Here is a 72089-nt window from a genome sequence, read left to right on the forward strand (position 1 = left end):
TGTTCAGTGGTGGTCGTCTTTCAGCCTTTCTTACCTTGGCCATGTCTCTGAGTATTGCACACCTTGTGCTTTTGGGCACTCCAGTGATGTTGCAGCTCTGAAATATGGCCAAACTGGTGGCAAGTGGCATCTTGGCAGCTGCACGCTTGACTTTTCTCAGTTCATGGGCAATTATTTTGCGCCTTGGTTTTTCCACACGCTTCTTGCGACCCTGTTGACTATTTTGAATGAAACGCTTGATTGTTCGATGATCACGCTTCAGAAGCTTTGCAATTTTAAGAGTGCTGCATCCCTCTGCAAGATATCTCACTATTTTTGACTTTTCTGAGCCTGTCAAGTCCTTCTTTTGACCCATTTTGCCAAAGGAAAGGAAGTTGCCTAATAATTATGCACACCTAATATAGGGTGTTGATGTCATTAGACCACACCCCTTCTCATTACAGAGATGCACATCACCTAATATGCTTAATTGGTAGTAGGCTTTCGAGCCTATACAGCTTGGAGTAAGACAACATGCTTAAAGAGGATGATGTGGTCAAAATACTCATTTGCCTAATAATTCTGCACGCAGTGTATATTTTGATAACATTAAATAAATTATTAAGATCTGACGTCAATAAAAAACACTTAACATAGTAGTGAATAGTAATGAGAAGTTAAAAATGATTAGAATTGTGTATATCTAATAATAAATACATGGATAATTAAAAAAAAATAGATAAAAAAAATGCCATTGAGGATATTACAATACATATCGTACATATCATACATAATACACTTAATACTAGAATAGAGTAGTTTAGTTAATAAAAAATAATTACATTAATAATTGCTATACTCAAGTGCCGCATTCAACCCAAAAGGGGTTAAAGTATTAAAACTAAAAATCCAGAACATCTCCTTCCTACATAGCTGTGGATACAAATGAGGTGTCCAATCAATAGATGACAATTTCAGGTAACTTGGGTCACCCGCATGAGTATTAGAAAAGTGTTTCGGGGCGCTATGTTTTAAATATTTACGGTTTATGTTAGAACTATGTTTTTTCAGTCTTTCTCTAAGGGTCAGAGTCGTACAGCCAATATATTGTAGATCACATGGACATTGTAGCATATAGACAATGTTACTAGAGCTACAGTTTAACCACCTCCGGACCGCCTAACGCAGGATCGCGTTCCGGAGGTGGCAGCCCTGCGCACAGTCACGCATATACGCGTCATCTCGCGAGACGCGAGACTTCCTGTGAACGCGCGCACACAGGCGCGCGCGCTCACAGGAACGGAAGGTAAGAGAGTTGATCTCCAGCCTGCCAGCGGCGATCGTTCGCTGGCAGGCTGGAGATGTGTTTTTTTTAACCCCTAACAGGTATATTAGACGCTGTTTTGATAACAGCGTCTAATATACCTGCTACCTGGTCCTCTGGTGGTCCCCTTTGTTTGGATCGACCACCAGAGGACACAGGTAGCTCAGTAAAGTAGCACCAAGCACCACTACACTACACTACACCCCCCCCCCCGTCACTTATTAACCCCTTATTAGCCCCTGATCACCCCTAATCACCCCTGATCACCCCATATAGACTCCCTGATCACCCCCCTGTCATTGATTACCCCCCTGTCATTGATCAACCCCCTGTAAAGCTCCATTCAGACGTCCGCATGATTTTTACGGATCCACTGATAGATGGATCGGATCCGCAAAACGCATCCGGACGTCTGAATGAAGCCTTACAGGGGCGTGATCAATGACTGTGGTGATCACCCCATATAGACTCCCTGATCACCCCCCTGTCATTGATTACCCCCCTGTCATTGATTACCCCCCTGTAAAGCTCCATTCAGACGTCCGCATGATTTTTACGGATCCACTGATAGATGGATCGGATCCGCAAAACGCATCCGGACGTCTGAATGAAGCCTTACAGGGGCATGATCAATGACTGTGGTGATCACCCAATATAGACTCCCTGATCACCCCCCTGTAAAGCTCCATTCAGATGTCTGCATGATTTTTACGGATGCACTGATACATGGATCGGATCCGCAAAACGCATCCGGTCGTCTGAATGAAGCCTTACAGGGGCATGATCAATGACTGTGGTGATCACCCCCCTGTCATTGATTACCCCCCTGTAAAGCTCCATTCAGATGTCCGCATGATTTTTACGGATGCACTGATAGATGGATCGGATCCGCAAAACGCATCCGGACGTCTGAATGAAGCCTTACAGGGGCATGATCAATGACTGTGGTGATCACCCCATATAGACTCCCTGATCACCCCCCTGTCATTGATTACCCCCCTGTCATTGATTACCCCCCTGTAAAGCTCCATTCAGACGTCCGCATGATTTTTACGGATGCACTGATAGATGGATCGGATCCGCAAAACGCATCCGGACGTCTGAATGAAGCCTTACAGGGGCGTGATCAATGACTGTGGTGATCACCCCATATAGACTCCCTGATCACCCCCCTGTCATTGATTACCCCCCTGTAAAGCTCCATTCAGACGTCCGCATGATTTTTACGGATGCACTGATAGATGGATCGGATCCGCAAAACGCATCCGGACGTCTGAATGAAGCCTTACAGGGGCGTGATCAATGACTGTGGTGATCACCCCATATAGACTCCCTGATCACCCCCCTGTCATTGATTACACCCCTGTCATTGATTACCCCCCTGTAAAGCTCCATTCAGACGTCCGCATGATTTTTACGGATGCACTGATAGATGGATCGGATCCGCAAAACGCATCCGGACGTCTGAATGAAGCCTTACAGGGGCATGATCAATGACTGTGGTGATCACCCCATATAGACTCCCTGATCACCCCCCTGTCATTGATTACCCCCCTGTCATTGATTACCCCCCTGTAAAGCTCCATTCAGATGTCCGCATGATTTTTACGGATGCACTGATAGATGGATCGGATCCGCAAAACGCATCCGGACGTCTGAATGAAGCCTTACAGGGGCATGATCAATGACTGTGGTTATCACCCCATATAGACTCCCTGATCACCCCCCTGTCATTGATCACCCCCCTGTCGATGATCAACCCCCCTGTCATTGATCAACCCCCCTGTCATTGATCAACCCCCCTGTCATTGATCACCCCCCCTGTCATTGATCACCCCTCTGTAAGGCTCCATTCAGATATTTTTTTGGCCCAAGTTAGCGTAATTTTTTTTTTTTTTTCTTACAAAGTCTCATATTCCACTAACTTGTGTCAAAAAATAAAATCTCACATGAACTCACCATACCCCTCACGGAATCCAAATGCGTAAAATTTTTTAGACATTTATATTCCAGACTTCTTCTCACGCTTTAGGGCCACTAGAATGCCAGGGCAGTATAAATACCCCACATGTGACCCCATTTCGGAAAGAAGACACCCCCAGGTATTCCGTGAGGGGCATATTGAGTCCATGAAAGATTGAAATTTTTGTCCCAAGTTAGCGGAACGGGAGACTTTGTGAGAAAAAAATAAAAAATATCAATTTCCGCTAACTTGTGCCAAAAAAAAAAAATTTCTATGAACTCGCCATGCCCCTCATTGAATACCTTGGGGTGTCTTCTTTCCAAAATGGGGTCACATGTGGGGTATTTATACTGCCCTGGCATTCTAGGGGCCCCAAAGCGTGAGAAGAAGTCTGGTATCCAAATGTCTAAAAATGCCCTCCTAAAAGGAATTTGGGCACCTTTGCGCATCTAGGCTGCAAAAAAGTGTCACACATCTGGTATCGCCGTACTCAGGAGAAGTTGGGGAATGTGTTTTGGGGTGTCATTTTACATATACCCATGCTGGGTGAGAGAAATATCTTGGTCAAATGCCAACTTTGTATAAAAAAATGGGAAAAGTTGTCTTTTGCCAAGATATTTCTCTCACCCAGCATGGGTATATGTAAAATGACACCCCAAAACACATTCCCCAACGTCTCCTGAATACGGCGATACCACATGTGTGACACTTTTTTGCAGCCTAGGTGGGCAAAGGGGCCCATATTCCAAAGAGCACCTTTAGGATTTCACAGGTCATTTACCTACTTACCACACATTAGGGCCCCTGGAAAATGCCAGGGCAGTATAACTACCCCACAAGTGACCCCATTTTGGAAAGAAGACACCCCAAGGTATTCCGTGAGGGGCATGGCGAGTTCCTAGAATTTTTTATTTTTTGTCACAAGTTAGTGGAAAATGATGATTTTTTTTTTGATTTTTTTTTTCATACAAAGTCTCATATTCCACTAACTTGTGACAAAAAATAAAAAGTTCCATGAACTCACTATGCCCATCAGCGAATACCTTGGGGTCTCTTCTTTCCAAAATGGGGTCACTTGTGGGGTAGTTATACTGCCCTGGCATTCTAGGGGCCCAAATGTGTGGTAAGGAGTTTGAAATCAAATTCTGTAAAAAATGACCTGTGAAATCCGAAAGGTGCTCTTTTGTATATGGGCCCCTTTGCCCACCTAGGCTGCAAAAAAGTGTCACACATCTGGTATCTCCGTAATCGGGAGAAGTTGGGGAATGTGTTTTGGGGTGTCATTTTACATATACCCATGCTGGGTGAGAGAAATATCTTGGCAAAAGACAACTTTTCCCATTTTTTTATACAAAGTTGGCATTTGACCAAGATATTTATCTCACCCAGCATGGGTATATGTAAAAACACACCCCAAAACACATTCCCCACCTTCTCCTGAGTACGGAGATACCAGATGTGTGACACTTTTTTGCAGCCTAGGTGGGCAAAGGGGCCCACATTCCAAAGAGCACCTTTCGGATTTCACAGGTCATTTACCTACTTACCACACATTTGGGCCCCTAGAATGCCAGGGCAGTATAACTACCCCACAAGTGACCCCATTTTGGAAAGAAGAGACCCCAAGGTATTCGCTGATGGGCATAGTGAGTTCATGGAAGTTTTTATTTTTTGTCAGAAGTTTGTGGAATATGAGACTTTGTATGAAAAAAAAAAAAAAAAAAAAAATCATCATTTTCCACTAACTTGTGACAAAAAATAAAAAATTCTAGGAACTCGCCATGCCCCTCACGGAATACCTTGGGGTGTCTTCTTTCCAAAATGGGGTCACTTGTGGGGTAGTTATACTGCCCTGGCATTCTAGGGGCCCAAATGTGTGGTAAGGAGTTTGAAATCAAATTCAGGAAAAAATGAGGAGTGAAATCCGAAAGGTGCTCTTTGGAATATGGGCCCCTTTGCCCACCTAGGCTGCAAAAAAGTGTCACACATCTGGTATCCCCGTACTCAGGAGAAGTTGAGGAATGTGTTTTGGGGTGTCTTTTTACATATACCCATGCTGGGTGAGATAAATATCTTGGTCAAATGACAACTTTGTATAAAAAAATGGGAAAAGTTGTCTTTTGCCAAGATATTTCTCTCACCCAGCATGGGTATATATAAAATGACACCCCAAAACACATTCCCCACCTTCTCCTGAGTACGGAGATACCAGATGTGTGACACTTTTTTGCAGCCTAGGTGGGCAAAGGGGCCCATATTCCAAAGAGCACCTTTCGGATTTCACAGGTCATTTTTTACTGAATTTGATTTCAAACTCCTTACCACACATTTGGGCCCCTAGAATGCCAGGGCAGTATAACTACCCCACAAGTGACCCCATTTTGGAAAGAAGAGACCCCAAGGTATTCGCTGATGGGCATAGTGAGTTCATAGAACTTTTTATTTTTTGTCACAAGTTAGTGGAATATGAGACTTTGTAAGAAAAAAAAAAATTAAAAAAAAAATCATCATTTTCCGCTAACTTGTGACAAAAAATAAAAAGTTCTATGAACTCACTATGCCCATCAGCGAATACCTTAGGGTGTGTACTTTCAGAAATGGGGTCATTTGTGGGGTGTTTGTACTGTCTGGGCATTGTAGAACCTCAGGAAACATGACAGGTGCTCAGAAAGTCAGAGCGGCTTCAAAAAGCGGAAATTCACATTTTTGTACCATAGTTTGTAAACGCTATAACTTTTACCCAAACCATTTTTTTTTTACCCAAACATTTTTTTTTTATCAAAGACATGTAGAACAATAAATTTAGAGCAAAATTTCTATATGGATCTCGTTTTTTTTTGCAAAATTTTACAACTGAAAGTGAAAAATGTCATTTTTTTGCAAAAAAATCTTTAAATTTCGATTAATAACAAAAAAAGTAAAAATGTCAGCAGCAATGAAATACCACCAAATGAAAGCTCTATTAGTGAGAAGAAAAGGAGGTAAAATTCATTTGGGTGGTAAGTTGCATGACCGAGCAATAAACGGTGAAAGTAGTGTAGGTCAGAAGTGTAAAAAGTGGCCTGGTCTTTCAGGGTGTTTAAGCACTGGGGGCTGAGGTGGTTAAGCAGTGTTTTAGCTTAATGGTCTTACCAGTATTAGTGATCAGCACCTCGTTGACCTCACATGAAATAGTACCACAACATTTACAGCGTCTAGAGCCACATTTAACCCCTTAAGGACCGGGCTCATTTTCACCTTAAAGACCAGGCCATTTTTTGCTAATCTGACCAGTGTCACTTTATGTGTGAATAACTTTTAAACGCTTTTACTTATCCAGGCTATTCTGAGATTGTTCTTTCGTCACATATTGTACTTCATGGTACTGGTAAAATGGAGTTAAAAAAATTCATTTTTATTTATAAAAAAAAATACCAAATTTACTAAAAATTTGGAAAAATTATCAAATTCCCAAGTTTCAATTTCTCTACTTCTATAATACATAGTAATACCTCCAGTTATTAATTTACATTCCTCATATGTCTACTTCATGTTTGGATCATTTTGGGAATGCCATTTTATTTTTTGGGGACGTTACAAGGCTTAGAAGTTTAGAAGCAAATCTTGAAATTTTTCAGAGATTTTCCAAAACCCACTTTTTAAGGACCAGTTCAGGTCTGAAGTCACTTTGTGAGGCTTACATAATAGAAACCACCCAAGCAAGGGTTAATATCCAAACAAAACTTAATATTTGCCCTGATTCTGTAGCTTATAAAAACACCCCATATGTGGTCGTAAACTACTGTACGGCACACGCCAGGGCGCAGAAAGAAAGAAACACCATATGGTTTCTGGAAGGCAGATTTTGCTGGACTGGTTTATTTACACCATGTCCCATTTGAAGCCCGCCTGATGCACCCCTAGAGTAGAAACTCCCAAAAAGTGACCCCATTTTGGAAACTACGGGATAAAGTGGCAGTTTTGTTGGGACAATTTTTAGGGTACATATGATTTTTGGTTGCTCTATATAAAATTTTTGTGAGGCAAGGTTACAAAAAATTGAAATTCTGAAATGTCATCTCCATTTGCCAATAGCTCTTGTGGAACACCTAAAGGGTTAACAAAGTTTGTAAAATCAGTTTTGAATACCTTGAGGGGTGTAGTTTCTTAGATGGGGTCACTTTTATGGAGTTTCTACTCTAGGGGTGCATTAGGGGGGCTTCAAATGGAACATGGTGTCAAAAAACCAGTCCAGCAAAATCTGCCTTCCAAAAACCACATGGCGCTCCTTTCCTTGTGCGCCTGTAACAGTCCTACAGGCTCACCTGCGTCAGAGGACCGCTTGCTGGAGGTAGGAGTGGAGCCCAGTGGCAAGGACCGTAGGCAGGTAGTAGGTGCAGGAAGTCTGGCAGAGGCGTAGTCTATAGGCAGGCGGTGGGTCAGGGCAGGCGGCAGTAAGCGTGGTCAGACAATCCAGATGGCAACGGTGGTAGCAGTTCAGTAGGTAGGGACAAAGCAGAAGAGTAGTCGGTAGGCAATTCCTGGTCAGCAGTGGACTTCCAGCAGTAGCAAGAGCAGCAGATGAGGAGAAGCTTGATCAAGGCTCAGGAGCTCAATAATCAGCAAACTGGAGTGCAAGGGGCTGGACTTATATAGGGAAGTACCAGGTGTGGGGAATCAAGGGTAATGAGCAAGGCTTGGCAAGACTGAGGTTAACTAATAGGCTTCAGGGAGGAATGTCCAGAGAGGACGGTAACCTAGTAAGCAGGGCTACCGCCTGGGATGTGGCTGGTCACGGGTTCGAATCCCGACAGTACTCCCCCCCTTCCAAGGTTGCCTCCGGGCACCGCAGGGGCAGGCTTACTGGGGTGCCGTTGGTGGAACTCTTTTACCAGTCTGGGGGCGTGGACATTTTCTTCTCGCTCCCAGGAGTTATCCTCGGGAGGGTAACCCTCCCACCCAATTAGGTATTGTAGTCTTCCCCGGTGCATCCTGGAGTCGAGAATCTTTGCGACAACGTATTCTTCTTCACCCTGTACCCTCACCGTTGGTGGAGGGGGCGAGTGGCGGCCTGTGAAGGTGTTCTCCACGTATGGCTTCAGGAGAGAGCAATGGAAGACAGGGTGCACCCTAATGGAGTCCGGAAGGTCGAGCCGGAACGTGACCTCGTTGATTTGTGCGGTGATCCGGAACTGACCCATGTATCTTTGGGCCAATTTTTTGGAGGGGACCTTCAATCTGAGGTTCCTGGTGGACAGCCACACCTTGTCTCCCACATGGAAGCCCGGGGTGGGTTTGCGACGTCTGTCTGCTCCCTGTTTAAAGCGCCTCTGGGCAAGCTGGAGGTTGTCAATAATGTTCTTTTGTGCCTCCTGTAGGGTTGTTAGGCGTTCGGCCACTGCTGGGAGGGTGGAGGCGACGGGTAGGTGGGGAATGAACACCGGGTGCGAGCCTGTGTTAGCAAAGAAGGGGCTGTGCTTGTTTGACTGAGGGTGGAAAGCAGAGGACAGGTTCACTTTAACCCCGAGCGCCAGGCAGAAGTTCTTCCAGAACTTTGAGGAAAATTGTACGCCTCGGTCGGAGACCACGTCGTCCGGAATCCCATGCAGCCTGAAGACCTCTCTGAGAATAAGATCGGCCTTCTGTTTGGCGGTGGGTAGGCCTTTGTAGGGGATGAAATGGGCCATCTTGGTGAGACGGTCGACCACGACCAGGATGGTGTTCATCCCTTTTGAAGGAGGAAGGTCTACCACAAAGTCCATGGAGATCGAGCCCCAGGGGCGGGAGGGAATCAGGAGGGGTTGTAACAGACCCACGGGAGAGGAACAAGGAGTCTTATTGCGGGCACAGACCGTGCACAAGGAGATGTACCTCTTGATGTCCACCTTGTATGTTGGCCACCAGAAGGAGCGGGAGAGAAGCTCCTGGGTCTTTCTTGTGCCAAAATGGCCGGCCACCTTGGAGTCATGGTTGAGTTTGAGCACTTCGAGCCGTGCGATTTCTGGTACACATAGTTGTAGGTCCTGATGAAACCAATGACCGTTCTTAAACGTAAGGCTGACATTCCCTGTGGGGTGGGAGAGGAAGGGGTCATTTTCATATCCTTCTTTGATTGTGCCCAAGATTTCTTTAGAGTAGGTGGCCCCTACGACCCTTCTCTCGGGTAGGATGTTATTTTGGCCCTTGTTACTCTGTGAGGGCTCGGAAAACATTCTGGAGAGGGCGTCAGCCTTGCCGTTTTTTTGATCCGGGGCGATAGGTGATGAGAAAGTTGAAGCGGGAAAAGAATAGGCTCCATCTGGCCTGTCTGGCTGAGAGTCTCTTAGCGCTGCGGATGAACTCGAGGTTCTTGTGGTCAGTTAGTACGATTATGGGGTTGGTGGCTCCCTCCAGCAGGTGTCTCCACTCGGAGAAGGCATCCTTGATCGCCAGTAGTTCTTTGTTCCCGATGTCATAGTTCTTCTCGGAGGGGGACATCTGGCGGGAGAAATATGCGCACAGGTGTAATAGCATCCTCTCCCCTGTCCGTTGTGACAAAACTGCCCCCACCGCGGAGTCTGATGCATCCACTTCGACTGTAAATGGCAGCTCGGGGTTCGGGTGGATTAGGATTGGAGCAGAAGTGAAGAGGAGTTTCAACTTGGTGAAGGCCTCCTGGGCCTTGAGTGTCCAGGAGAAGGGGACTGCCTTCTTGGTGAGTTGGGTGATTGGTGCTATGACCTTGGAGAAGTTCCGGATAAACTTCCGATAGAAGTTGGCGAAGCCAATGAATCTTTGTATCTCCTTCTCGTTTCTCGGAACGGGCCAGTTCATCACAGCTTGGACCTTCCCCGGATCCATACTTAGGCCCTCAGGGGAGATGATGTATCCGAGGAACTGAGTGGTGGTTCGCTCAAACTCGCATTTCTCTAGCTTGATATAGAGAGAGTTCTGTTGGAGTCTCTGCAGTACCCTGCGGACGTGTTCGCGGTGCTGCTCGAGGTCTTCAGAGAAGATCAATATGTCGTCCAGGTAAACGACTACAAACAGATCCAGCATGTCCCTAAGGACGTCGTTAATGAAGTGCTGGAAGGTGGCGGGAGCATTGCAGAGTCCGAAAGGCATGACCAGGTACTCAAAATGACCATAACGTGTCCGGAAGGCGGTCTTCCATTCGTCCCCAGGGCGGATTCGGACAAGGTTGTAGGCCCCTCGAAGGTCGAGTTTAGTGAAGATCTACGCTGCCCGGAGTCTCTCGAGGAGTTCTGAAATTAGTGGGAGCGGGTACCGTTTTTTTACGGTTATGTTGTTAAGCTTTCTGTAGTCTATGCAGGGACGCAGGGAGGAGTCTTTTTTCTCTACGAAGAAAAAGGGGGCTCCCGCTGGGGAGGTAGAGGGCCGGATGAACCCCTTCCTCAGGTCCTCGTCCAGGTACTCTTTCAGAGCCTTGAGTTCAGGCTCTGAGAGGGGGTAGATACTGCCAAAGGGTATTTCGGCCCCGGGCATAGGGCAGTCGTAGGGTCGGTGTGGTGGCAGCTTGTTTGCGTTTTTCTTGTCGCAGACATCCTGGAACTCGCTGTATTGAGGGGGTAGCAGATCCTTGACGGATAGTTTTGAGATGGTGGTGTCTTCGGGTGGAAGGACGGGTTTGTGGGAGCAATTTAGCGAGCAGAACTCGGATGGGAATCGTATGCAGCGGGTTTCCCGGTCCACTGAGGGGTTGTGGGTGGCCAACCATGGGATGCCCAAGATCACCGGGAACTTCGGGGAAGCGATCAGCGAGAGGTGGATCTTTTCGCGGTGATCGGGTTCTATGAGGAGTTGTAGTTCGGTGGTCTCGTGAGTGGCCGGCCCCGAGGAGAGTGGGGATCCGTCGACGGTTTCCAGGTCAACGGGGGCTGCCTTGATTGTCAGTGGAATGTTCTTTTCGCGGGCGAAGGTTAGGTCCATGAAGTTGCCTCCCGCCCCGGAGTTTAACATCGCTGAACAGGGGAGTTGTCGCCCCTCAATGTCGATGAGGATGGGAATGATGAAGTGGGATCCATGAGCCGCCGTGTTGTTATTTTCCGGGGCTGCTGGCGGGGTTGGAGTCTGTGGTTGCTCCTTTAGTTCCGTGACGGCAATAGTCTTTCGGATCTTATGAGGACATTTGATGGCAAAATGACCCGGCTCCCCACAGTAGAGGCAGAGGTTTTCGGCCAGCCGTCTCTCCTTCTCAGCTGTGGATAGAGACCTACGTAGAGCGTCGACCTGCATAGGTTCAGTTGCTGATTGGGGGTCGCGCTGGGCGTTGGAAGAGAAGGAGTAAGTGGGTCTGTGGTCCGAGGACCAGAGTCTTTCTTTCTTCCTCTCGGAGAGTCTTTGATCTATCCGGATGCATAACTGAATGAAGTCATCCAGATCGTCCGGGGCCTCAACTCTGGCGAGTTCGTCCTTTATTAATTCTGACAGGCCTCGCCGGAATTGGCTCCTCTGTGCCGCTGGGTTCCAGGTGGTGTCCGTGACCCAACGGCGAAACTCGGCGGTGTATTCAGCGACAGAGCGTCTCCCTTGCCGCAGACCATGTAGTCGCGCCTCAGCTGTCGCACAGCGGTTGGGGTCGTCGAAGACTTGGCTCATGGCGGTGATGAAGTTGTTTAGGTTGTCCAGGAGCTGACTGTTAGTCTCCACATAAGGCGATGCCCATGCTAATGCTTCTTCCGTCAGGAGATTGACCATGAATAGCACCTTATTTTTCTCGGTGGTGAAGGGGGCCGGGTACATCTGAAAATAGATGCGGCATTGGTTTAGAAACCCCCGATACTGGCGTCTGTCGCCGCCGAATCTTGATGGGAGTGGCATGCGGGTGTCTGCGGCCGCGCCGCGGACGTCCAGGTGTTGCCTCTGTAGTTCAATAATCTCCCTTTGCTGGCTTTGGAATACGCCTTGGAGCTGGGCAAATTTCTCCTGATATGTAGTACCAAATTCTTGAAGTTCGGAGACCTGCTTACGCAGAGTGGCCATTGCGGACTCCATACTGGGGCTGATTATTCTGTAACAGTCCTACAGGCTCACCTGCGTCAGAGGACCGCTTGCTGGAGGTAGGAGTGGAGCCCAGTGGCAAGGACCGCAGGCAGGTAGTAGGTGCAGGAAGTCTGGCAGAGGCGTAGTCGGTAGGCAGGCGGTGGGTCAGGGCAGGTGGCAGTAAGCGTGGTCAGACAATCCAGATGGCAATGGTGGAAGCAGTTCAGTAGGTAGGGACAAAGCAGAAGAGTAGTCAGCAGGCAGGCGGTGGGTCAGGGCAGGCGGCAGTAAGCGTGGTCAGACAATCCAGATGGCAACGGTGGTAGCAGTTCAGTAGGTAGGGACAAAGCAGAAGAGTAGTCGGTAGGCAATTCCTGGTCAGCAGTGGACTTCCAGCAGTAGCAAGAGCAGCAGATGAGGAGAAGCTTGATCAAGGCTCAGGAGCTCAATAATTAGCAAACTGGAGTGCAAGGGGCTGGACTTATACAGGGAAGTACCAGGTGTGGGGAATCAAGGGTAATGAGCAAGGCTTGGCAAGACTGAGGTTAACTAATAGGCTTCAGGGAGGAATGTCCAGAGAGGACGGTAGCCTAGTAAGCAGGGCTACTGCCTGGGATGTGGCTGGTCACGGGTTCGAATCCCGACAGCATTTTACGACCACATATGGGATGTTTCTGAAAAAAACGACAGAATCAGGGCAATAAATTGACTGTTACCCTTGCTTTGTTAATGGAAAAAATTGATTAACATTTTAAATTTGGCAAAAAATAACTGGTTTGGTGTTCATTTGAGGGGTTAGGTCATGTGTTATTTTTATAGAGCAGATTCTTACGGATGTGGCAATACCTAATATGTCTACTTTTTTAAATTTATTTAGGTTTTACGCTATAATATCCTTTTTTAAACAAAAAAAAACAACATTTTAGTATCTCCATAGTCTGAGAGTCCGTTTTTTTTTTTTGCCGATTGTCTTAGGTAGGCGCTCATTTTTTGCGGGATGAGAGGATGGTTTTATTGGCACTATTTTGGGGTGCATATGACTTTTTGATCGCTTGCTATTACACTTTTTGTGATGTAAGGTGACAAAAAAAAGCATCACTTCGGGGGGGACATGCTGCATTATCTGCATGGCCTCAAATCAGGAGTGACCTCAAAATGGGAACGTGTCATGGCCATACAGTAGAGTGGGGTCTTGTAGAGGAAGTCCCCACTCCAGTACTGCCTGACACTGGGTTTTTTGACTAGGCCCATGTGCAGCACGAGGCCCCAAAACGTCCTCATCTCGGCTGCACTGACCGGAGTCCAGCCACCGGACCTAGCCAAAAAGGAGCCCGGGTGTTGAGCAATGAACTGTTGGGCGAACAAGTTTGCTTGCTTCACCATCAGATTCACAAAGTGGTCACTGAAAAAAAAACTAAAAAAGTCATATTCAGTGAAGCCCACTGTGGGAATCTGGAATCCTGATTGACCAACAAAGTCAGGAATCACAGGCTCAAAATCCTCTGGGGTACACCAGACAAGTTCACCGGTGGGGGCTTAGGTGGACTTATATGGTGGGCCGGAAAACTAGTACGAGCCCCAGGGCGGCTCATACTAGTGTGGGCCACAGGGCCCCTGGCATGGGAGTCCCCTTGCTCCGCCTGGCGGCGTCTCCGCCGCCTTGGGGGCACATCATCATCACTAGATGATGAAGAGGACGCAGATGACAAGAGGAAAGTGGGGTCATCCTCGTCCTCACTGGGGCTCTCGGAGTCGGAGGCAAGCAGGGCATATGCCTCCTCGGCCGAGAACGTCTGGCAGGCCATAGGGGAGTGTGTGTGTGCATGTGTGTGTGTGTAAAACTTTATTTAGTGTGCGTGTGTGGGGGGGGACGGGTGTTCACGTTCACTACCCTAAGAAAAAAAAAAAAAAACTAAATGTAAAAAAAAAAAAAAAAAACGATTCAAACTCGCTGATCAGCGGTGGGGTGGGCAATGCGCTAACAGTGGCCGGACACTAAGAGTGTCGGCCACAGTCAGCGCACACACAAAAAAAAGCGCGTGTGCCACAAAAAATGTATGTGTGTATGGGGACGGGGGACGGGGGTAAGCTGCAGCACCCCTGGGAGGTCTAGGGTCGCACAGCTGAGTGTGCTGTGGACCCCAGAAAACTTTTTTTTTCCCTAAAGTCTCCCTGCCTAATCTAATCTTTCCCTAAAACCTGTCCCTGTGAATTTTGGTGCCTCACGTGGGGGTGATAGGGGTGCTCTCAGGATCTAAGGATAGTGATTGGTGGTGTATTATCACACCACCGATCACCATCCTATTCCGGGTTATCGGGTCACCAGAGACCCAAATGACCCGGAAACGCAGCAAACTGCAGGTCTGAATTGACCTGCGGTTTGCTGAGATCGCTTCAAGACTGTTGGAAGACCATTTCAGGGGACTACCTCTTGAAGCTCATCAAGAGAATGCCAAGAGTGTGCAAAGCAGTAATCAAAGCAAAAGGTGGCTACTTTGAAGAGCCTAGAATATGACATATTTTCAGTTGTTTCACACTTGTTTATTGTGTATATAATTCCACATGTGTTAATTCATAGTTTTGATGCCTTCATAGTCATGAAAATAAAGAAAACTCTTTCAATGAGAAGGTGTGTCCAAACTTTTGGTCTGTACTGTATATAACAGTGCCATCCACAGATCCCCCATAACAGTGCCATCCACAGATCCCCCATAACAGTGCCATCCACAGATCCCCCATAACAGTGCCATCCACAGATCCCCCATAACAGTGCCATCCACAGATCCCCCATAACAGTGCCATCCACAGATCCCCCATAACAGTGCCATCCACAGATCCCCCATAACAGTGCCATCCACAGATCCCCCATAACAGTGCCATCCACAGATCCCCCATAACAGTGTCAGCCACAGATCCCCCCTGTAACAGTATCCTTCACAGATCCCCCCATAACAGTGTCTGTCACAGATCCCCTATAACAGTGCATCATCCACAGATCCCCCATACCAGTGCGTCATCCACAGATCCCCCCATAACAGTGTGTCATCCACAGATCCCCCATAACAGTGCCATCCCCAGATCCCCCCATAACAGTGTCCTTCACAGATCCCCCTATAACAGTGTCCTTCACAGATCCCCCATAATAGTGCCATCCAGAGATCCCCAGTAATAGTGCCATCCACAGACCACCATTAGTTCAAAAGCACACCTTTTGGTTAAAAATATTTTTTTTCTTATTTTCCTCCCCAAAAACCTAGGTGCATCTTATGGGCCAGTGCGTCTTACAGGGCGAAAAATACGGTATATGGTTCTTGCAGAGCTACGTGTTATTGTCAAGGTCAATAAATTAACCCCAAATACCCCACATAATTTATCATGTTCCCAGCATAAAGCCATTAATGCACTCATTTCCAATACAGATATTGTGATAAGAAATGCAGATAAAGGGGGGGGGGGGGGGGGCGTGATTTTAGACTCCTCTTTTTACAATAACGAGTCAATAAAGATCCTATCCAATACAAATTATTATGAGAAACTAATGTAAGATCCTATTGAAGCTTTTAAAAACTCTTTGTTCGAATTTTTTTCTCTTCCCTCTTTTTCTTTTCTCTTCTCCTTGCTATCTCCTCCTCTTCCCTTCCATCAGCTTTTTTCCCTCCACTTATACTCTGTTTTTTGTTTGATTTATTTTCTATTAGACAGACGTAGATCACCCAAAGCTTTTCATCACAAGGGTGTGAGAACAGGAAAACCCTGTTTAATGTTCCCACTGTGAAACAATTCTGGAATCATGCAAACATCAGTATAACCATATAGGATCTGATGAGGCACCATTATCTTATCCAGACTTGGAGGTCCACAATGCAGGACATAGGTGAGGGATCTGTGGAGGAAACAGCAGTGACTACTGTGCTCTGCGGTTGGCCTGGAGAAGACGTTAAGTTTCCAGGACTTTTATGGCTTCCAGGACACTTTAGACTAGAGAGGAGATAAGGACTTGGAATTCCCTCCAGACATGGTGGATTGTGCCATAGTGTCTGGAGCACTGAAACAATGGAAGAAATCTGGTGTCACACAGGACTCCTATAAAAGCTTTTCAGTTTATTTTCAAGGCATGAAAAATCTGGACTTGATCCATTGTTCCACTGTTTGAAAGGCTGGACTCCGGGTCTATTTGTGCAACCTGGGATTGTCATGCAATGGAGTGGTGAGCTGACGTTATACATTTTGCTATGGTATATGGAGCTGCATAAGAAGCCAGGTTCTGTCTGGAAGCTCAGCTTTGTGCCTTTTAATTTGTTGAAGGATATAACACTGAGACAAGCGTATAAATATTCTGAGTTATTTTGTGCACAAAAAATGCCATAATCAAAAATAAAAATAGAATTCTGATAATTTTTATAATTCTCCATACTAAATCTGAGGTAAAACATATGCTACATTGTGAACATTAAAATGGCTTTGCTTCTTATGCTGAGCAAGAGTTGACCTATGGTTATAACGTTTCCCACATTCTGAACATGAAAAAGGCTTCTCCCCAGTATGGATTACCTGATGTTTAACAACATCAGACTTAAGTCTAAAACATTTTCCACATTCTGTGCATATATATGGCTTCTCTCCTGTGTGAGTTCTCTGATGTTTGGTAAGATCCGACTTATGCCTAAACCATTTCTCACATTCTGAACACGAAAAAGGCTTCTCCCCCGTGTGGGATCTTCCATGTTTGACAAGATCAGATTTCCTGCTAAACCATTTTTCACACTCAGAACATGAAAATGGCCTCTCCCCTGTATGAATTATCTGATGTTTTACAAGATCAGACTTTAGGCTAAAACATTTTTTACAATCTGAACATGAATATGGCTTCTCTCCAGTGTGAATCCTCTGGTGTTCAGTAAGACTTGATTTCCTTGTGAAGCATTTCCCACACTCAGAACATGAAAATGGCTTCTCTGTTTTGTGAGTTACACGATGTTCAATAAGATATGATTTCCTAGTAAAGCATTTCCCACACTCCAAACATGAAAATGGCTTTTCCCCTGTATGGATTACTTGATGGTTAACAGCAGCAGACCGATGACGAAAGCATTTCCCACATTCTGGACATGAAAATGGCTTCTCTCCTGTGTGAGTTCTCTGATGTTCAACAAGATAGGATTTCCTTGCAAAACATTTCCCACATTCGGAACATGAATATGGTTTCTCCCCTGTGTGTCTCTTTTGATGTACAATGAGATCGGATTTCTGGCGAAAAGTTTTCCCGCATTCTGAACATAAAAATGGCCTCTCATCTCTGTGAATTATTTCATGCTTAGAAAGATTTGATTTCTTTCTAAAGCTTCTCCCACATTCAAAACATGAAAATGGTCTCTCATCTCTATGAATTCGTTCATGCATCGATAAAATAGATTTCCTTTTAAAATGTTTGCCACACTCAAAACACGGATATATTTTAACCACTTTTCCTCCTGCACTTTGTTTAACAATCTGCGATTGACCAGAAGAAGGTTCATTGTGATTAGTGGGATCAATAGACAGATCTCGGCTGTAAAGGGCTAAGGGTACAGTTGTTATATAAAGTGTTGTAGAATGTTCTCCATGATTGTCCTCTGAGATTAAGTCACACTTCACTTCATAATCTGGAGATGAAAGGAAATTTCCCACAACATCTTTGGTGCAGTCATCTGCAAAACACAAGAAAATAGATATTTTAAGATGTTTCCTACATGAAGCTTCCCATTAACATAAGAATTTCTCTATTTCTACCATTATGCTTTCTATAACCGGAGAAGATTGTCAAACAAATCATCCTTATAGACCAACATTAAACCTTTAAGCAGAGACCTGAACCAATGTTAGATAGGTGCGGGTCTCACCCTATCTATAGAACGGAGTTCCCAAAGTAAAGAAGAGTGCACTGCACTTGCGCGGCCACCCTCCATTCATTACTATGCTGAAAATAGCTAAGCAGTGTGCTTGGCTATCCTTGGAAAGCCCCAACCAAACTAATGGAGGGCGTCACAGTTACCATTCACGTCTATGGAACTGACAGAAATAGGTTATTTTAGGTACTTCCATAGAAATTTTTTGTAATACCATTCATTCTGACTCACTTTAGTGACTGAACACTTTAGTTGTTCTATCGATGACTCCACATGAGTTTCCACAGAAAGTCACTGCACCCAACTCTGATGCTTCAGACACTTCCAATCTCCCACTAAATTCCTCTTAGGAAGACAGACAGGGAAATACAATAGTGAAGTATTGCAATGGAGGGGAAAAACTTTTAAAGTGCTTTATTATACTCACCAACATTTAGTTAAAAATGCACATATCCTTAAAAGCCTGCTGTATCAGCATGCCCGATCCAGGTTTCACATTTGCTTCACTCAGTCCTCTAAAGGGGTTGTCTGGGTTCAGAGCTGTACCCAGACATAGCCTGCTATTCACCCAGGCAGCCCCTCTGATATAAGCATCGGAGCATGAAATTGTTCAGGGCAACAGCTTTTTCATTAGATCCATTGATGTACTGGGTCTCTGCTAGGGGGAGGCTTCTGCCTAGCAGTGAGCCTGGTGACGTCACCGGCAGTAATGGGCAGGCTTTAGTGCTGCTCTAGCCTGTAAAACAGGCTAGGGCAGCGCTAAAGCCCACCCATTAGTGCCGTTGATGTCACCGGCAACAATGCTAGGCGGAAGCTTCCGCCTAGCAGTGTAAAAAATATAAACAAACAGCAGGGCAAGGGAGAGCATTGGAGCATGAAATGCTCCAAAGCTCATATCAGAAGGGTTGCCTGGGTGAAAATGGGGTTAGGTCCAGGTTCAGAGCTGAACTTGGACAACCCCTTTAAGTATTGGAAATTTCCTTTAAAAATCTCATACATCACATCCTATCACCAAAATGACATAATAATACAGAACAGAAAAACATTTGCATATTAAGCAGCTAATTGACTCCCCCCAGCGGGTGAGCGGGCAGTGGATCCCAGATCTGTTTGCACCTTGCACCTTGCACCAACTGAGAAGCACGAGCACTTTATCCAGATTGAACTTCCAGCACCTACCTCAAATATAAGAGACTTCCTCCTGCCGGAGCCTATCTCCCAGGAATCCCAAGAACACCACTCTGGGCGGAGCCCCGACAGAGACACTGTGGGTGTGGCCTGGTTAGGTACCCTTATTAACCCGGCCCCACGCAGCGGCTAATTGACTCCCCCCAGCGGGTGAGCGGGCAGTGGATCCCAGATCTGTTTGCACCTTACACCTTGCACCAACTTAGAAGCACGAGCACTTTGTCCAGATTGAACTTCCAGCACCTACCTCAAATATAAGAGACTTCCTCCTGCCAGAGCCTATCTCCCAGGAATCCCAAGAATACCACTCTGGGTGGAGCCCCGACAGAGACACTGTGGGTGTGGCCTGGTTAGGTACCCTTATTAACCCGGCCCCACTGCGCCAGCGCAGTGGCTAATTGACGTAAAAAGGCAATCCCGGCGCGGACGGGCACGGACGGATTATTAGACTAACTGACATTGCCGATGCGCCCTTGGCCGTCACCAAGATTCCTCCATTATTAGGAAACGCCCGCCTGGTTTGATTGGAGAACTTGGGTAACACAATTGACATTTTAATGTCTGTTATAATGTACTATTTACTTTTGTAATTAATTTAGTAGTTTTAATTTTTATTATGACTTTTACGGTAATTTTATTCCAATAACTGATTTTTTAGGATGTTATCGATATGATGATGTACACACGTAATGAGCTAATTGCTCTGAATGGGGCCACATTGTCACTATTGCCCGCACAAACAATGAGGAAATTGACCACACATCATTTGTGGAAATCCGCCATCTTGCCAAAAACCCATAGGCATTTAAGAAGAAGGAAAAGGTTCCCGAAAAAGATTACACCTTTGGGGCCGATTCCAACTCAGAACCAGCATTTGCTGAAAGGGGCACTTCTAAACTGCCGTTCTGCGGTTAAGAATGCAGCTAACATTTACGATTTGATTTTATCTAATAATCTAGACTATTTGTACCTAACTGAAACGTGGTTTTTGGAGGGGGTGGATCCTATGTTGGATGAATTGGTCCCCCCCTTAGATGAATTGGTATCCCCCTTGAAGAAAGAACACTACCAGTGAGGGCGAGAAGCATGACAGATGCAAGAATATGGTTATCCCATATGTAGCTGGGGTGTCTGAGAAACTCAAAAGGATTTTTAATAAACATCACATCCCTGTCTGCTTTAAACCCAGCAACACACTGAGGCAACAACTGGTTCACCCAAAAGACCCAACGCCTAAACACAAGATGGACAACAATGTGTACGCAGTCCAGTGTAATGAGGAATGCTCAGAACTGTATATCGGCAAAACAAAACAACAACTACGTCAGCCAAAACCTCTGGTCAAGATTCAGCCGTGTACTTACATCTAAAAGAAACAGGTCACACCTTTGAAGATAGTCAAGTACGTGTTTTGGATAAGGAGGCCGATTGGTACAAACGAGGTGTGAAGGAGGCCATCTACGTAAAAATGGAGAAGCCAAGCTTGAATAGAGGCGGGGGGGTAAGACATCTATTTGTCTGCCACATACAATGCTGTCTTGACACCTTTTTCTGGGAGGTCATTATCACCTACTGACTTCAATTAGGAAAATGGAATCAACACCTTTGACCCCATGCTGGGTATAATGACCTCTGACGCCATGCTAGGTATAATTACCAGATGTTGATTTGGTTACATATTTATTCCCAGAGAATTCTTGTACAGTCCCTCAGAATTGAGAAAGCACGTTGGAAGAACGAGTGAAACGTTTTCAAGAAATCTACAGTAAGTCCAGTTGCCTTGATTTATTCTTTACAGATATACCATGACCTGGATAAATGAGAACCTTCACAGACTTAATTTGGAGGAATTTGGCAATAGCTTTAAGGAGAATCTGAATATAGATTTATTCCGCTCCATAGAATCCACGGAAGCAAAGCTAACAGCTTTTAATGATTGTATATAGGCTACACTAAACACCTTAGCACCTATGAAACATAAACAGCAACCTCGTCCCCCTAATAAAAACCCGCCTTGGTTCACTGCTGAATTAAGAGAGGATAAAAAGACTACCAGAGCCCTTGAAAAGGCCTGGAGAAAAAATCCCATAGAAGACACCAAAATTAAATACAAAGTGGTAGGCAATTAAGAGTGCCGTATTTGTGTGAGGCAATTAAGAGTGCCGTATTTGTGTGAGGGGAGGCGGGGCGTTCACTATTTAAACCTGGCCCTCCTCCCCCCACTTGTCGGTTCGAACGATTTCGAATCGGCTTGTGGGTTGGTGCCAGAGAAGGGCATGCGTCACTGGAGGATCGGGGGATCGGCTGCGTCGAGCTCGTCGCTACGGTGATTAGGTAGGCAGGGTGGCTTGCACACCCGTCTCGCTATGTATAACATGTGGGGCTGCCGAGCGTGCCGCCGGTCCCCAGCTGCGCTGGAGACTGCCCGCACTCCCGATCGCTTCCGGCACCCCGAGACAGGCACCCCGATCCGCTCCAGGCCCTGCGCTAAGCACCCCCGCTCCAACATGCAGCGTCCCCCAGGCAGGCACCCCTCACCTGTGGCTCAGCAGCGACGGGTCACGACGTCCGCTCGCATACCCTGAGCATCGGTCACGCCGGCCGTCGGCTCCACGACGCAGCGTTATATATCACTCACTCCCGTATCAGAACGTTCCGCCGTAGAGGAAAACGCCGTCCGCTCACACAGGGGTCTATTCATTAGCTGCAATCAGTAAGCGGAGGTCCAGCTGCAGGATCAGGGGACGGAAGCCGAAACCTATAGGCGATTAATACGCCGCGGCTTTCCCTGTACAAATAGTCGATAGCGGTGGGCACGGGATGCAATGTTCCACATGGCGGAGCGCAAATCCCTCGCAGCCGATCCTGATGCACGTTCTCCTGGTAATTACAATTAGCGAGGCTGTGAAGGTGGACATGCTTATTCATGTCTAGGAATCCGCTGCAGAATAAACTCGTCTTCTTTACTGCGCCAAACTCAGGCAAGACGAGATAAGCAGATACTCAGACATGTGCACAGTATAACAAGTTATGATTTCAATGGTTAATTCTAACCTAGAAGGGAATCACTGGCTTGCTGCGCTCCAGCAGGTCCTGGCTTGAGAGAGGGCGGGGGATGGTCGACACCTACAGGCCCATACTGGTACTGCAGTCTTGGTGCAGGGCTCCTCTGCTCAGGCACAGTGGCTAGGTACTAAGGCAGGAGTAAAAAAAAAATAAAAAATATTTTAAAAAATTTGGAATATGTTCAAGGATCAAATATAAAGAGGGCTTCAAGGAGGGGGGCTGGCCACGTCACTTTGCGCACGCAGCCGGGCCGCCCGTAAGCCCATACGGTCAGTCAGGGGGTTGGTTCGGGCGCAGTCACAATAATCCGGTGGTTAGCTAGGGAGCGGTGGCATGAGTGAAGTGTCGCCCAGCTGGCGTGCGCTCACTCACACGTCTGTCCTTGGTTATTCAGGTTCACAGGTGGTGGGCTAACTTACGATACTGTGGGGTTCGTGGCTGTCATGGCCGCCAGGTAAGTCAGGGGTGGTGCATGCGGGGGCCAACCCCCTCTTTTCTCCTGCATAGGCTTGGGGGACGGGGGATGGTGGTCTATTATGTCCAGGCCTCTGGCGCATCTCTTACAGGGTGGCGCCTACAGTCGTGGCCTTTGGTGGGGGGGAAAAGAAAAAAAAAAAAAAAAAAAAAGAAAAAATTATAATAATGGTATAGATAGGAATGTTGCTTTGCCAGGTCTGTCACGACTACAGACTCCTTATAAAGCCCTGCCACGACTGCAGGCATCAGTCTGTCACGACTACAGACCCGCTCTAAAGCCCTGCCACGACTGCAGGCAACAGTCTGTCACGACTACAGACCCGTTGTAAAGCCCTGCCACGACTGCAGGCATCAGTCTGTCACGACTACAGACTCGTTATAAAGTCCTGCCACGACTGCAGGCATCAGTCTGTCACGACTACAGACCCGTTATAAAGCCCTGCCACGACTGCAGGCATCAGTCTGTCACGACTACAGACTCGTTATAAAGTCCTGCCACGACTGCAGGCATCAGTCTGTCACGACTACAGACCCGCTCTAAAGCCCTGCCACGACTGCAGGCACAAATCCGTTACGACTGCAGACTCATTATTAAGACCGGCCACGACTGCAGGCATTAGTCTCATGTCAACAGACTCATGAGGTAATACTACCACGTCTACAGGCGATGGTCCGTTACCGCTACTCTCGATGTAGGGTCCCCTCACGACTATAGGGGCTAGTCGGTCACATCCACAGACTCGGTCGCACTCCCGTTAACTACAGGCACTGGGTGGGCATCTACGGGTAGTTGCGTCACGACTACGCACGTGGGTAAGCCACGGCCTGGGAGGTCAGCCTTCACGGTCACAGGTAGGTCCAGTTAGGCTTCAGTCTCCCAGCGGGTTCCAGTCACAATAACCAGCCCCTAGGTGAGGGGGGGGCACTCCCGCACCGGCGCACAATGCCAGGGAGCTGTGCGGCTCCTCACGCGGCACACGGTTCAAACCAGCGGGGGCCGGGGCCCACGGTAAAGGAAGGGCTCCCTCTGATCCGGTGCACATTGCCAGGGAGTGGCGCTGCTCCCCACGCGGTACGAGTGTCCAGCCGGCGGTGGGTCGGCCCTCCCGCACTGGTGCATTCTGCCAGGGAGCAGCGTGAGCTCCCCACGCGGCTGGGGGGTAAGGCTCCTCATCTTCAATAAAGTCTGGCACGGGCCGCCGTGCCGTTAGGTAGGCAGGGATCAGGGGAAGGAGTACTAGGCTCGGTCAGGGGGAGCAGATCATAGGCGGTGGCTGGCTTCCTGCTGCAGGCCGTACATTAGGTTCCAAGGGGGTTATTTAGGCACAAGATGTTAGTTAGTCCGTGCAGGTGATCTGCGTTATACCATGCTCTTCATGCTCGTACTCAGAGCTGTGCCCATACGGGAGCTGCTTAAGTGGTTGATAGTGAAAAAATAAATAAATAAATATGTATGTATATATATATATATATATATATATATATATAAAAAAAAATAAAAAATAATATATACATTTTTGAGTCTCTCACGCATGGCTTCTCCGTGTTAGTTTTACACATATGACTCCGTAATTAGTCTCTCACGCATGGCTTCTCCGTTTTAGGTTTACACATATGACTCCGCCATTAGAGTCTCTCACGCATGGCTTCTCCGTTTAGGTTCACACATATGTCTCCGCCATTAGAGTCTCACGCATGGCTGCTCCGTTTTAGGTTTACACATATGACTCCGCCATTAGAGTCTCTCACGCATGGCTTCTCCGTTTTAGGTTTACACATATGACTCCACCATTAGTCTCTCACGCATGGCTGCTCCGTTTTAGGTTACACATATGACTCCACCATTAGTCTCTCACGCATGGCTGCTCCGTTTTAGGTTTACACATATGACTCCGCCATTAGAGTCTCTCACGCATGGCTGCTCCGTTTTAGGTTTACACATATGACTCCGCCATTAGAGTCTCTCACGCATGGCTTCTCCGTTTTAGGTTACACATTTGACTCCGTCATCTGAGTCTCTCATGCATGACTTCTCCGTTTAGGTTCACACATATGTCTCCGCCATTAGAGTCTCTCACGCATGGCTTCCCCGTTTTAGGTTACACATATGACTCCGCCATTAGAGTCTCTCACGCATGGCTTCTCCGTTTTAGGTTTACACATAGGACTCCGCCATTAGAGTCTCTCACGCATGGCTTCTCCGTTTTAGGTTACACATATGACTCCGCCATTAGAGTCTCTCACGCATGGTTTCTCCGTTTTAGGTTACACATATGACTCCGCCATCTGAGTCTCTCACGCATGGCTTCTCCGTTTTAGTTTTACACATATGACTCCGCCATTAGAGTCCCTCACGCAGAGCTTCTCCGTTTTAGTTTTACACATATGACTCCGCCATTAGAGTCTCTCACGCATGGTTTCTCCGTTTTAGGTTACACATATGACTCCGCCATCTGAGTCTCTCACGCATGGCTTCTCCGTTTTAGGTTACACATATGACTCCGCCATCTGAGTCTCTCACGCATGGCTTCTCCGTTTTAGTTTTACACATATGACTTCGCCATTAGAGTCCCTCACGCAGAGCTTCTCCGTTTTAGTTTTACACATATGACTCCGCCATTAGAGTCTCTCACGCATGGAGATTAAAAAAATAAATAAATAAATAAATTTAAAAAAAATTTCCTCACCAGGCCCAGCTGCGCTGGGACTAGTCTCCCATCTCACCATAGCTAAGAGACTGATGGCCAATTCCTTGGCCAGTAATACTCTGAGGGCTTACAAGACAGCTTGGCACCTGTTTCAGAGATATGAGAACACCTACCCGGCCGCTGGCCGGGGACCTATCACTCACCTATTGGGCTTCGTCTGGGTTTTGCCACTCTCAATTAAACCTGTCCTATAGCATTGTTAACTATACATGGCAGGTATTCAGCACCATTGGTGCAGGCTACATCCGGACCTACCGTCACTCTTCTCCGCCCACCCGATCAAAGCGGCGTTGAAGGGTTTGCGCAAGATGTCTGTTGTGAAACGACATGGGCGTCAGCCATTTACCGGTAGCTTGTTCAGGCCGTGACAGGCAAACTGCAGGGGCAAACCGTTCGGGCCGCAGGTTAGCGCTCTGGTAGAAACAGCCTTGTACCTGGCTTTCCATGGATTCCTCAGGTCAGGCGAGCTCATGGGCACCAATACGCTGGCTAGGTGCCTGCGGAAAGGTCAGCTCATCCGGCGCGGGTCCATCTATGTCCTCACCTTGGCCTCGTCCAAGACGTCACGGCCGGGGCAACCAGTGGCGGTCAGATACTTTCCCACGGACAGCAGATGGTGTCCGGTGCAGGCCTTGGAGGCTTGGCTGCGTAGTATTTAGTCCAAGCGGCATGTTCTCCCGTACTCGAACTAGTCAATGCCCGGCTAACCACCGCGGCCTTTCTTACGTACTTTCAGGTTAGTTGACAGGTCCAGGGGTCGGTCCTCGCTGGATCACAGGACATTCCTTCCGCATGGGCGCGGCAGCGGCGGCGTCCATGCATAAGGTGCCAGTACATGTCATCAAACGGTTGGGTCGTCGCAGTTCCGTGTGTTCCATACGTAATATCCCGGATCCTTATACGAAATATCATTGGCTTTCGAGTTTTGGTCTGTAGTTTCTGTTATCAAGTTTTCTAACTCCTATGCATGGTTCTTTTGGCCCCTTTAGGCTACCCTTCGATAAGCAGTTCCGGCATAACTCTGCTGCTTCTAGGTTGGGGGGGTGGAGTATAGGCGTAGGTAGGGGACCCTCTCAGCATGAGCCGATCCGAGCACAAGTGGTAGGCAATTAAGAGTGCCGTATTTGTGTGAGGGGAGGCGGGGCGTTCACTATTTAAACCTGGCCCTCCTCCCCCCACTTGTCGGTTCGAACGATTTCAACCCACCCAGGAGCCCTCCCTTCTTTCAGGTCTCATTATTGGGGTAGCCCCCTTTAGGCTACCCTTCGATAAGCAGTTCCGGCATAACTCTGCTGCTTCTAGGTTGGGGGGGTGGAGTATAGGCGTAGGTAGGGGACCCTCTCAGCATGAGCCGATCCGAGCACAAATAAGTATGAGAAAGTATAGAGATAATATTAAAAATACCAAAAGAACATACTACTCAAATAAAATAGGCAATGCGGCTAACAACTCCAGAGAACTTTTCAAAGTGGCTAAAGAACTAGCCAATCCTAGATGTAAGATTGCAACGATGGAGCACTCTCAAGCACTGTGCCAGCAAATGGCCGACTACTTTGCTGAAAAAATCCAGAAACTTAGGGACAATATCCCAACGGTTCATAGGACGGATGAGACACTTTCTTCTTCACTCTCAACCTTACCCTATTCCCTCACAGAATTTCAGCCCATCTTTGAGGAGAGAACGATTGAAATCATTGGAGCTCTTAGATCCTCCTCCTCACCTCTACAGGGAGTGCAGAATTATTAGGCAAGTTGTATTTTTGAGGATTAATTTTATTATTGAACAACAGCCATGTTCTCAATGAACCCAAAAAATTCATTAATATCAAAGCTTAATATTTTTGGAAGTAGTTTTTAGTTTGTTTTTAGTTTTAGCTATTTTAGGGGGATATCTGTGTGTGCAGGTGACTATTACTGTGCATAATTATTAGGCAACTTAACAAAAAACAAATATATACCCATTTCAATTATTTATTTTTACCAGTGAAACCAATACAGCATCTCAACATTCACAAATATACATTTCTGACATTCAAAAACAAAACAAAAACAAATCAGTGACCAATATAGCCACCTTTCTTTGCAAGGACACTCAAAAGCCTGCCATCCATGGATTCTGTCAGTGTTTTGATCTGTTCACCATCAACATTGCGTGCAGCAGCAACCACAGCCTCCCAGACACTGTTCAGAGAAATGTACTGTTTTCCCTCCTTGTAAATCTCACATTTGATGATGGACCACAGGTTCTCAATGGGGTTCAGATCAGGTGAACAAGGAGGCCATGTCATTAGATTTTCTTCTTTTATACCCTTTCTTGCCAGCCACGCTGTGGAGTACTTGGATGCGTGTGATGGAGAATTGTCCTGCATGAAAATCATGTTTTTCTTGAAGGATGCAGACTTCTTCCTGTACCACTGCTTGAAGAAGGTGTCTTCCAGAAACTGGCAGTAGGACTGGGAGTTGAGCTTGACGCCATCCTCAACCCGAAAAGGCCCCACAAGCTCATCTTTGATGATACCAGCCCAAACCAGTACTCCACCTCCACCTTGCTGGCGTCTGAGTCGGACTGGAGCTCTCTGCCCTTTACCAATCCAGCCACGGGCCCATCCATCTGGCCCATCAAGACTCACTCTCATTTCATCAGTCCATAAAACCTTAGAAAAATCAGTCTTGAGATATTTCTTGGCCCAGTCTTGACGTTTCAGCTTGTGTGTCTTGTTCAGTGGTGGTCGTCTTTCAGCCTTTCTTACCTTGGCCATGTCTCTGAGTATTGCACACCTTGTGCTTTTGGGCACTCCAGTGATGTTGCAGCTCTGAAATATGGCCAAACTGGTGGCAAGTGGCATCTTGGCAGCTGCACGCTTGACTTTTCTCAGTTCATGGGCAGTTATTTTGCGCCTTGGTTTTTCCACACGCTTCTTGCGACCCTGTTGACTATTTTGAATGAAACGCTTGATTGTTCGATGATCACGCTTCAGAAGCTTTGCAATTTTAAGAGTGCTGCATCCCTCTGCAAGATATCTCACTATTTTTGACTTTTCTGAGCCTGTCAAGTCCTTCTTTTGACCCATTTTGCCAAAGGAAAGGAAGTTGCCTAATAATTATACACACCTAATATAGGGTGTTGATGTCATTAGACCACACCTCTTCTCATTACAGAGATGCACATCACCTAATATGCTTAATTGGTAGTAGGCTTTCGAGCCTATACAGCTTGGAGTAAGACAACATGCATAAAGAGGATGATGTGGTCAAAATACTCATTTGCCTAATAATTCTGCACTCCCTGTAGACCCATGCCCGGCGGGCGTGGTGAAGTCCGCCACGGTTGCAATGGCACCATACATTCGAGACATTATAACTAGTTCCTTTTCCAGTGGTCAGGTGCCGGCTATTCTAAAGCAGGCAGTGGTAACACCCCTGCCTAAGAAACCGGCGCTACCTGTGACCGATCTGAGTAACCTTAGATCGATTTCGGGACTGCCGTTCACTGCAAAGATAGGCGAGAGGGAGGTTGTTGCACAACTACAGGGATATCTGGAGGCCAATCACATTCTTGACGACTTCCAGTCAGGATTCTGACCCGGAAGGGGTACTAAAACCGCTCCGGTCAATGTCCAGGACGATCTACTGATGGCATTAGACCAGAACGACTCTATGGTCCTAGTCCTTCTGGACCTATCATCCGCTTTTGACACTATTGACCATCAAGTGTTACTGAACCGGTTGAAAGTGGTAGCCAGATTAGATGGAAAGACCTTGGTATGGATGGTCTCATTTCTCCAGGACAGGGTACAATGAGTGAAGCAGGGGGTATTTCACTCAGCCGATCTCCCACTGTCCTGTGAAGTACCACAAGGCTCGGCACTATCTCCAGTCTTGTTCAACATCTATCTGAGACCATTGGCCGACATCATCAGGAGCCTCAATCTTCAGTTTCATGTTAATATGGATGATACACAACTGTACTTTAGGCTTGCCAAAGAAACAGTTGATCAAGTCGATCTGGCCTGATGTCTCTTGGAGATCGATCACTGGATGAGTGCCAATCATCTAAAGCTTAATGGCATCAAAACTGAATTTATTACATTCAGTGACCAGAAAATTACACCCTCAGCACCCCAATGGCCATTGTCTTTTGGACCTGTCCCTGAGACAGCCATCCAGGTCAGGGACTTGGGAGTGGTCTTGGACTTCAGATTAACCCTGGCTCCTCAGATAAATCAGGTGGTTAGTACCTGTCACTACCAGCTGAAACTTCTGAGGAGGATCTTAAAATACATTGAATCCCCTCTCAGGAAAGCCTTGGTCGGAGCAGTGATCAGCAGTCGGTTGGACTACTGTAATGCCTTGCACATGGGACTATCTAAGAAGAACTTGCATAGACTTTAACTTGTGCAGAATGCCGCAGCAAGGCTACTAACGGGTGTTGCCCACCGAGAGCATATCACTCCCTCTCTTAATGCCTTGCACTGGCTCCCCGTTCAACAAGATTGGATGCTTCATGCATAGGGTATTCCATGGTGTGGGGCCCTTGTACCTGCGACGTAAATTCACCATTGAGGACATTGAGGTCTAGTAACTCTGTGAATTTTAACATCCCGCAAGTTAACAAGATCAGACGTGGAGGTAGATCCTTTTCGGCTCAAGGGGCCAGATTTTGGAACCACCTACCTCTGGCCCAGAAAATGATTCCCAGTCTTCTCTCATTCAGACGTGCACTGAAAATCTTACTTTTCAAACAGGCATTTGATCTTTCTATATAACACTTATTTTTGGTTCATATAATGTTGGGGGTTTTCCTAAATCTTAGTCTATAAATTCACGGTTGGTAATGTCCCTTCTATTTTAAAGATACCTTTTACTCACTTTTATTAATTTTGTTCTCTTCACATTCTCTATATCTCGTCCGAACCCTTTGAACCTTGAGATCCCTCTACCTTTCCTTCCTTTTTCTTGATTCTCCATTTGATAAGTGCTAGGAAATTAGTCTCTGGAATAGGTGCCTTATTCTCTAGGCCTTTGCGGCCCATGGCAAAGTGTCATGCCTTCTTCTTTTTCCTCCCTTGTTGAATCAACCAGCTAAGCGCATCGAGGCCCTTAGGGTAAGACTGCGTGTACACAAGACTATACATCATCATCATCATTAACCCCTTCAGTACCGAGCCACTTTTCACCTTAAATCCCAGGCCAATTTTTGCAAATCTCACGTGTCACTTTATGTGGTAATAATGCTTTTACTTATCCAAGCCATTCTGAGATTGTTTTCTCATGACACACTGTACTTCATGATAATCATAATTTTTTGTATATTTCACCTTTATTTATAAAATAATCAAAAATTTAACAAAAATGGGGAAAAATTCACAATTTCCTAAATTAGAATTTTTCTACTTTTAAAACAGATAGTAATTCCTCATAAAATAGTATTACACTTTTTGTGAGGCAAAATGAAAAAAAAATGGCTGTTTTGGCATAATTTTTTTTTTTTACAGCGTTCACCTGACGAGGTGGATCATGTGATTAGTGTTGATCGCGAATATTCTAATCGCATTTTATCGCGAATATCGGCACTTCAAGAATTCGTGAAGATGTAGAATATAGTGCTATATATTTGTGATCTCGAATATTCTAGATTTTTTTTTCATCAGTAACCTCTCTTCTTGCTTGTGGGCCAATGAGAAGGCTGCAATAACTTTTTTTAGAGCTTAGCAACATCCATAGCAACCAATAGGAAAGTTGCCTACCCCTTACTATATAGAAAACTCCCCAGCAGCCATTTTCAGCTGTTTTTTTTTTTGCAATTCTGAGAGAGAGAGCAGTGACATTGCTGTGCTCTGTGCTTTCATCTGGATCCTATTCCTTATCCAATTACAATATATAGTTAGCTCATATATATATAATACAGATAGTTAGTGGGAGATAGTCAGTGTAGGCTAGATAGTGATATAGTGTAGGTTCCAGTGCAGGGTGTTAGGTAGTGTGATAGGAATTACTGTTTCTCTGCTGTCCATACATACATGCTACAGACATAGTGCTGTGATGTCACAACAATACTTAGTGCACCAATCAGTAATATCTACTCAGACCTGATAAAATGTGAAGTTGCATGTATTGCACAAAAAAATAGTGCCGATTTGCACAATCGCGAAAATAATGACTGGAGATCACGAATTCTAGAATTCGTGAATTCATTGCGAATATTATGCGAAAAATTTGCGAAATGTTGCGAAAACGAACATTGCCTATGCCGCTCATCACTACATGCGATATTTTTATAGAGCCGGTCGATACAGACACGGAGATACCTAATGTCTACTTTTCTCTTTTTCCCTTTTTTTTACTTTATTTTGTTTTTACTTGAAACTTTTAATTTATTTTTGTAAAACTTTCTTTTTATTACTTCTTTTATTACTTTATTTTTTGTCCCACTCTGGGACTTCAACTTTTGGGGGTCTGATCCCTTTACAATGCATTACAATACTTCTGTATTGTAATGCATTGGCTGTAAGTGTATTACACACTGTAATATACACTGCGTGCAGAATTATTAGGCAAATGAGTATTTTGACCACATCATCCTCTTTATGCATGTTGTCTTACTCCAAGCTGTATAGGCTCGAAAGCCTACTACCAATTAAGCATATTAGGTGATGTGCATCTCTGTAATGAGAAGGGGTGTGGTCTAATGACATCAACACCCTATATTAGGTGTGCATAATTATTAGGCAACTTCCTTTCCTTTGGCAAAATGGGTCTAAATAAGGACTTGACAGGCTCAGAAAAGTCAAAAATAGTGAGATATCTTGCAGAGGGATGCAGCACTCTTAAAATTGCAAAGCTTCTGAAGCGTGATCATCGAACAATCAAGCGTTTCATTCAAAATAGTCAACAGGGTCGCAAGAAGCGTGTGGAAAAACCAAGGCGCAAAATAACTGCCCATGAACTGAGAAAAGTCAAGCGTGCAGCTGCCAAGATGCCACTTGCCACCAGTTTGGCCATATTTCAGAGCTGCAACATCACTGGAGTGCCCAAAAGCACAAGGTGTGCAATACTCAGAGACATGGCCAAGGTAAGAAAGGCTGAAAGACGACCACCACTGAACAAGACACACAAGCTGAAACGTCAAGACTGGGCCAAGAAATATCTCAAGACTGATTTTTCTAAGGTTTTATGGACTGATGAAATGAGAGTGAGTCTTGATGGGCCAGATGGATGGGCCCGTGGCTGGATTGGTAAAGGACAGAGAGCTCCAGTCCGACTCAGACGCCAGCAAGGTGGAGGTGGAGTACTGGTTTGGGCTAGTATCATCAAAGATGAACTTGTGGGGCCTTTTCGGGTTGAGGATGGAGTCAAGCTCAACTCCCAGTCCTACTGCCAGTTTCTGGAAGACACCTTCTTCAAGCAGTGGTACAGGAAGAAGTCTGCATCCTTCAAGAAAAACATGATTTTCATGCAGGACAATGCTCCATCACACGCGTCCAAGTACTCCACAGCGTGGCTGGCAAGAAAGGGTATAAAAGAAGAAAATCTAATGACATGGCCTCCTTGTTCATCTGATCTGAACCCCATTGAGAACCTGTGGTCCATCATCAAATGTGAGATTTACAAGGAGGGAAAACAGTACACCTCTCTGAACAGTGTCTGGGAGGCTGTGGTTGCTGCTGCACGCAATGTTGATGGTGAACAGATCAAAACACTGACAGAATCCATGGATGGCAGGCTTTTGAGTGTCCTTGCAAAGAAAGGTGGCTATATTGGTCACTGATTTGTTTTTGTTTTGTTTTTGAATGTCAGAAATGTATATTTGTGAATGTTGAGATGTTATATTGGTTTTACTGGTAAAAATAAATAATTGAAATGGGTATATATTTGTTTTTTGTTAAGTTGCCTAATAATTATGCACAGTAATAGTCACCTGCACACACAGATATCCCCCTAAAATAGCTAAAACTAAAAACAAACTAAAAACTACTTCCAAAAATATTCAGCTTTGATATTAATGAGTTTTTTGGGTTCATTGAGAACATGGTTGTTGTTCAATAATAAAATTAATCCTCAAAAATACAACTTGCCTAATAATTCTGCACTTCATGTACTTACAGCTTCCTGCCTGTGATATTCAGGTGGCTGGATCTCACAGGCTCACACAGATGGCAGCCATGATGCCTAAGGAAGGCCATCACAGCAGCGCGGGGACCGGATGGACACCCCGCACCCGGCAGGATACCGCACATGCTGCGGTCAGCGCTGACAGTGGCAGTGCAAGGGTTAATGCACCAGCGCCCGCCAGATCAGAGCGCCATAGCTGCATGGCGCTGGGATTTGTGAACCTGTTTCCCTCCTATAGGTTAAACTACTAAAGAACACTTTTGGAGCGCTTTCCCGTGGTCATGTGCGTATATGAACCAATCACTATTGGAATTTTCTCCACATCATCATTTTTTCACACGAAATATGGATATAATTGGAAGAAACATCCTCTTTTTCAGAAGAGGATTTACAATTTCCTCCACTAATTTATCAGAGACTGTCGACAAAGCTTGTCAAACACTGTTTCGAGTCCAAATCTATATTGAGGCCGTGCGATTGGAGTGTGTTCATGCAGAGGATCCATTCAACTTCCTTCTGATTAATCCGTTTGACTGGATCTCCACCTCTCAATTTATTACTGACTAACTCAACTCAAACAAACTTTAAACCTTTTGGATTTCCACTAAACACTTCCTTGAAATGTAAGGGAACACTATGAGTCCTTTCCTAATGTTCCCCATATGTTCCACACAGGCACTCCAGTACATAGATGACCCCCACAGTTTCACACGAAATATTCCCTTTAATTCTGTACTCTTCCTGTCTTTTTGTTTCTTTTCTTCTCAGTTGCGGTTCTTGCATGCAATGCAAAAACTGCACCACGTGAACGTGGATCCACTGTTTTTACTTGAATTAGGTTTCAAACTGCTCCTTACAAGCTTAGACTTCAAATTGGGCACTTTAGAAAACATTACTTTTGGATTAGCAGGAAGTACATTCCCAATAACTGGGTTATGTTTCAAAACTGACCAAATTTTCTTTAATTTCCCCTCAATTTTCTTATATTCGGTGCTATATTGTGTAAAGAAAGCAAATTTTAAACCTTCCTCTTTAATTTCTTTCTTTATTTTATAACTACAAATACCTTGTTCTATTTCCTCTATACATGTTTCCAAAAACCTCTCAGATAGAACCTTGCTCTGTTCCAGATAATCTCCTTTTTTTGTGCAGTTATAAAAAATCCTTTTGTTCTTACCCTTTGGTACAATTGTGATCAATAAAAAAGGGTCTTGTTTTAATATACCCCTCCTCAATAAATATCTCCAAGTCAAAAAAATGAACACTTTGACAGCTGATAGTCTCTGTAAACACAATATTCCAATTACTGGTGATTATATATTTAATAAACTCTTCCACCTCCAATTCTGAGCCTCTCCAAATAGACAGTCATCAATATATAATTGCCATATTTTTAGACCACTTTCTCTATTTCTGTTATTAACAAATCCTGAATAAAAAATCTTTCCCAGTACCTCATAAAAATATTGGCGAAACTTGGAGCGCATTTCATCCCATGGCCATCCCATATACGGTAAACAAAATGACCCCCCCATGCCAAAAATTATTATGGGTCAAGCAGAAATCGATACATTTTAAAATGATCTTCATCCTCCATCAGGTAAAAGTTCAACGCCCCCAGGGAGGCGATATCTACAGTCATCTGAACCGTATCATTTTTTTAAATCTCCTGTATATTTTTATTTTTTTTACTATCTATAGTATGGCCTGTATCTTTTAATAAAGAAGGTGCTGCTTGTGCATATTTCTGTAAAAATAAATTGATTTGTTAGCCTGCGGGTCACAGACATGATTACTGAAACAACTGATCTACCAGGGGGCTGCTCCATATTTTGGGGCAAGTGATAAATAGCTGGAATCACAGGATATTTAATAGTAAGATACTCAAACTACTTTTTACTTAACATGTGTTCATTAAATCCCATAATTAGTAATTCCTCCAACTCTTTGTTAAAATCATCGGTAGGGTGTTCTTTCATCCCCCTATCCCTTTGTCATAATTAATCCTGTTCATTATAACCACGACCCCTTTTATCTGCCGGTTTTATTACAATTTTTTTGTTTCTTTCCAGATTATTCCGAGCCATCCTCTCTTCTTCTTTTAAATTAGCTTTCCCACAGAATTCAGATCATATTTTCTCAAAATCATTTAACATTTCTCTCAACCTCTTGGTGACCTCCGTCTTCCTTGAATCTTTTTCTGTGGATTTGGAAGCAGTGAGGATCATATTTATTAAACTTTACGTAGAAATAGCTGATCCAGTGCTCGGGTATTTTCGAAATCCCAAAGAAATGAAAGGAGGGCACCCGCGCATGAGCAGTGCATTCTTGTTCACTTTGGGAGCTCCATTTTACAGATAGATGCAGGTCCTGGAGCAACATGCCACCAATGTCTCAGGTGAGACAACCCCTTTAATTGTCAATGACATATGCAATATGTCATGACTTTAAATGATTATTGCAGCTAGAATACAAGTCCTAGAACTCTGGATATGGACCTCTTTGCAAATGTAATATGGATACACCTATAAGTGGTAAACCCTACTCCACAGCTCAGTCTAAGGCTCCATTCACACGTCCGCAAATGGGTCCGCATTCATTCCGCAATTTTGCGGAACGGGTGCGGACCCATTCATTTTCTATGGGGACGGAATGGATGCGGACAGCACACAGCACACCTATTCTTGTCCGCAGCTTGCGGACAAGAATAGGCATTTCTATAGGGGTGCCGGGCGGGTGTGTTCCGGGTCCGCAATTTGCGGGTCCGCAACACACCACGGACGTGTGAATGGAGCCTTACACTTGAAATTCATTCAAGTGACAAATTGAGGGAAACACAATCACCCAGGAGCAGCAATACTGCCATCACTTTTCAAATATGGTCATTAAGGGTTCATGCACACAACCGTATTTTCTTTCCGTCTCCGTTCCCTTTTTGCAGCCCGTGTCCGGAACCAATAACTTCAATGGGTCCGCAAAAAAATAAAATGACTGTGTGCATTCCGTTTCCATATGTCCGCAAGTCCGTTCTACAAAAAAATAGAACATGTCCTATTCTTGTCCGTTTTGTGGACAAGGACAGGCATTGTTACAATGGATGTCATCCGTTTTTTTTGCAGATCCGTGTTTTGCAGACTGCAAAATACTTATGGTCATGTGCATGAGCCCTAAATCCCAACGCCACATATACACCAACTGCACTCTAGCAATCAACAAGTAACATGGACAGTTCATAATGTATACTCTATGGATAATCAGGAAATCAAAATCTATGGTGCTGATTTATATAGATGCATGGACCGAAGTAGTAAAATCTTTTATTGGTAAGTAGACTTTGCATCACTAAACCGGCACCTTCATCAGGTATAAGCAATCAAGGAAAACCAGCGGTTTCAATACATGTTTGTGAGGGAAAACATCAAGGGTTGGAGGTTAAAGGATGCAGATACCAAAAGGAAGAAGGTGAAAAGGAAGCTAATGCCAAGAGAATGAAAGTGAAAAGGGAACGGATATAAAAAGAAGGACAAAATGAAAACTAAATGGCAAAACTGAATGAACCAGCATTTGAATCAGGTATAAGCAATCAAGGAAAAGTTTTTGATTGCTTTTTAATCTGGCTTTTGAGGAGCAGGATCGACAATTTGGCAATATCAATTATGTCTAGCACTGTATGCTTTACCATTGGAGAATATAGAATAACAGATTACTTTGTCAAAAAGTCATAAACAGGTTAATATGTGACTTATTTTCAGCATTTAATGGTTATCACTTACCAGTGCTGATATCTGTAAGAATCTCCTCCTCCTTATACAGATGGGTTACATCTGCATATGTCTCATCTTCTGTTATGTCTTCAACTTTCATATAACTCAAACTGTTCACCTAATTCACCACATATGGAATAAGATATGTATAATTAAGACAAACTTTCAGAGGAAACAAAAAATCTGTAATCGCCAACAGGAAAATATTCTAGGGCATCAGGTTCTAATATACTACAGTCCCTGCTAATGAATATCTCCGATATTCCCTGTAGTCTACAATTTTTTTATTTTTTATTTTTTTTTATATATACATATACTTTTTCTATTAGGTGTACAATAAAATAATTTATTATTTATATCAATACACTATATGAGACTTCTCTATTAACCTCTTATACACAAAATACGCTGGATGAACCCTTCCAAATGAGGTGTGCACAACCATTTTATATTTTACGTTTACTTTCTACTTTATAGACTGGGTGTGTCTATATTGGTTGGTGGCACCCATTCCATGCACAACAATTAGGTGAGCCATCACAAATAAATTTCATTTACCCTCTTTATATATTTACAGTCCAATGGAACCTGCATCTATGAGACTCCTATGACATCCTGTGGATAAAGAATTCATGTTTGAGACTATATGACTATGGGAATGATTCTTTAATTTAACTGCATTCTGTTTTTATTTTCATTGAAATATTTAGTGAGGTGACACCCAATTGTATTGGTATACGATACTAAATACCTGGATTACAGAAATACTGTGGAACGCATATTCATCTCCTTACTTGTACCAATACTGTGGGTAGACGAATTTTGGTTACATAATCGAGAGTACATACATCTATTTTCAAACTCTAATAGACCTTGCGGTCTTTTTGTGGATGGACTATTTGCTGGATGAACTTTCATTACAGGTGGATTAATTTTTGTACCTTACTTTATTTTTGATGAACTATCTGCTGGATGGATTTTTTTTACAGGTGGATTTACTCTTGCACTTTAATTTATTGTGGTCTTATTGTGGATGAACTATTTGCTGGATAAATTTCATTACAGGTGGATTAATGTTTGCACCATAATTTATTCGGTTGAACTTTGTTATATGGAATTTTCTCTGTCACAGATACATCTTCCTGAATAATCAAGTTGCTATATGGTCAAATGAATGCATGCGGTTTGAAGAATATCCGAGATATCCATTATAGGGACCTAACCACATCACAGTTCTAATATACTACGGTCCCTGCTATTAAATATCTCCGATATTCCCTGTATTCTACAATTTGTTTACATTTTTTTATACATTTTTTATATATACATATACTTTTTCTATTAGGTGTACAATAAAATAATGTATTATTCATATCAGTACACTATATGAGACTTCTCTATTAACTTCTTATACACAAAATACGCTGGATGAACCCTTCCAAATGAGGTGTGCACATATAAAGAGGGTGGTTCTATCTATTCTATTGTAAGGTACAATACTAAATGGGGTGACCAGTTACTGCCTCTCCATGAAAGGATGGGATACCACACACACACACACACACACACAAGGGACCTAATATCAGACATTTATGGCATATCATGAGGCATTACATATTGAACGACTGGAGATGGAACATTACCATATACACAATTCTTTAATTATATCTACCTGAGGGAATCTATCTGCAAAATCATTAGAATATAAACAACCCGAACATCTCACTGGTGTTTCTTTGGTGGAGTCATCTGTAGGAAACGCACATATAATTATTCAATACAATGAGCCATTCACATTTCAGAGAATCCCTAGTTGTTGTGGAAGATGCATCTAAAATTGCATTAATGTTTGCTTTAAAAAAAAGAAAGCCTATGAAAGGTTCTAACAGCGGTCTAGCCATCCACACGCGATGGTCTTAGACGGGGTAGCCTAATTGCCACATAAACTTGAATTAGGCTACTTTCACACTAGAGTTTCTGGATCCGTCAGGGTTCAGCAAAAACGCTTCCGTTACTGATAATACAACCATCTGCATCCGTTATGAACGGATCCGGTTGTATTATCTTTAACATTGCCAAAACGGATACGTCATGAACTCCATTGAAAGTCAATGGAGGACGGATCCGTTTTCTATTGTGGCAGATTGTGGCAGAAAAAACGGATCTGTCCCCATTGAATTGCATTGGGGGTCATGCCCACATCCCAGGACGGAAAACAAACTAGAACATGTTGCGGTTTGCTCTCCAGTATGGGAACGCAACTAAACGGAACGGAGTGCATTTTGGAGCATTCCGTTCAGTTTTGTCCCCATTGACAATGAATGGGGACAAAACTGAAGCATTTTTTTCCGGTATGACGGATCTCAATACCGGAAAACTAAAACGCAAGTGTGAAAGTAGCCTTACTCAAGTGGATGTCTCTTCAAAAAAGACCCTGTGGCTTATTCCAGAATATACAGGTTTTACCCTGTTTTTGTTCTGTGGAGGACAGTGTATTCTACATGTGGATAATCGTATATATCTGACCACTGTGCTATAGACATTTCTTGGTGATTCCACAAACTTGTTCTCATAGTTTTTTCAGCTAAAAGAAAGGCTGGATATGGGTACAGATTCTATGTCCACGAACATTGTTCAGGTCTTTTATACTTGCTGTTAATTACCACCACCGAATTTTGCCAATTTTTGATATTTTTTTTAAATGACCATTTTCTTTACAAAAAGCAGCATAAAAAAGTCTTGTGTTTCTATGCTGCAGTTTTATCATTTTAATGCCAACTCCTCTGAAGCTGTTCTTTGAGTTCATAAATGTGCAGCTGAGAACAAGAAAGGTCTCTTCTTACCTGAATATATGAGACTCTGGGTAGTCTCCATTATAATGTCCTCATACTGATCCTTGTGTCCTTCTAAATACTCCCATTCCTCCATGGAGAAATAAACAGTGATATCCTGGCACCTTAATGGAATCTGACACAAAGATACAGACTCAGTGGAGAAAAAGGTCAACCATGGAATTTTTGAACAACCCTGGTTTCTGTAGTACACATAGCACATACCTAGTTATGATGACAGCCCATAGTTTGGTTGTGTCTTCCACACTACTATTAATATGTCTTGCATATATTGTAATAATAATTGGATATTGTTAGTGAAGTCAGATGTTTTTACATCTGGGTCAGAATATTAATGTTTGCTTTGAACATAATTATTAATAATGACGTATGTTGCCTTCGTAATTGTCTGTTTTATTTTCTTTTTAGGCCTTCTGGGAGCAACCACTATTCTCACCGGTTTTCTTTGCTGGTGTGAGAAGACAACTGTTTCAACCTTTTTTAATTTCCTGCAAATCACGCATATTCATAAACACAATGAGGGTATTCTGTTCTCTGTTTTGAACTGCATGTTTACCAAGATCTTTTTTTCTTACAGAATAGAATATATCCTGCAACAACAATACAGAGGGTTTACATCTTTACATACAGTTACTTCAATAATAATGTTATGCCTCTTGGAACAAAATGATTTAAAAACAAAAAAAAAACCTGTGTTGTCCTAAAGACTCCAAAATGTTGCTATCCAAGGATCTAATTTTTATGGATCCTTCATAAGTAACAATATTATAACTTTTTCACTGAGATTACAAAAGGTCTGAATGAGGTTGCTGGTGAGCCGGGTATCACAGGTGTCCTGATGATACCCAGGGGGCGCCACAAAAACTCCAGTGCTATTAATAAAATTGTGCAGTTATAGTGGAATACACTATTGTTATCTTGATAAAAAGTTGCACTTACTTCACCGGGGAGGAGGGCATATGCTCTTAAAAAAATGGTTATATTCCCGAAACACGTCGAGCTGAATAAAAGACTTCCTATATACATTGGAGCCCCGGTGTCATCCTTTTGGGGACCAGGAAGCTATTACTACATCATTTGAAGTGACCTCGGCGGGGGAGGTTGAGGTATAGGTGTCTTGAGCTTTATCCTATGCCCTCCTCCCCGGTGAAGTAAGTGCAACTTTTTATCAAGATAACAATAGTGTATTCCACTATAACTGCACAATTTTATTAATAGCACTGGAGTTTTTGTGGCGCCCCCTGGGTATCATCAGGACACCTGTGATACCCGGCTCACCAGCAACCTCATTCTAACTTCACTTGGTACTGAATTTCCCCCCTTTTTTCTAGGGGGTCTTTGGGGAGCTGCCTATTTCTCTCCATCCTATATACATTCCTCTCAATCCTGTTCTTTTTATTTTTATTTTCCCACCAATTTGTGGTTATCCCTTGGCACCTTATTCATTTCCCTCTCCCTCAACCCCCCTATTTTTGTACATCTGTGCAGAATATTCCATCCCCAAAACCTTTTTTCTCTTTTACAAAAAGGTCTGAATAACATTCTGTGCGTAACAATATTAAACTTCACCAGCAGCACACTAAAAATAGTTAAAGGCACTTGTCCAAGACTAGAAACTAACATCCATAGGGCTGGAGATGGTGTAAGAAAAAAAAAAACACTCACTCACCACTTTTCCAATTCCTGGTCCAGTGCTGAGCTCCATTCTCAAACACTTCAGCTCCGGAAATGTGACATACTGTGTACATGCACATCACTGCTGTCGGACAACTAATAGCCTCAGCGGTGGTGCATCAGGAATGATATGTGACCAGCCCGAGAACAGCCCGATGAAGCCTGTTTTCGGAACTGCCTGCTCCCGGTGACCGCATGTGTTTCAGAGCGGCTCGCGGCGCAGGCACAGGTAAGGACTTACCTCTGCATCGCCGGACTTGGGAGTGAAGATGGCAGATCGCATGTGTTCGTCGGCGAACACTGCGAACTGGCCATCACTGATGGACAACCCCTTTAAATTACCTACTCTCCAAAATGAAAAGGGATGGATTCAAGCTTAAAGAATTAAATGTGGCATTAATGATATTTATGGCATTTGCCACACTGTAATGTTTGAGTAATTTTCTAGATAGATTTCCCTCAAATTGCTTTCCAATTTAATCATATACTGTATCTACCCATCATTCCTAAATCATTAAAGGGATTCTGTCACCTCTTTTTACCCTATAGAGATGCGGATAGGGTAAAAAGAGGTGACAGAATCCCTTTAAAGCTTCCCATTCACACAAGATAAATGCTGCCCGATATGGTCAATTCTGACTATTTTAACCGATGATCGATTACAGAATTTCAGTTGTCTGAAACGTTATTTGACATGTTAAAATCTTTTGCTGAAAATACAAGTGTGTCTGATTAATTGGCACTTTGTTGGTTCGAGTTTTTATTTTTTATAGTACCTCCTTGATTTGCCAGTTTAGTCTGGAATGTTAAAGGTGTTTTCCAGGCTTTTTATAAAATCCCTCTTCTAACCTGTGGAAGCATGCCAATTCCTCCATCTATGTGCTCACGTGGTCACCTGGACTGTTTTTGGGCTCTTCCTCTTAGGTCCTGATTTGGATGTGCTTCTGAGTTTATCTGTTCTGCTGCATATTGTAAAGTGAAAGAGCCTGCAGCCAATCCAGTCACATGAGTACAGCAGACTTTTTTGAAATCTTGCTTCCACAGATTTGAAGACAGAGGGATTTCAGTGAAAGCCCAGAAAACCCCTTTAATGGTACAACCATGTGAACAAACCAACAGAAGATTGATTGGCCACATAGTCTGGGTCTCAAAGACTTTTTACATTTTTAACCTCTTTTCCGAAAGCCATAACATTTTTAGTTTTTCCACAGATGTAGTTGTATTGAGCTTGTTTTCTTTGGAACGAGTTGTATTTTTAAATGGCACTATTTTTGGGTACAATGTTATTGAATAACTTTTATACTTTTATTGTGGGGACTGCAATTCTGCAATTGTTTTGTGGCATCTGCTTTTATCTTGTTCACTATGCAAAGTACCGTAAGTAAAATTATAACTTTATTATGAGATTTGTTACAATTACAGCAATACAAAATTTCTGCAGGTTTTTTAGTTTTATCACTTTTGCACAATAGACAATTTATTTTCAATTTTGGAAAACCATGTAGGTCCTGTCCGTAAAAAAGGGCCGCTGATGGAGGGTCATGTGACCAGGCAAATCACCTCCATATGATGTCTCCTCCATTCTAATACACTGCACCTGACATCTGCACTTCTTCTGTTGAAAGTTTAGTGCAGGTGCAGTGTGTTTGAATGGAGGAGACATCACATGGAGGTGATTTGCCTGGTCACATGACCCTCCATCAGCAGCCATCTTATGGACAGGATTTCTGTGTGGACAGCACAAAAGACTTTGTAAACAATGGAGCATATCTTATAAAATATAGAAAATGGTGCAGAATTTCAACAGAGACTATATTAGTACCGTAAGTGCTATACAGTGTATAATCATCTCACAAACAAATTGGTCAACAGTAACCAGAAAGTGGCCAACCTCTTTAACCAATAAAAAAATACACATCATGGACATCGCCACATGCAAAAACGGCGTACTATTAAAATAGTAATCCCATATGGCGAATGGCGTAATGGGAAAAAAAGGCCAATTCAGCATTTGTTGTCACTTCAACTCCCCCAAATCTTTTATAACAAGTGATCAAAAAGTCACACACACTTCAAAATGGTATGACTGAAAAGTACAGACCAGCCTGCAAAAAATGAGCCCTCAAATAGCATATGCATAACTACAAAAAAGTTATAGAGGTCAGAAAATGGTGATGAAATCAAATATATTTTTTTCAAGGAATAATTTTTTTTCAGTATTAAAACGCAAGAAAAAAATATATACAAGAGTGGTATTATTGTAATCTTACTAACCTAGAGAATGAAGGTAACAGTCAATTTTCTCACATAGTGAATGCCGCATAAAAACAAAAAAAAAAACACAAACAATAAACTGTGGCAGAACTGCTTTTTTTCCAATTCCACCCATTTGGAATTATTTCCCACTTTCCCCACCATTGTATGCAACCGTAAATGGTGCCATTAGAAAGTACAACTTGTCCCGCAAAAAACAAGCCCTCAAAAGGCTACTTGAATGGAAAAATAAAAAAAAGTTATGACTCTGGAAAGGCAGGCAGTGAAAAACGAAAACGCAAAAATGAAAAATCGCCCGGTCTTCTAAGGGTTATATTTCATGTTTGGACTTCCCTGCCAGACCCAATAAAATAGTCTCTTATAGCAAGTGTGGTACACAATCTTGTAACAATATTGTCTTTCCGGATCCCACATGTACTGGATTTGGCATAATCCAAACCTTCTTTAATTTCTTAGGATACCTGACTCAACCCTATCAGTGGACGAAAGTATGTTTATCGGGGTCATATCCATATCTCCACTGATTTTACATCACTTTAGAATGGACTTTAGAAGGAGGAATTTACTCCCATTCATTTGCTACCTAAAGTTATGCCATGCTTACAACACTCAGCTTAGACTGGATCTTAGACATGTGCCTTTGAAGCCTAGCCCAATAGGGACTTTCACTTGACAAAGGCCCCACTAAGCTAGGGTGAAAAGTCACTATTTTCCAGTGACTTTTGGAGTGCTGCCTCATGTGTGGAATGATATATAGGATATATAGGACACCGGGCCAGGAGTCATGGAGGATTAGACCTGCAACTTTGGCTCTACAGTATTCTATTGTATAATTTACAATCCTCTTTATAACTAGATGTGATCTGGCCACAGTTCCTTATGTCAGTTACCAGAGCCGCAGTGATTTCCACACTCAAGATTGTGGACAAAAGCTGAATTATTCTTTTCTCAAAAACAAGCTAGAGGTAGGCATAGGGGAAACAGAAGGTCATACAGTAGTTACTAACCCCTTAAAGACCCTGGGATTTTCTATTTTAGTTTTTTTACTCTCTTCCTTCCTGGAGCCATAACTTTTTTTTTTTAATGGTATAATTTAATATTGCATACGAGGCTGGATAAAAATTCCTAATAGGGTGGAATTGGGAAAAAAATGCAATTCCGCCACACTTTTATGGGTTTACTTTTTTACAGTGTTCTCTATGCAGTAAAACTGACCTGTTACCTTTATTCTCTGGATCAGTACAATTACAGTGATTCCACATTCTTATAGTTTTACTTGTGTTTTAATACTGAAAAAAAACTGCGAACTGAGAAAACAGCGAATTGGCCATATTGTTTTTTTTTTTTTTTTCATTACGGATTTCACCTTACGGGATGAATACATTTATATTTTAATAATCAGGGCATGTCGGGATGGAGCTATGCTAATACATTTTTGAGGGGTGAAATGTCTGTGATTAGTGCTGTTTAAAACATCAGTAACCCGGCAGCTATGGCATCCATTGCTCTGTAGAACAGCCGCTATCCTAAAGACCCGACTTCCACCATACACTTACGGCAGAGGTTGGAAAGGGGTTAAGTTGTCCAGTTATGGCATATAGATTTCATATAAAGTGGTGTTCCTAGTCTGGGGCCCCAGTTGATAACACAGAAAAGACAGAAAAGATAGCCGACATGTCCGGTCATGCAGTCTGTCCTCTATCAGTAGTTTTCACAAACCCATTGACTTCAATGGGTATGTTTGATCCACATCAGGAATCAAAGTAGTGCATATCTCTGTTGTTTTTCCACTGACCCACGGTGAATAAACACATTAAAGGGCTTCTGTAACCCCTTCTCTTCCGGGTGTAGGGCTGACGTCATCAGCGCAGGCGCACTGAGGAAGGAGCGGCCAAGCGAGCGTCCTTCTCTCAGAGAGCCTGCGCCGAATGAAGACTGGTACGGCGCAGGCGCGGGATTTGAGCTGCAGGCAGGGCCAGCTGGAGGATGAGAGCGCTCACTGGCCCTGTCAATCAAGTGGAGGAGGGGGCGTTTTTTCAGACAGAGGATGCGGCGGCTACCAGCAAGTCCGCCCAACTTGCTGGTAGTGAAGAAATTTACATATCAAAAAGTACGTTTTTTACTGAAATTACTGCACAGCCCGAGATATATGGAATCTGCTTACATTAGCAAATATATTAAGTCAAAAACTGAAAATTGGTGTTTGGGGGGTGACAGAAGCCCTTTAATGTCAATGGATCCATGTGCTTGTGGGAAATGAGCAAGTACGCTTGTGGGCATGAGCCTTAAAGCTGCTACTCTCACTGGTCTAAAACCTGGAAGGATGTTGGCACTGGGCAACAGTTAACTTGCTAAATGTATTATTTGTCTTTGCATTACAGACAAGGATAGGACAGTTAGGGGCCGGCCCTTCCGTTCCACAAAATACAGAATGGACATTGTCGGTATCAGTGTATTGAGGACCACAAAACATCCAACAGTCGTGTGCATGAGCCCTTAATGTGCTTAAAAAGGAAGCTGCCTGTGATCCTTGGAAAAGCTGTGTGTTCAGACAGCTGGAAAAGTTAGGTTCTGCTGAGAAGAAATTACTACCATACTCAGACTGCTTCTGATGACCTTTACAAGATTAGCCTTCCTGCGCTATGCTGCTTATGTAAACATATGGACTATGTGAAACTTTGTAAAGAAATTATAAAATCACCTTTATTAAATATTATTAAAATACAAGGAGGGACAACACAAATTCTACCTAATTGATGAACGACTATCCACAAATGAGAGACTGAAAATCAGTGTGACTGGCCACTCACATGTGGAACAACGAGTCAACCATATACACCACTTAGGACTATGCCCATACCCTAGGCATTGACAAGTGGTGGTTGTTGCACCTCTAATAAACCACCAACCGAAATATATACCTCAACCATAGAATGAGTCCTCATTCAAGTGATGTCCTAGCCTTTGGCAGTAAAATACATATATATAAACCTACATAGAGAAATGCCAGACCGCTGGTACTAATTAATTCTTTATTACAAAACCACATTATAATTTAACAACATACATGTTTCCTACAATGTATGATTCCATGCATGCAATTTTTTGATTAATCATGGTTAAGGATAGGGACTCCGTCCACTGTATGTCTCCTCCAGCGATGTTGCTTTTTTATCTCCTGCACTGATTCTTTTAATCATGTATGTTGTTAAATTATAATGTGGTTTTGTAATAAAGAATTAATTAGTACCAGCGGTCTGGCATTTCTCTATGTAGGTTATATATACTCTAATAAACCAGTCCGGCTAAAAAAGGCTCAATACTACTAGCTAGATGTGGTCACAATATTACCTGCTGGTGCAAGCGGCTTGATGCGCTGACATGTGGGCTGCAATTCTGGCTATTGGTGCCCTACCAAAAGAGACTCTCTGCCCTATGTCCTAGAGGAGGATAATAAACATCTGCTCACATCCTAATATGCATCCACATTACAGTGACGGGATGCACCCAGTATCTTTGATGTGGGAACGAATCAATCTCCCATTAAGTGTCTGGCATATTGGCCCCCAACCCTGTTCTACGCGTTTCACCCTAAGTCTGGATCCTCAGGAGCATTTAAATATCTGGGCTGCAGACATACAATCAAGAACGCCACTCGTTTCGTGTTCTGAGGTCGGCGGCAGCTGCGCTAGTATGGCCGTACGCGGCCGCTGAGATGCTCAGGGCTCAGGCCCCTCCCCTAGATTGGATCAAGCCCCCGGGTCGGCCAATGGCGTGAAAGGGGGGCTAACTGCAGCTCAGCCCCGCCCACACTGTCTGCCCACTGAACGGAGCGATACCAGCCAGAGTGTCAAAACACTCCAAAGATAACCGGGGACCAAACGGCGGTATTTCATATTGTGGCAGCACGGCAAAGATGGTAATCGAGGCAAGTTAAGTAAACAAAAAAAGAGGAAATTCTTACTGTCTATGCACTGAAGTCACGACAGCAGATTTGCTACTGTCACTACAGTCATATTAGAAAAAGGTTCTGCGTTGGCGCGAAATCACTGGTAAAGACGGTCTTAATGGATGGATTCTTCTTGTTTAATAGAAACAACGCGTTTCGGGGATCAGGATCTCCCCTTCATCAGGTTTCACAATAATATAACAAATAATGCAAATAGATAGATATTTATAGACAAATTGTGTAAAAAAAAAAAACGCCAAAAGGATGCACCTGGGTGACGCCATCACCAGGTGTCATCCAGAATGCAAACTTAATGAGTGCCCATGTCACCTACAATATGTAGGTCGCACCATACAGACCCTATGTCGGGATTCGAACCAGTGACCAGCCATGTCCCAGGCAGTAGCTCTAGCCACTAGACTACCAACCCTTCTGGACATTTCCTTCTACTGAACTCTTTGATCTACCTTGTTCCAGCCTTGCCTTGTTAATCTCTGTGATTCCTTGCACCTGCTACTTCCTCTTTATAAGCCCAGCCTCTTGCACCAGATCCCTGCTGGTTATTGTTCTTCTGGACTTGATCCTGCTGCATCTACTGCTGTTCCTCTGCTGCTACTGCTACCAACTTGACTGCTGCCGACCTTGGAATTGTCCCCGACTACTCTTCTGCTTGTCCCTACCAACTGACCTGCTTCCACCGTTCCCGATCCGGATTGTCTGACCACGCTCACTGCCGCCTGCCCTGACCCACCGCCTGCTAACCGATTACGCCTCTGTCTGACTACGCTGCAACTACAACCTGCCTGCGGTCCTTGCCACTGGGCTCCACCTCCAGCCAGCTATCCTCTGACTCAGGTGAGCCTGTAGGATTGTAACACCCTACGTAATCGATTCAACAAACACTGTTCAAACATTAGGAAAAAGTATATGAAACACAGTGTGTCCAGACATGCGGCCGAACACCATGAAGGCAATGCAGTAGAGTTTACTATAACACCTATTGAGTTTATTCCAATACATCTCCAAAAAGACGTCCAATATATCAGACGTCGAGAGATGTATTGGATCTTTAAACTCAACAGCCTTAATCCATATGGGCTTAATGAGGCCTTTGAAATCAATTTGTAAGGTGGAAAGATGATAATATAAGTATATAAATATAAATAAAAACGAAATCAAGGAAGGCCCTATTCTCCCACTAGCTGTGTACCCAACCATCTTCTGTTTTCACCTTCTTTCCCCCCATCCACCTACCCCCCCTCCCCCCCTCGTTTATCCCATCTATAATTTTATATCTCTCATCCTACATCTCCTCTGACAAAGTAGGAGCCCACACATATATAAAAGGATGGGAACAAGTAGAAAAACACGTGTTGGAACAAGACGTTACATGTTCACCTCATACGGACAGTTCGCAGAGCATGCTATATATTTTATATTATATTTGAGATTTTATATATATAGATATAAATTCATTTATGTACTTCTTAGCATAATTTTATATATTTTATTTGGGTCCCATAGACATTTTATGATTTGTAATATTGTTGGTTAAACATATTTTTTTATACATATTTGTATCCATTAAGGATCGTTTGAAATAAGCTTCACTTATGAAAACTGTACTGATCCCAAGGAACTATTAGCTTCTGTGCTGCCTTGACAACGGGTCACGTGACCGCATAACAGCGATCACGTGACACCTTACGTCATCTTGGAAAAGAAATGGTGGCTCTCTCACTGTACCACTTCTGGAATGGTGCACTACCCCTCAGCACTCCCAAATGCTGGTATATAGAAATAAGTGTAAAGTTTGGATAGGGGGTCACTCAATATTTAGGCAAACACACGATAGGTAAGTATCCACATAAATTTTATAGGCTTAAAAATTAACACGCTACAATATTACATATAAAACATCTCATAAAATGCAATTAAAAGATATAAAAATACCGCACCAAAAAATCATTAGCACTAAAAACCTGAAATTCAATAGCGCTAAAATCCCTGAGAGGGGCTATTTTTCAATGGCACTGGAACACTTGAAGAGGCTGTTTTGGCCGTAACTCTTATCAGATAGCTCCAAGCGCTATAGTCCAGAGACAGTTATGGTAATAAATCCCACAGTTATTGGAGAGTTATTAATATATCCACATTATAGAGGGTACTTTACCACTCCTGTAGTTGGTCCGCTTGTACGCCAAGATTTTCAAGTGGAGTGCTCTGTTGTGAGCTGCAAGGACCTGTGGATAGAATCTGTATGTGAAGTTCCCCACGCTCCTGGGTATTCGTTGTAGAGGTGCCGCTTAGTATTACCGCTCTGACCTTCCAGGACCTGTGTGGCGTCCCACGTGGTTTGCTGGGCGGTCAGGTGATCTGTAGTTCCAGGCGGGGTTTTCAAATTTCTTTTGCGTAGATGGTTTATTCCATAATCGTGTGGATATACGATTGTAGATGCTTCTTCCTAGTAGTCCCTCACTGTCATTCACCTTACGTCATCTATTGCAGCCGTTGGCTCAGAACACTAATCTGAGCATGCGCCCCAACAGCGATCAAAGTATCGCTACTTCCGCCTTCTCTCTCCCTGCCTGGCCTGAAGAGAACGGTGCTCAACAGAAAACACTTCCGGGTTCCCGTGTCATGTGACACTTGTACTTGCGATCACATGACCGGGAGTTACATTGAACATGAAACGATCCTATGTATAATGTTACATTTTATTCAAATGAAGTAGCGATCCTATGTATAAACCATGTGAATGGTTATATATTGCTATCTTAGTTAGGCTTTTATGAAATTAAGTTTGCATTCTGGATGACACCTGGTGATGGCTCCTCCCATAGAGGGCATCACCCAGGTGCATCCTTTTGGCGTTTTCTTTTTACACAATTTGTCTATAAATATCTATCTATTTGCATTATTTGTTATATTATTGTGAAACCTGATGAAGGGGAGATCCTGATCCCCAAAACGCGTTGTTTCTATTAAACAAGAAGAATCCATTTATTAAGACCGTCTTTACCAGTGATTTCGCGCCGACGCAGAACCTTTTTCTTTTACCACAAATTTATTTTGGGGGACTGGACATCCTATCCAAGAGATTATACAACCGGTCGTCGGTTATAAGTGCGAGAGATCAGCTCATCCAAGTGAAGTGGATGCACAGAGTGTACTTGACCCCACTGCGTCTCTATCAGATGCGACAATTACCGAGTCCGGGTTGTGATAGATGTGGAGAGGCGAGGGGCTCTTTCTTCCATATGGTGTGGTTATGCCTGGTGATAAAGACATACTGGAAGGGAATTTGTAATTTTATCAATGTTAGGTTAGGGCTCCCAGGGATTTGTAATCCTGTAATATGCCTACTAGGGTTAGTTTCTGAAGTCACCCCTTCTAAATACAATAGAATACTGTTAAGACTGTTGATGTTTTATGGGAGGAAAAATATACTTTTGAACTGGAAACCGCCCAAGTGTCCTACAGTGGCCCAATGGGTACTCCTTATAAATAACGACCTGCAAATGTATAAATTGACATATGAGGCGAGGGGATTGTCTGACCGATTTGATGATATTTGGGGCCTTTGGGTCCAAGCTGAAGGCACGACTTGAGTCATTAACGGTGGCAAATGCATCACCCACTGTATGTATGTGTGAGTGTATGGGTGGAGCAAGTTCTAGAAGCCGCTTAGAGACAACAGTGACACTTTGTACTATAGCCATTTATATGTCTTTTATGGTCAAGATATACGTGAATAACGGACTTGCTGATGTGAGTGTTGTATCATGGAAGTTTGTTCTCTTCCTTGTTCTCCCCATGGGAGTGTTGTATTTTTTTATGCAAAATGTTAAATAAACACTATTAAAAAAAAAAAGAGATTATACAACCTGCGGCTGCAGTCCTGGTATAAAGGTCCTATTTCTATTAAGTTTACAGTAGAGTTGTGCCTGCTGGAGCACAACTCTATAAGGTGAGTTTGGATATTCCTCACTTGATAATATTATCTGGTTGAACATACTACCCTATTGTGCGCTCTTTTTCCTCTCTGTTTCCCTCTCCTGGAGGGAAATTTAGATTCGTCCTTGGCATATGATACAGTCATATTAGGACAGCGATGCGGCAAAATTATGAGGATATATCCATACAGACAAATGAGTTTAGGAGGATAACTAGGGCATATGTAAATCCATAGGGAAGTTGAGAAACCTCGGATCCATTTTAGATATAAGGGATATCACTAATGGTGATGGTGATGCGTGACAAGAGGGGATAAGCATGCTGCTCCAATGGTTTACAAAAAGCACACATATGAGATGTGCTCATTCAGACCCCGCGGTTGGACTGTTCGCAGTCTGAATATCCATTGTGCCTACTTCTGTAATAATTTTCTGTCAAAATCCCCCCCCTCTTGGCGACCTTCTAACAACTTCAATCCCTTGGAATTTGATTGCGTACTTGTCATCCTTATGTAGGGAGGCTACATGTCACGCAATTGCCGTATCCGCATCCTTACGGATGTCACGAAGGTGCTCTCCAATTATTCTCCGTAATTCGCAAAAAGTCTTTCCTAAATATTGTTTGCCACATTTGCATGTGGCCAAGTAGACCAGCTCCTTTGTTCTACAGTTCACAAAACATCTAATATCAAAGGTTCTGCGCGTAACGGTACTAGTAAATTCATTGCCAAATAACATGTACCTTTAAGATCGGTACTGAGCCAGGTAGTATTCATAGGAGCTTGTAAAAAACTGTGTACTAGGCGATCCTTTAGATTACGCCCACGGCGATACGTGATCGCTGGTCTGTCTTCAATGAGATGTCCCACATCCGGGTCAGATTTAAGTATTCCCCAGAATTGTGTGAAGATATCTCTAACCTCCTCATGTGCCTCATCATATGTAGCAATGATGCACATCTTATCATTCTCCATTGATGTCACTTTGGGAACCAGCAATGTGTTCCGATCCACGGCTAGGGAATGTTGGTATGCCCCAGCTAGGACATTTTGTGGATATCCTCTGCGCCTAAACCTATGTTGCAGATCTTTTGATGCAACACGGTAGTCACTCACTCTGGAACAGTTACGGTGCAGTTTCAAGTATTGACCCTTGGGAATACCTTTTTTCAGGGACGAAGGGTGACAGCTGTCCCAACGCAGGAGACTATTGGTAGCTGTTTCTTTGCGGAACAGCCGAGTCCCCACATTACCCTCTTTGTCCTTATAGATGGTAAGGCCCAAGAATGTAATCTGGTGTTCATGGATCTCTGATGTAAAGAACATTCCCAAATCGTTTTTATTTAGGTCCTCTACAAACTTGTCAAAGTCAGCCTTACTCTCTGACCAAAGAATGAGGACATCATCTATATAACGTAGCCACAGGCTAATACAGTCAGTCCACTTGTTACCCTCACATGGCCTACCCATCGCCACCCCCCTGAGCTGGTGGTACGTGCGACGATCAAACAGGAAAACGTTATTTTCCAAGATGAAATGGAAAAGATCCAGAATGAACTCATTGTGTCGCCAGAGATGCGTACCACGTTGGTGCAAAAAGGATGTCACCACTCCACAACCCTTATCATGGGGTATGGAGCTGTACAGCGCCTCCACATCCAAACTGGCCAACATAGTTCCGTTATCCGTCTGGACCCCCTCAAGTCTTTTTATGACCTTCATTGAGTCGCGCACGTACGACGGGAGGGCCAATACAAATGGTCGTAGTATCTTGTCAACATGCGTACTCATACCATGGGTGAGGCTGCCCATACTAGAGACGATGGGTCTGCCTTTTAATGGAGATAGGCCCTTTTGGACCTTCGGGAGACCATAAAAGCAGAGAGTTTGGGGATATTTAGGGAGCAGGAAACCAAATTCTGCGCGCATCTAATAACTACTGCATATCAATTCCCAGCTCTAAGCATTTCTGTTTATAATGCGTATTGAAAAATTTCCTCCATTTGAGCTTACGTATGAAAAGGGTCAAGTCCTCAGCCCATTCAAAGGAGTCAAAGGCACGTGTAGGAACAAATGAGAGACCTTTCCCCAACAATTGTGTTTCTGTCTCTGAGAGGGTTCTATCTGACAGATTAATAATTTGTAACGCATCAGAGTTAGTGGGTGTATGTGCTGTGTATTTCTTTTGCTCCATACCCCTTAGTGCATCATTGTTTATTTCTGTCCCTCAACCCGTATGTTGGTGTTGGTGGTGTCCTTAAAAAAAAAAAAAAGTTGTATTTGTCTCCTACCCCTGCCCCCTCTATTTCTTGGCCTCCCCCTAGATGATTGAAAGATAGGGTATTGGGAGGAGGCGTGTGATGCTCCTTCAAATCCGGTCTCCCCCTCCGAAGAAGAGGATTCCGTTTCAATCTTAAGGGTCTTGACTGTTCTGGCCCCAAACTCCAAGACATGTCCCTCCCTAAAGTCTGAGGTATCCCTCAGAAATTAGGAGTGCTTGCGTGCCTTCAATTGAGCTGTAAAGCGCTCAATCGTCTGCTGCAAGATCAATTCCTTGCATGCAAAATCTGAGTTATCAGATAATTTTTTAGTTCCAGTAATTTGTTCATGGAGCACTCCTCTCCTGCTCCAGGAGTAATCCCATCAATCTGAGTGAGCTATGAACGGACTCTCTATCCCACTTTTTGAGGAACTCCAGTCTTTGAACTCTGACCGATGGTAAAAAGGGAATACGTAAACCCCGTGGAACAATTTTATTTTTAATGTAGATCTCCAGTGTTTGTATTTCCCACCAGCCTCTCACATGATCTTTATATGTGTTGGTGAGTTGTTTGAAGGCCCCCGTAATACTTAAAGTGCGGGTTTCAGGTGGTAATTCTGCCTCAGAGAATACTAACTTTGCCTCATCATTCCAATTATCACTGCAAATGCCTGCTGCCAAAAAACCTGCCATCCCCCTAAAAATGGAGATAATAGAACTAAATTAACTGGAGCAGGAGAGGGTGTTATACAACAAAAATTCCCAAGTGCTTCATGAACAAATTACTGGAACTAAAAAATTCTCTGATTTTGCACGCAATGAATCGATCTTGCAGCAGACGATTGAGAGCTTTACGGCACACAAGCACTCCCAATTTCTCAGACTTTAGGGAGGGACGTATCTTGGGGCCAGAACAGCAAAGACCCTTGAGATTGAAACAGAACCCTCCTCCCAATACCCTATCTTTCAATCATCTAGGGGAGGCCAAGAAATAGAGGGGACAGGGGTAGGAGACAAAGACAACGTGTTTGTTTTTTTTAGGGAGACCACCATCACCAACATACGGGTTGAGGGACAGAAAAAAACACCCTACGTCCCTGAAAAAAGGCATTCCCAAGGGTCAATACTTGAGACTGCGCCGTAACTGTTCCAGAGTGAGTGATTTAGGCGCAGAGGATATCCACAAATGTCCTAGATGGGGCATACCAACATTCCCTAGCCGTGGATCAGAACACATTGCTGAACACATTACTGGTTCCCAAAGTGACATCAATGGAGAATGATAAGATGCCCATCATTGCTACATATGATGAGGCACATGAGGAGGTTAGAGATATCCTCACACAATTCTGGGGAATACTTAAATCTGACCCGGATGTGGGACATCTCATTGAAGACAGACCAGCGATCACGTGGGCGTAATCTAAAGGATCGCCTAGTACACAGTTTTTTACAAGCTCCTATGAATACTACCTGGCTCAGTACCAATCTTAAAGGTACATTTCGATGCGGGGGATGAGTGGCGTGCAGTGCCATGTTATTCGGCAATGAATTTACTAGTACTGTTACGTGCAGAACCTTTGATATTAGATCTTTTGTGAACTGTAGAACAAAGGGGCTGGTGTACTTGGCCACATGCAAATGTGGCAAACAATATGTAGGAAAGACTTTTCGCGGATTCCGGAGAAGAATTGGAGAGCACCTTGGTGACATTTAGCCTCCCTACATAAGGATGACAAGAACGCGATCAAATTCCAAGGGATTGAAGTTGTTAGAAGGTTGCCAAGAGGGGGGCTTTTGACACAAAATTATTACAGAAGGAGGCACAATGGATATTCAGACTGCGAACAGTCCAACCGCGGGGTCTGAATGAGCACATCTCATGTGTGCTTTTTGTAAATCATTGAAGCAGCATGCTTATCCCCTCTTGTCACGCATCACCATCACCATTAGTGATATCCCTTATATCTAAAATGGATCCAAGGTTTCTCAACTTCCCTATGGATTTACATATGCCCTAGTAATCCTCCTAAACTCATTTGTCTGTATGGATATATCCTCATAATTTTTCCCGCATCGCTGTCCTAATATGACTGTAGTTACAGTAGAAAATCTGCTACTCATAACTTCAGTGCATAGACATTAAGAATTTCCTCTTTTTTTGTTTACTTAACTTGCCTCGATTACCATCTTTGCCGTGCTGCCACAATATGAAATACCGCCGTTTGGTCCCCGGTTATCTTTGGAGTGTTTTGACACTCCGGCTGGTATCGCTCCGTTCAGTGGGCGGGCAGTGTGGGCGGGGTTGAGCTGCGGTTAGCTAGCCGTGCCCCCCCCCCCCACGCCATTGGCCGACCCAGAGGCCTGATCCAATCTAGGGGAGGGGCCTCCTCCTCATAACTTGAGCATCTCAGCAGCCGCGTGCGGCCATTCTAGCGCAGCTGCCGCCGACCTCAGAACACGAGGCGGTTGGAGTTCTTGTTTGTATGTCTGCAGCCCAGATATTTAAATGCTCCTGAGGATCCCGACTTAGGGTGAAACGCATAGAGCAGGGTTGGGGCCAATATGCCAGACACTTAATGGGAGATTGATTCGTGCCCACATCAAAGATACTGGGTGCATCCCGTCACTGTAATGTGGATGCATACAATGTGAGCAGATGTTTATCAACCTCCTCTAGGGCATAGGGCAGAGAGTCTCTTTTGGTAGGGCACCAATAGCCAGAATTGCAGCCCATATGTCAGCACATCAGCCGCTTGCACCAGCAGGTAATATTGTGACCACATCTAGCTAGTGGTGTTGAGCCTTTTTTAGCCGAACTGGTTTATTAGAGGTGCAATAACCACCACTTGTCAATGCCTAGGGTATGGTCATAGTCCTAAGTGGTGTATATGGTTGACTCATTGTTCCACATGTGAGCGGCCATTCACACTGATTTTCAGCGACACAGCTTTTCAGTGTATCAGACTCATTTCTGAACTGGTCTCTCATTTGTGGATAGTCGTCCATTAATTAGGTAGAATTTGTGTTGTCCCTCCTTGTATTTTAATAATATTTAATAAAGGTTATTTTATCATTTCTTTACAACGAAACTTGTCTAAGCAAAAAAGCTTATATTCTTAGTTTTTTTCTGAAGAAAACATTGCTGTTGTTGGACTTTATTTTCTGCCAGACAAGCTTTTGATAAACTTTTAGGCCGGATGCTAACACACGTATGCTTTCACTTGATTCTACACGCCGATATCATCCAGAACCCTCCCTCCCAGAATTCCCACCAGCACTCACCTCTCTAGTTAGCAGCTCAGTAATTTTGTTGGTGAGGTCCAGGATCTCCTGATAGCGGTTTCTCTCATGTATCAGCGAGTGAGGTGGAGACACTGTTATAGGATCCTCAGTTGCCTTCTGCACTACTATGTAATCCTGCGCATGGAGAGAGACAATTATATCACTGTATACATTTCTTTCACCTCTCCAGTTATGTCCTTGTTTTATTAAGAGATACAAGCCATGACATATGACATGATTTCCTCACCTCTCCAGTCAGCAGGTAGATGATCTCTAGGGTGAGCTTTAATATTCTCTCAGCCATATGTTTTCTGTTTTTGTCCATCCTTAACAGTTAAGGCAGGAAACAACTAATATTCTTGCCTAAAGAATCAAAAGAGTAAGGAAGAGCATTTTAAATGTTCTATTTATTGTCCACTAGGACACTAACTGCTTCACTGCCTCAGTCAATCAGGTCTGGTTTACCATTTCTCTCCAGTCTCCCTCAATGTACACAGATAAAGATGATAATTTACTAAATATTAAAATAAATACATATTAACATAATTAAGATAAGACCTGTCTGGGTCTTAAGGACCAGGCATCTTTGTTTTTTTTTCAATGGTTCAATGTCACGAAGAGACATACGTTTTTTTTTACATTTACATCAATGTAGCTGAATTAGAACATGTTTTCTGTAGAATTAGTTTTTTTTCTTCTACAGAACTATTTTGAGGTAATCCTGCCTTTCCTTTTCTGTGTTTTATATTTTTTTGCCATTTACCATGCAGCATAAATAACATGTCACCTTTATTCTATGGATCGGTATAATAATATTGATACAAAATATGTACAGATTTATTGTAACGAATCTCCTGGCACCCCGACGGGGTACCTCCATCGAATGATGCTCCAAGCGCTTCCCGAGGACTCCAAGCACTCCACTTGACACCATAACCGCCACAGACCCCACGAACCGCCGAAGCTTGATTTAAGTTGTCTCGCCGTCTCCTACCCACCCTGGACCTACGACAAGGCTCCAGGCTCCAGTGGGTGAACCTCTCCTAAATCCAGATAGCAGGAACAGCTCTTACAAGAGCTAGTAGTTATAGCCAGGGGAGTATAGCAAATTTTCAGCGTATAGCAATCCCCAGTGTCGATCAGTTACCCAAACACCAGCCTCAACATGATGAAGGGTAAAACAGGAACCCTCTTTATTGAACACACAAGCATTGACTTATACACATTTTCCAACAAGGGTACCACCCACAGGGTTTTGTAAAAACAACCAATAAACATGTACAATACAGTAAAACACTCCCACACAAAATCCTCCCCTCTGCCTGTGATACAATTACCATACACAATGGGTTAATGTAATCATCACAGTCAGGAGAATACACAATGTCTTCTATCCTGGAGACAACCGAGGAGTAATTCAATTATCTCGCAGGACAAAGGGAAATCGCCAATACACATGTGGAGACAATAGGACAGACATATACAATGTCCCACCCTTTACAGTACACATAGACATTTAACATATCCCAAAATGGCACGAATTAGACCAGGGGTTCAAAAGTTTAGCATGGGCTGATGAGAGGGCCCATAATCCTGGGGCAAGAGACTGGCAAACAGGCCCCTCCAAAACCCAATAGCGAGGTTGGTTTCACCACACATCTCCCCCTCCCAGGGAAGACTAACCAGATACCTGACCTCACGCCGGTCGGTATCTGAGTTAGTCTGGCAGTCCACCCACCACCAAATACTGGACCTGTTGAATTTGGTAGCCTGTCTCTGTCCAGTGAGTCCACCAAGATTATGTTGGTAACTGGTACTCCCGGTCTCTGTGTTGCTCCCTGGCTTGGAGTGGAGGTTGCTTTGTGGGCAGGGATCATCGGTACTCTGCCCTGGTGCCAGCGCTACCACGGAAGAAGCTTGGTTGGAGCCTGGTTGTTGGAGGGGGAGACCGACTGTCTCGCCTTTGGATACCCAGCTCTGCTGCTGGAGGGGGAGACCGACTGTCTCCCCTTTGACTAAACAGCCCTGTTGCTGGGGGACAGGACCGGCTGTCCCTACCCCCTGTGCTGTAAGTGCAAAGACCACGGTCCCATCTGCACGGTTGTGGGGCTTACTGTCTCCCCCTGGTAAGTTAAGCTGCCGCTGGGGAATGGAGACTGGGCTCTCAATTCCCAATAAATCACACGGCCGCTGGGGAATGAAGACTGGGCTCCCAATTCCATGTATATCACACGGCCGCTGGGGAATGGAGACTGGGCTCCCAATTCCCTGCAATTCACACTGCCAATAGGGAGAGGGGGTAGCAAGCTCCTCTCCCATACATATTTACAGCCTATGGGGAATACAGTGTCCTGTTGCTGGGGAAAGGAGACTGGGCTCTCTATTCCCTGTAGGACACTCTGCCGCTGAGGAATGGAGACTGGGCTCCCAATTCCCTGTAAATCACACTGCCGCTGGGGGACAGGACCGACTGTCTCTGCCTCCTGTAACTCAGCCTGCCGCTGGGGAATTCCCTGCAGGACCGGTGGAGAGACCTCGGTCCCATCTCCATCGGCCACCTGGGTTTCTTCCCAGTAAACATCCACAATATCCTCCCAGCTGAAGGGCTCTGGACCTGGGTCTGACTTCTTGCTGTCCTGCTGAGCCTTCCCAATGGAGTGGAAGAGATCTTGGTAGTCCTGCTCCAGTTCCCACTCCAGGGTTGCTAGGTGAGCCAGGTCTTTCTCTACCTCATGGGGGTCATCCCAATCCTGCCTAGCCTCCCTCTCATAGAAAATGTCCTGAAGTCTGGACTGTGCAGGGCTCCCGAAGTCTGGCTCTCCAAAGGACCCCCATAACAAGCCAGGACCATCAAACTCCTCTCCCTCTGGCTTGTCATGCTCAGCTGTCCAGGGTATATACTGTGCCATATACCACCAGAGCGCCTGGTAGGTATCCTCCAGCCATAGCTCCTGCCATACCCGGTGCTCTAGTTCCTTCACCCATTCCTCCAGGGGCTGCTCTCCCAGGAAGGGCATGCGCAGGGCCACTTGCTTCTGCAATCGCTACTCTCCACTGGGGAGACTCTCGCCTCGCTGGTATTGTACATTATCCAGGGCCTGGTACCAGATGCCTTTCCTTAATGCATCCCGGCCATCCAGGTCTTCCTCATCTGTATCCCCAAAGGATTTGAAGTCTGCATAATTTACCTCCCGTGAGCGGCTCTCCAGGGGAATGTAAAACGTCTCCTTGTAAAGATCCTGTTCTGGATCCCTGCGCCAAGTGAGCCCTGTTGGTATCATTTATGATTTGAATCACTGCCTCCGGTGCAGGATTTGGCCCCAACAGGCTGATGAATAATCTTAGTTTCCTCTCCAACTCACTGTGCTCTGCGTCTTCTCCTTCCATGCTGCTGTAGCCAGGGGCGCTGTACGGATACTAGCGTTGCCCTCAATATACTCCACGAACGGTGTCTCCGAGCTGCTTCTCCTCACACTAGGACGCCATCCCACTGCTGCCACCAATGTAACGGATCTCCTGGCACCCCGACCGGGTACCTCCGTCAAATGATGCTCCTAGCGCTTCCCGAAGACTCCAAGCACTCCACTTGACACCGCCACACACCCCACAAACCGCCGAAGCTTGGTTGAGGTCTCGCCGTCTCTTACCCACCCTGGACCTATGACAAGGCTCCAGGCTTCAGTGGGTGAACCTCTCCTAAATCCAGAGAGCAGGAACAGCTCTTACAAGAGCTAGTAGTTATAGCCAGGGGAGTATAGCAAATATTTAGCGTATAGCAATCCCAAGACTCGATCAGTTACCCAAACACCAGCCTCAACATGATGAAGGGTAAAACCCTCTTTATCGAACACACAAGCATTAAATTATACACATTTTCCAACAAGGTTACCACCCACAGGGTTTTGTAAAAACAACCAATAAACACGTACAATACAGTAAAACACTCCCACACAAAATCCTCCCCTCTGCCTGTGATACAATTACTTTACACAATGGGTTAATTTAATCATCACAGGCAGGAGAATACACAATGTCTTCTGTCCTGGAGACAACCGCGGAGTAATTCAATTATCTCTCAGGACAAAGGGAAATCGCCAATACACACGTGGAGACAATAGTACAGAAATTACTACTCAAATATACAATGTCCCACCCTTTACAGTACACATAGACATTTAACATATCCCAAAATGGCACGAATTAGACCAGGGGTTCAAAAGTTTAGCATGGGCTGATTAGAGGGCCCATAATCTTGGGGCAAGAGGCTGGCAAATAGGCCCCTCCAAAACCCAGTGGCAAGGTTGGTTTCGCAACATTTATATTTTATTTCTTTGCACAATTCTAACAATTTAAAAAAAAAGAAAAATCGTTTGTTTTTATATCGCCATATTCTGAGACTCATAATAATAATCTACAGCAATAGTAAATTTTGTTAGGGGTAAGTCAGTTCTCCTAAGGGCAATTTTACTCCAGCTTAATCAGTGCACCTTGGAAACCTCAAAAAGACATATTTGACTCAAGGATACCATCCAACTACAGTTGAAAACCAAATTGCCAGAGCCCCCAGATTACCAAGGAGTGAGCTCCTAAAATACAAAACAAAACAAGAATATCATTGGGTACCTCAAGTAGAGATGTCGCGAACATAAAATTTTCCGTTTGCGAACGGCGAACGTGAATTTTCGCAAATGTTCGTGAACGGGCGAACCGAGCGAACCGCCATAGACTTCAATAGGCAGGCGAATTTTAAAACCCACAGGGACTCATTCTGGCCACAATAGTGATGGAAAAGTTGTTTCAAGGGGACTAACACCTGGACTGTGTCATGCCGGAGGGGGATCCATGGCAAAACTCCCATGGAAAATTACATAGTTGACGCAGAGTCTGGTTTTAATTCCATAAAGGGCATAAATCACCTAACATTCCTAAATTGTTTGGAATAACGTGCTTTAAAACATCAGGTATGATGTTGTATCGATCAGGTAGTGTAAGGGTTACGCTTCACAGTAACAGACCAAACTCCCCATTTAACGCACCGCAAACAACCGCAAACAGTCCATTTGCACAACCGCAAACTCCCCATTTGCACAAGGTTGGATACCAAGCTAGCCATGTCCCGTTCCTTGTCCTCACTGACGTCATTGAAGGTCTCTTCCTCCACCCAGCGACGTACAACACCAAGGGTCCCCGAAAGGTGACAACAAGCCCCCTGGGACACCTGCTGTGGTTGGTCTTCCACCTCCTCAAAGCCACCTTCCTCCTCTGACTCCTCTTCTTCAGACTCCTCTCTCTGCATTGCCTCTCTCTGCGTTATTATAAGGTATGTTAAGTAGTACTATTCCTATCAGTTTAATCCCTGTTAAGTCCCCTATCAGGGGACGTGTATATGGAATCGATTTTAGGAACCGGGAGATGGAAAAAGATGCTTGGTCGGTCCTCCTACGTCCAATTTGGGGCACTGCTCGTGCAATCTACTGTGCCACCAGATAGGAGCGGTGTGTTAAGTAGTACTATTCTTATCAGTTTAATCCTTGTTACGTCCCCTATCAGGGGACGTGTATATGGAATCGATTTTAGGAACCGGGAGATGGAAAAAGATGCTTGGTCGGTCCTCCTACGTAAAATTTGGGGCACTGCGCGTGCAATCTACTGTGCCACCAGATAGGAGCGGTGTGTTAAGTAGTACTATTCTTATCAGTTTAATCCCTGTTACAGTTGTGTTCAAAATTATTCAACCCCCAATGCTGTAAAGGGTTTTAGGGAATTTAGTGTACATTTGTAATTGTGTTCAGAATGAAATCTTACAAGGACTTTTTAAAGAACCAAATGCAACTAAAATGACATCAATTGTTTTTGTAATACAGTATTAAATGTTTTTTTTGTGATTTCTTCATTGACACAATTATTCAACCCCTTAAAGACTACCACTCTTAAGAACAGAGGTTCATTCCAGTGTTTTCGATCAGGTATTGAAAACACCTGTGGATGTCAAGGAGCAGCAATCAAGCATAATAAGCACCAATTAGACAGATTTAAAAAAACTGTGATACTCAGCTCCTTCTAGACATTTACTGGTGTGTTTACAAACATGGTGAAGTCAAGAGAATGGTCCAGGAAGACAAGAGAAGAGGTGATTTCTCTTCACAGGAAGGGCAATGGCTATAAGAAGATTGCAAAGATGTTAAACATACCAAGAGACACCATAGGAAGCATCATTCGCAAATTCAAGGCAAAGGGCACTGGGAGATGGAAAAAGATGCTTGGTCGGTCCTCCTACGTCCAATTTGGGGCACTGCGCGTGCAATCTACTGTGCCACCAGATAGGAGCGGTGTGTTAAGTAGTACTATTCTTATCAGTTTAATCCCTGTTACGTCCCCTATCAGGGAACGCGTATATGGAATCGATTTTAGGAACCGGGAGATGGAAAAAGATGCTTGGTCGGTCCTCCTACGTCCAATTTGGGGCACTGCGCGTGCAATCTACTGTGCCACCAGATAGGAGTGGTGTGTTAAGTAGTACTATTCCTATCAGTTTAATCCCTGTTACGTCCACAAGTATTATTATTATTATTATTATTATTATTATAATAAGGTGTGTTAAGTAGTACTATTCCTATCAGTTTAATCCCTGTTACGTCCCCTATCAGGAATAGATTTTAGACAACCGCAAAGAGTTGTCAATATAGTTGACACACTCATGCGTCAATCTTGGTGTAGTGATGACTGTGCTCGTGCGCACGTTTGGGAGATTGCAGGCGATGGGGGTTTTTCAAAGCCTATGGTCGTGCTGAGGTAGTTCAGTGACAGTTAAGTGACCCAGAAAACAATGATTCTGCAGTGTGGGCCCATTGTTGGCCTAGTAGGCTTTAATGATCACCTTAGATGATCACAAAGAAAATTAATGTTTTTTCTATGCAAAATTATCCAGCCGATTGCTTTTGGTCTGTTCACAATGAAGCACCGACCTTATCATTTGGGGTGTGCCAACATTGCCAACACACTCATAGAGGTGATCGCTTCATTGTGATAAGCAAGCCCCTTCACCACAACAAGGTAACGATCACGAAGGGGAATTGACACATGTATGTGCCTTTTTTTTTTGTTTGGTTTTTGAAGCCACAGTGTAGCACAAGAGGCCAGAAAAATTAGGCATGTACACATGCCTGGAAAACCAGGCATTGTTGCAGCCGCAGAAAAATGTATGTTTCCCGGGCAGAAAGTGCCCTAAAACATTGCGGCTTGAACCCTAGTTGGTGGCGGATAAGTCACGCAAGTCATCCGGCATTCAGAGATAAAATACAGCAGCGTGTGGACCATTTTTAGCCCAATGCAGCTCATCTCATCAGGCCTTTTTTAGTTGAATGTATCTCCCACTGTCAGTCCCTTCGGGATCCATCCCTCATTCATCTTAATAAAGGTGAGGTAATCTAGACTTTTTTGACCTAGGCGACTTCTCTTCTCAGTGACAATACCTCCTGCTGCACTGAAGGTCCTTTCTGACAGGACACTTGAAGCGGGGCAGGCCAGAAGTTCTATCGCAAATTGGGATAGCTCAGGCCACAGGTCAAGCCTGCACACCCAGTAGTCAAGGGGTTCATTGCTCCTCAGAGTGTCAATATCTGCAGTTAAAGGGCTTCTGTTAGCCCACTAAACCGTTTTTTTTTTTTTTTTTTTTGCAATAATAACCCCTACACTGCGATTTATCCATACATAAGTAAAATAATAATTTTGGTTCAGTAGAATTTGCTAAAACCCTATTTTTATAATATGTAAATTACCTTGCTACCAGCAAGTAGGGCGGCTACTTGCTGGTAGCAGCCGCATCCTCCAATGGTAATGACGCCCCCTCTGCTTGTTGATTGACAGGGCCAGCGGACGGGATCTTTCTCCGCTGGCCCTGCCTGTTTTCATTCAATATCTGGCGCCTGCGCCGCGGACGTACTTATCTTCAATCGGCGCAGGCGCACTCACTCGGCCGCTTCATCCTCAATGCGCCTGCGCCGATGACGTCACATCTACACCCTAGTGAGTGGCCGCCTCTCAGTGCGCCTGCGCCGATTGAAGATAGGTACGGCCGCGGCGCAGGCGCCAGATATTGAATGAAAACAGGCAGGGCCAGCGGAGAAAGATCCCGTCCGCTGGCCCTGTCAATCAACAAGCAGAGGGGGCGTCATTACCATCGGAGGATGCGGCTGCTACCAGCAAGTAGCCGCCCTACTTGCTGGTAGCAAGGTAATTTACATATTATAAAAATAGGGTTTTAGCAAATTCTACTGAACCAAAATTATTATTTTAAATCGCAGTGTAGGGGTTATTATTAAGCAAAAAAAAAAAACGGTTTAGTGGGCTGACAGAAGCCCTTTAAGGCGAGGTAGTCTGCTACCTGTCGGTCGAGACGTTCTCTGAGGGTGGACCCCGAAGGGCTGTGGCGATGCGTAGGACTTAAAAAGCTCTGCATGTCCTCCATCAACAACACGTCTGTAAAGCGTCCTGTCCTTGCCGGCGTGGTCGTGGTAGGAGGAGGATTACTTTCACCTCTTCCCCTGTTAGATTCCCGTTGTGCTGTGACATCACCCTTATACGCTGTGTAAAGCATACTTTTAAATTTATTTTGGAACTGCTGCATCCTCTCCGACTTCCGGTAATTCAGTAACATTTCAGGCACTTTCTGCTTATACCGGGGGTCTAGTAGCGTGGCCACCCAGTACAGGTCGCTCTCCTTCAGCCTTTTTATACGAGGGTCCCTCAACAGGCACGACAGCATGAAAGACCCCATTTGCACAAGGTTGGATGCTGAGCTACTGTAAAATAATAAACTAACACTTTTTAGCAGGCTAGGGTTATTTGAAGGACCATGCAAGGGCAGCACTTGTGTTGAATGTCAATTTTTGACAGGTTGAAACGACAATAGCATTTGGTAAGGTTAGGAATTCTCCTCCTCAGCATATTATTATTAGCTTTACAAATAAGGTATACTTAGAAAATCATGATGTAAGGGGTTTTACTTGTTAACCATATATGTCTGTTAGAATGGTAAATTTAGGATACAATACACCTCAATGGAGAGTCAGACTATAAAATGGCTTTGTTTCATGACATGGGCAGAGCATTCTTTGACGGACACCTGTTGCTCTCAACACACACACAGACTCACACATACACGTTACTTTGGGGAAATAAGCTTTTTCACTTATTTTAATTGTTTAATTGCTTGCTTGTTAACGTTCAAGACTTATTGCTGTGCTATATTTTTCTCTTTCTAAACTTTGTAACTTTCTCTTTATGAGAATTAAATCCTTCTAATTTTTATCTTTCATCACGAACTTTGCGCATTTTGTTGGGCTCCTTCTAAAGCATTTCTTGAAAAATAGAGAAATGCTGGACGTTATTCTACATTGGCGAGCCAGCGGATTTTTGTTGAATTCCTTCAGTTTGTAAAGAGTTGGGCCCAAGAGAGTAATTATTATTATTATTACAAGCTTCAGGAAAACAACAACAACGAACCTATAGAAAGAAGAAGTGAGCCACATCTGTTGCAAGTGTCACTTCCCAGACGTAATACAGACGAAGGCCTTTGAGGAAAGAATTTACTACACAGAGATCCTTCCATTGACTGTGGGAAGAAGATGTAAGAAGGAGACATCAAGGACACGGTACCTGAGTAAGTAATAGAATTTCTTAATTCTTATTCAGATAAAAGTAAATTGGAGTTTAAAGTTGTAAGTAGACATACTAATGCACAATTATGGGCAAGTTTATATAGTCAATGTGACGAAGAAAACATAAGAATTGACAAACAGTTGTTGTGTATGGATAAATTGCAGAAGAAGCTCAGGAATGTATTACATATGGTGAAAATATTCAATACATTAGTTCTTGAAGATAGGCAGCCACAGACTCAGACACATAGTATATGTGTGAATAATAAAGACACACATAATACAGACACACAGGAACACATAGAAGAGGATGATTTTAATGATTGTCCAAAGTGTCAAATTTTGGCACAACACATTGAAGATCTGGAAGATCAGATGGAAACTAGGACACAGCTCATATCAAAATTATGCCATCGTACGAAAAAAGTTTCTATTATTAAAAGTGGCATAGATACGGGTGCGTCGTACATTCCAGACACTAGTCCAGCTGATGCAAATGAAGACATAGAGGCTGAGGAAGTCAGGAGGAGGAAATTACATGACAGGGCAGCCAAGTTAAATTTAAAAATACATGATCAGTTAATAAAAATTTGTAAAGATATCCCAGCTTATACTGATAAGATGGATGCATTTCACAATGCTGATATCTTTGAATCTAATACTGATAAGTTCAATCTAAATAATGAACAGAAAAACAAAGTATTTAAAGTATGGCTTCCTTCACATATGGCAAGGAGATTAGAGACCACGCCAAGAACAAATGATGAGCGTGAAATAATACATAGTTCCCCAGCAGATCGATTGAGGCAACTACTTTTATTTACTACTGGAGAATCTACTCCTACATTTGAAATCCTTGACATGTTAAAGCCCACTTTACAGGATGATCCATTTGCAATCTTGATAAAATTTGAACAGGCGTATAGAATGGTCATGGACATTGAGGATGATTCTGAACCCATTGCAATGATAAAGTCATTTGTAAAACGGTTCAAATATCTTGATCCAGTCTCCAGGGAGTTAGCACTAGGAAAGCCTACGTTACAGGAAGCGGCAACATTTATTGATCAAATAAGGAGATCAATAAAACAAAGTAGTATAAGGGTCAAAGTTGCTGCAGTCCAAAAAAAGGATGAAAATCAGGTAACAAATTCAAATAGTCCTAAATCAAACCCTCCCATGAAAAGAGACCAATATAAACAGAAAGGAAAGGTGTCATTTCAAAGAGGACAAGTTACTTGTTATTATTGTGGGAAAATAGGACATTTAAAATGGCAATGTAGGAAATTCCTAAATGAGACACAGAATGCAGGGAAAGAAAATGGTTTTGTGCCAACTGCTCCTCCTCCAGAGCAGGATCAGTCACAATCACCATATGCACCTTTAATAAGACAAATTAGAGAATTAACATTGAATAATTCGTACAAGGGGAAATCTTATGGTAATAAGATTGAGGAGACAACTGGTTTGCTACCTTCCCCATGACTAGAACGAACTATGACCTCTCGTCCTTTGGAATTAGTAGCTCCAGTTTCATTAGATGAGTGTGGGAGACCTTTTGTAAGAGGATCTTTACAGGGCAAAGAGGTGACATTTCTCATTGACACAGGAGCTCAATTAAGTGTGACTAATCAGGATTTACCTCTAACTCCAAATGCACCTGTTTGTACAATTGTTGGTTTTAGTGGAAAGAGCGGAACTAAGGCAACTTTAGCACAGAATGTTAATTTGGAAATACCAGGCTATCTGAAAACTAAAATAGACATTTGGCATAGTACTAATTCTGAAAACATCATAGGAACTGACCTAATGAAAAAATGGGGTTGGGTCATTGACTTAGGAAATAAGGTGATCTGGAAAGATGTTGATGGATCTAAACCTGTAGTCATTGATCCCACTGAATACAGTCATGTTGGTACTGTTTGCCTAACCGAAGTTGTTTCTTCTGAACATTTGTGGCCAGAAACTGGTGATGATGAAGTTCTAAAAGAAATTGTACAATGTACTCCTTCTTTGTGGGCACAATTCAGGAATGATGTGGGCACAATGAAAGATGTACTAGTCAATGTGGAGGGGAGAGACCCTCCTCCCCAAAAGCAGTACAAATTGCCACCTGAATCAATTGGTCCCATGTCTAAAATCATACAGGAACTGCTTGATCAAGGTGTCATTACAAAGGCAAATTCAGTAACAAACAATCCACTGTGGTGTACTGTGAAGCCTGATGGTTCATACCGAATGTTATTGGACCTAAGATTGCTGAATAAGTATACCCCAAATGTGGCACCCATCGTAGCAGATACTCATGACATGATGGCACGACTGAATGCTAAGGCAAAGTTTTTCTCTGTTTTAGACATCAGTAATGGTTTTTTCAGCATTCCTCTTGCAAGAAGCTGTCAATACAAGTTTGCATTTTGTTTCATGGATGAACAATATGTATTTAGCAGATTGCCTCAAGGAGCACATTTATCACCTAGCATATTTCATCAGGCAGTTGCAAAAGTATTGTCCAAATTTTCGAGACCAGATTGTCTGTTGCAATATGTTGATGATATTCTTTTAGCCACTGAGGATAAAGAGTTGCATTTGTCTCTCTTAGCAGAATTGTTTTCATTATTGCATGAAGCAGGTTTGAAATTGAATACCCAAAAAGTCAAGTTGTTGCAAAATGAAGTGAGATATCTTGGAGTGTTAATCAGTCCAGGAAAGAGACAGCCTCTTCAAGAAAGGGTTGAAGCTATTGCTTCTCTTCCCATTCCAACATCACACAAGGCTCTGAGACATTTCTTGGGTCTGGTAAACTTTTCCAGAGAATTCATAGAAGGCTTTGCAGAAAAAGCTAAACCTCTTTATGATCTCTTGAAAAATAATGATGATGACTCTTTTGGACCATGGGAAGAGGAACAACAGAAGGCATTTGAACTTTTAAAGCGAAGTATGCAAAATTCTCCAGCATTGTCAACAGCTATGACTCAGTCACCTTTTGCTTTGCAGGTTCACACCTCAGACACGGCTGTGTCAGCTGTACTCTTGCAGTTGCAAGGGGGAGAATGGCGGATTTTGGGCTATTTCTCTAAGCTTCTCACACCTGTGGAAAAAGGGTTTGAAATTTGTGCAAAACATTTGGTGGGTGTTTATTTTGCTGTTAAGGCAACTGAACACATTGTTGGATTTAACAAAATCATTCTGCAGACTCCTCACTCCACACTAAAACTTCTCCTTGAGAAAAACCTCCCAGGTGTGTCAAATCAAAGATTTGCACATTGGTTGTTGTCCTTATCATCAAAACAAATTGAGATTGATCACAAGGCCAAGTATGTACTTTCTCAATTAATGCAGTATGAAGGGAAAACTCATGAATGTTCAGAAACATTTTATGAATCATATCCTAGCTTGTTTAGGAGAGATGCAGAGAACAGTGATGAACCAGTATTTGTTGATGGTTCAAGATACTGTTCAGGGGGAAAGTACTATACAGGTTATGCTATCTTGTATCCTGAAAGGGGATATGCAGTTCAGCATAGACTGCCAGGACATTATTCAGCTCAGAGAGCAGAATTAGAAGCTGTCAAGACTGTACTGACAATGGATAAGAAAGAAAACAAGAATCCATTGGTCATTTATAGTGACAGCTCATATGTCGTGAGATCACTGACAGACTATTTACCAGTGTGGGAGAGGAGAGGATTTGTAGATTCCTCTAACAAGGTCCTGGTTCATAGTGATACACTCAAGGACATATTCAAAATAGCTTCAAAAAATCCTAATAGCTATGCTATAGTCAAAGTCCCAGCACATAAGAAAGGCGAACATGAGTTAGTTATTGGAAACAACACTGTAGACACATTGGCTAAGGAAGCAGCTATGACAGGAGAGTTGAAGGAAGAAATTGAATCTTTGAAAGCTTTACCAGTAAGGAAAACAGACACGCATTTTCCTTCTTTTGCAGAAGAACAAGCGAAGGATTCGTCCCTTGCTGCTTCTCAGGTTGATCCAAAACCTCCCTTTGTTTGTGAAAACGGGGTTTTGTGTCATGACTGTCAGGGGGAATTGCGTCCTGTTGTCCCAAAACATTTACAAAAGGAATTCACCAAATACAATCATGAGAGTTTAGGTCATTTGGGTCAGGAAAAATTGTTAGGAGTTCTCAAAGAGAAATTTTATTGGGACAAAATGGAGAAGACTGTCCAAGATGTTGTTCAGTCGTGTCTCATTTGTGCTCAAGTCAACCCACGACCTAAAGGACAAAAACCTCCACTTTTACGAATTGCACCTGCTGATGGTCCTTGGTCTACATTACAGATAGACTACATTGGTCCTCTACCTTCAGGTAAACATGGACTCAGGTATGCATTAGTGGTGGTGGATGTATTTTCAAAATGGGTAGAGATCTTACCTGTCAGGAAAGATGATGCTCTGTCTACAGCATTGGTAAATCATGTGCTTTGTACTTGGGGGATCCCAAGAATGATTACCTCTGACAGAGGAAGTCATTTTACAGGAAAAATCATGCAGACAGTTTGTGCTATTCTAGGAGTACAACAACAGTTCCATGTATCGTATCACCCACAATCTGCAGGCATTGTGGAAAGAATGAACCGAACAATTAAGACAAGAATTGCAAAAATGTTATTAGACAAAGGAAATACATGGGTTGATGCAGTACCCTTTGTTCTTATGAGTATAAGAGGAACCGTTTCCTCTACAACACAGTATACTCCATTTGAATTAATGACGGGAAGAACAATGCC

At 43.7% G+C, this 72089-nt stretch overlaps 2 protein-coding genes across 2 annotated transcripts; both read right to left on the reverse strand.

The window, feature by feature from the left end:
• Nucleotides 1-15816: 15816 nt before the first annotated feature.
• On the reverse strand, nucleotides 15817-38592 carry LOC121003404 (zinc finger protein OZF-like). The gene is made up of 2 exons (XM_040435247.1): nucleotides 37437-38592; nucleotides 15817-17914 (listed from the first exon to the last, which is right to left on the reverse strand). Exons 1-2 carry the CDS (start codon nucleotides 37525-37527, stop codon nucleotides 16641-16643), a joined length of 1365 nt encoding a protein of 454 aa, XP_040291181.1. The 5' UTR covers nucleotides 37528-38592; the 3' UTR covers nucleotides 15817-16640.
• A 474-nt stretch (nucleotides 38593-39066) lies between these two features.
• On the reverse strand, nucleotides 39067-58041 carry LOC121005611 (gastrula zinc finger protein XlCGF66.1-like). The gene is made up of 4 exons (XM_040438387.1): nucleotides 57924-58041; nucleotides 57677-57811; nucleotides 40271-40394; nucleotides 39067-39176 (listed from the first exon to the last, which is right to left on the reverse strand). The coding sequence occupies exons 1-4, from the start codon at nucleotides 57999-58001 to the stop codon at nucleotides 39067-39069; spliced, it is 447 nt and encodes a 148-aa protein (XP_040294321.1). The 5' UTR covers nucleotides 58002-58041.
• Between the last annotated feature and the right edge of the window lie 14048 nt (nucleotides 58042-72089).

The sequence above is a fragment of the Bufo bufo genome, chromosome 6 (assembly GCF_905171765.1).
Source record: "Bufo bufo chromosome 6, aBufBuf1.1, whole genome shotgun sequence".
Taxonomy (NCBI): domain Eukaryota; kingdom Metazoa; phylum Chordata; class Amphibia; order Anura; family Bufonidae; genus Bufo; species Bufo bufo.

Bases quoted from the DNA above. Each gene is read 5' to 3' on its own strand.
- LOC121003404 (XM_040435247.1), bottom strand. From the start codon at position 37,527: ATGAAAGTTGAAGACATAACAGAAGATGAGACATATGCAGATGTAACC. The intron at 17,915-37,436 runs GTAAGTGATAAC...TGTGTTTTGCAG, and splicing joins TCTTACAGATATCAGCACTG to ATGACTGCACCAAAGATGTT.
- LOC121005611 (XM_040438387.1), bottom strand. From the start codon at position 58,001: ATGGACAAAAACAGAAAACATATGGCTGAGAGAATATTAAAGCTCACC. The intron at 57,812-57,923 runs GTGAGGAAATCA...CTCCATGCGCAG, and splicing joins TCTACCTGCTGACTGGAGAG to GATTACATAGTAGTGCAGAA. The intron at 39,177-40,270 runs GTAAGAAGAGAC...CGTTTCCTACAG, and splicing joins CCAGAGTCTCATATATTCAG to ATGACTCCACCAAAGAAACA.